At 42.4% G+C, this 71,118-nt stretch overlaps 2 protein-coding genes across 4 annotated transcripts in view; both read left to right on the top strand.

Annotated features, from left to right (window-relative positions):
* The first annotated feature begins 13,794 nt into the window (after window positions 1–13,794).
* On the top strand, window positions 13,795–49,806 carry dr1 (down-regulator of transcription 1). Of its 2 annotated transcripts, none has more exons than XM_060919718.1 (4): window positions 13,795–14,018; window positions 14,245–14,513; window positions 34,197–34,360; window positions 48,709–49,806. In XM_060919718.1, the coding sequence occupies exons 2-4, from the start codon at window positions 14,294–14,296 to the stop codon at window positions 48,856–48,858; spliced, it is 534 nt and encodes a 177-aa protein (XP_060775701.1). In that variant the 5' UTR covers window positions 13,795–14,018; window positions 14,245–14,293; the 3' UTR covers window positions 48,859–49,806. The 2 variants fall into 2 exon arrangements, with proteins under 2 accessions (XP_060775701.1, XP_060775699.1); XM_060919716.1 differs by having other exon boundaries at window positions 14,152–14,513.
* A 9,503-nt stretch (window positions 49,807–59,309) lies between these two features.
* The window catches only part of gng12b (guanine nucleotide binding protein (G protein), gamma 12b), a 130,794-nt gene continuing 118,985 nt past the window's right edge, over window positions 59,310–71,118 (top strand). For both annotated transcript variants that reach the window (XM_060919714.1, XM_060919713.1), the window contains exon 1: window positions 59,310–59,553. The gene's annotated coding sequence lies outside the window, so the exon portion shown is untranslated. The remainder of the gene's footprint in view (window positions 59,554–71,118) is intronic.

The raw sequence follows: 71,118 nt of genomic DNA, 5'->3' as shown, positions 1-71,118 counted from the left end.
GCAATTTAGGACATGTTGCATAATACAAGGGGATAAAAAAAATTAATCTTCTCCAAAACAACACTAGCTTAAAAAAAACTTATCTTCTATTTTATAAAGAAAATATGAGAACAACAAATAATCCAGAGGGTTACAGTTGATGTGAATTTACAGTAATGCTCTCAAATTGCTTGAAGGTGGTTTACATCTTATACAAAATTATAAAAAAAGATCCTTAAATTTTTTATAAGTGCATAAGTGTGGACACTATGCATGTAAGGATTAATTTTCTATTTTACTATTCTGTTTTATTGTTGCAATTTAATTCAGAAATGAATGAATGCGACACATATGGGCCAAAAAATCTGGAGTCACTGCAGTATACTATGTTAAGGGAGTGGACATTACTGCGCTACACTACGTTAAGGGTGTGGACATTACTGTAGTACACTATTTTAAGGGAGTGGACATTACTGCGGTACACTATGTTAAGGGAGTGGACATTACTGCGGTACACTATGTTAAGGGAGTGGACATTACTGCGGTACACTATGTTAAGGGAGTGGGCATTACTGCGCTACACTATGTTAAGGGAGTGGACATTACTGTGTTTCACTATGTTAAAGGAGTGGACATTACTGCGCTACACTATGTTAAGGGAGTGGACATTACTGCGCTACACTATGTTAAGGGAGTGGACATTGCTGCGGTACACTATGTTAAGGGAGTGGACATTACTGCCGTGCACTATGTTAAGGGAGTGGACATTACTGCGCTACACTATGTTAAGGGAGTGGACATTACTGCCGTGCACTATGTTAAGGCAGTGGACATTACTGCGGTGCACTATGTTAAGGGAGTGGACATTACTGCGCTACACTATGTTAAGGGAGTGGACATTACTGCGCTACACTAAGGGAGTGAACATTACTGCGCTACACTATGTTAAGGGAGTGGACATTACTGCGCTACACTAAGGGAGTGGACATTACTGCAGTACACTATGTTAAGGGAGTGGACATTACTGCGGTGCACTATGTTAAGGGAGTGGACATTACTGCGCTACACTATGTTAAGGGAGTGGACATTACTGCGGTGCACTATGTTAAGGGAGTGGACATTACTGCGCTACACTATGTTAAGGGAGTGGACATTACTGCGCTACACTAAGGGAGTGGACATTACTGCGGTACACTATGTTAAGGGAGTGGACATTACTGCGCTACACTATGTTAAGGGAGTGGACATTACTGCGCTACACTATGTTAAGGGAGTGGACATTACTGCGGTGCACTATGTTAAGGGAGTGGACATTACTGCGCTACACTATGTTCAGGGAGTGGACATTACTGCGCTACACTAAAGGAGTGAACATTACTGCGCTACACTATGTTAAGGGAGTGGACATTACTGCTGTGCACTATGTTAAGGGAGTGGACATTACTGCGCTACACTATGTTAAGGGAGTGGACATTACTGCGGTGCACTATGTTAAGGGAGTGGACATTACTGCGCTACACTATGTTAAGGGAGTGGACATTACTGCGCTACACTAAGGGAGTGGACATTACTGCGGTGCACTATGTTAAGGGAGTGGACATTACTGCGCTACACTATGTTAAGGGAGTGGACATTACTGTGGTACACTATGTTAAGGGAGTGGACATTACTGCGCTACACTATGTTAAGGGAGTGGACATTACTGCGGTGCACTATGTTAAGGGAGTGGACATTACTGCGCTACACTATGTTAAGGGAGTGGACATTACTGCGCTACACTATGTTAAGGGAGTGGACATTACTGCGCTACACTATGTTAAGGGAGTGGACATTACTGCGCTACACTATGTTAAGGGAGTGGACATTACTGCGGTACACTATGTTAAGGGAGTGGACATTACTGCGGTGCACTATGTTAAGGGAGTGGACATTACTGCGCTACACTAAGGGAGTGGACATTACTGCGGTGCACTATGTTAAGGGAGTGGACATTACTGCGCTACACTATGTTAAGGGAGTGGACATTACTGTGGTACACTATGTTAAGGGAGTGGACATTACTGCGCTACACTATGTTAAGGGAGTGGACATTACTGCGGTGCACTATGTTAAGGGAGTGGACATTACTGCGCTACACTATGTTAAGGGAGTGGACATTACTGCGCTACACTATGTTAAGGGAGTGGACATTACTGCGCTACACTATGTTAAGGGAGTGGACATTACTGCGCTACACTATGTTAAGGGAGTGGACATTACTGCGGTACACTATGTTAAGGGAGTGGACATTACTGCGGTGCACTATGTTAAGGGAGTGGACATTACTGCGCTACACTATGTTAAGGGAGTGGACATTACTGCGGTACACTATGTTAAGGGAGTGGACATTACTGCGCTACACTATGTTAAGGGAGTGGACATTACTGCGGTGCACTATGTTAAGGGAGTGGACATTACTGCGGTGTACTATGTTAAGGGAGTGGACATTACTGCGCTACACTATGTTAAGGGAGTGGACATTACTGCGGTGCACTAAGGGAGTGGACATTACTGCACTACCCTATGTTAAGGGAGTGGACATTACTGCGCTACACTATGTTAAGGGAGTGGACATTACTGTGCTACACTAAGGGAGTGGACATTACTGCGGTACACTATGTTAAGGGAGTGGACATTACTGCGCTACACTATGTTAAGGGAGTGGACATTACTGCGGTGCACTATGTTAAGGGAGTGGACATTACTGCGCTACACTATGTTAAGGGAGTGGACATTACTGCGGTGCACTATGTTAAGGGAGTGGACATTACTGCGCTACACTATGTTAAGGGAGTGGACATTACTGCGCTACACTATATTAAGGGAGTGGACATTACTGCGGTACACTATGTTAAGGGAATGGACATTACTGCGCTACACTATATTAAGGGAGTGGACATTACTGCGGTACACTATGTTAAGGGAGTGGACATTACTGCGCTACACTAAGGGAGTGGACATTACTGCGCTACACTATGTTAAGGGAGTGGACATTACTGCGCTACACTATGTTAAGGGAGTGGACATTACTGCGCTACACTATGTTAAGGGAGTGGACATTACTGCGCTACACTATGTTAAGGGAGTGGACATTACTGCGGTGCACTATGTTAAGGGAGTGGACATTACTGCGGTGCACTATGTTAAGGGAGTGGACATTACTGCGCTACACTATGTTAAGGGAGTGGACATTACTGTGGTACACTATGTTAAGGGAGTGGACATTACTGCGCTACACTATGTTAAGGGAGTGGACATTACTGCGCTACACTATGTTAAGGGAGTGGACATTACTGCGGTGCACTATGTTAAGGGAGTGGACATTACTGCGGTACACTATGTTAAGGGAGTGGACATTACTGCGCTACACTATGTTAAGGGAGTGGACATTACTGCGCTACACTATGTTAAGGGAGTGGACATTACTGCGCTACACTATGTTAAGGGAGTGGACATTACTGTGGTACACTATGTTAAGGGAGTGGACATTACTGCACTACACTATGTTAAGGGAGTGGACATTACTGCGCTACACTATGTTAAGGGAGTGGACATTACTGCGGTGCACTATGTTAAGGGAGTGGACATTACTGCGCTACACTATGTTAAGGGAGTGGACATTACTGCGCTACACTATATTAAGGGAGTGGACATTACTGCGGTACACTATGTTAAGGGAGTGGACATTACTGCGCTACACTAAGGGAGTGGACATTACTGCGGTACACTATGTTAAGGGAGTGGACATTACTGCGGTACACTATGTTAAGGGAGTGGACATTACTGCGCTACACTAAGGGAGTGGACATTACTGCGCTACACTATGTTAAGGGAGTGGACATTACTGCGCTACACTATGTTAAGGGAGTGGACATTACTGCGGTGCACTATGTTAAGGGAGTGGACATTACTGCGCTACACTATGTTAAGGGAGTGGACATTACTGCGCTACACTATGTTAAGGGAGTGGACATTACTGCGGTGCACTATGTTAAGGGAGTGGACATTACTGCGCTACACTATGTTAAGGGAGTGGACATTACTGCGCTACACTATATTAAGGGAGTGGACATTACTGCGGTACACTATGTTAAGGGAGTGGACATTACTGCGCTACACTAAGGGAGTGGACATTACTGCGGTACACTATGTTAAGGGAGTGGACATTACTGCGCTACACTAAGGGAGTGGACATTACTGCGCTACACTATGTTAAGGGAGTGGACATTACTGCGCTACACTATGTTAAGGGAGTGGACATTACTGCGCTACACTATGTTAAGGGAGTGGACATTACTGCGCTACACTATGTTAAGGGAGTGGACATTACTGCGGTGCACTATGTTAAGGGAGTGGACATTACTGCGCTACACTATGTTAAGGGAGTGGACATTACTGCGGTACACTATGTTAAGGGAGTGGACATTACTGCGCTACACTATATTAAGGGAGTGGACATTACTGCGGTACACTATGTTAAGGGAGTGGACATTACTGCGCTACACTAAGGGAGTGGACATTACTGCGGTACACTATGTTAAGGGAGTGGACATTACTGCGCTACACTAAGGGAGTGGACATTACTGCGCTACACTATGTTAAGGGAGTGGACATTACTGCGCTACACTATGTTAAGGGAGTGGACATTACTGCGCTACACTATGTTAAGGGAGTGGACATTACTGCGCTACACTATGTTAAGGGAGTGGACATTACTGCGGTGCACTATGTTAAGGGAGTGGACATTACTGCGCTACACTATGTTAAGGGAGTGGACATTACTGCGGTGCACTATGTTAAGGGAGTGGACATTACTGCGCTACACTATGTTAAGGGAGTGGACATTACTGCGGTGCACTATGTTAAGGGAGTGGACATTACTGCGCTACACTATGTTAAGGGAGTGGACATTACTGCGCTACACTATGTTAAGGGAGTGGACATTACTGCGCTACACTATGTTAAGGGAGTGGACATTACTGCGCTACACTATGTTAAGGGAGTGGACATTACTGCGGTGCACTATGTTAAGGGAGTGGACATTACTGCGGTGCACTATGTTAAGGGAGTGGACATTACTGCGGTGCACTATGTTAAGGGAGTGGACATTACTGCGGTGCACTATGTTAAGGGAGTGGACATTACTGCGCTACACTATGTTAAGGGAGTTGACATTAAGGTGTATGACCCAAAGTTTCCTGTGGATCAAGAAGGTTACAGACAAATGTCCTCTTTGAGAACTCTGTTCATTTCAGCAAAATCAACAATCACAATCAAACCCTGCTTTTTCTAATTTTGACCACCAGATGTCAATAATGTGCACTATGTCTAAAAGTTTTAAAAGTTTCAGTACCTTTCCTCCCCATCCTGTTAACTCACTTATTTAGTGTTATCGAGAATCTGACTGCATTTACACTCGGAAATGCAATTAATCGCATTTTAATGACATTGGTCTGCTGTGTGAAACTACAGTGTTCCTAAGATGGCCTACAAAAAGTGTATCTTTGCTCAGTGCGTTCTTACTCTGTTGTTTCATGTTTCATAAATATTTATTCACCAGAGCTATAACTGAAAAAAAAAAAATGAATATCAGCTATCAGTGACCAAACAGAAACAAAATGATTGTCACATTGAGAATGGTTGCTCACACTCACCTTCCTGTCCACTCCTATTTATCGACATGAATCCCAATTATTATATGATTAATTATTTAATATTTAATTATTTATGGGTGATTCTTAGACTATGGGCACTTTTATGTCCTTTGATCACATTTTATGAAAGAAAGAAAAAAAAAGGAAATTTCACACTTTTATAGTTATCTTTACAATGAGAGTGTTTTAGGAAATTTGTACTGGTAGTGTATGATGACTTTTTCACCTTTTTCAACATCATTATATATGCAAATGTTGCTGTTTTGTGGTTGTCCCACACCCAGACTTTTGATCTTCAATGATAAAAATTAATTGTAAAAAAATGTTTTTTCTAATGTTTTAAAATGTCACTGAATAAAGTATCAGTAAAATAATCAAAACATAATTGGGGTATTCGAGGTCATTCAACTGTTTATGTGTTTTTTTTTAACCAAATGTAGTTGTCCCACACTATTGCTGCAATTTCCACCACAACACTGTAATGTCCCTTTAAAAGGTTTGTATGAAAGATTGTTTGGGTAGTTTCTGTGGAGATGAACAGTGACACCAGAGAACATGTCTGATATGGAGGGAATTTTGACTTCATCCATCAACTTTTGAAGAAAAGCCAAGGTAAATATAGCTTGAAATGAAAATATTTTTATTGTATGTAATTTCCAAACATGCCGTAACATCAACTGAGTTTGTAAATAAGTTGTTTTTTTAACGCACATAGATGTATTTTGCATGCACAAAATGCTAGATACCACTTCTTAGCTAATATAAGATGTTAGTGTAGATTTTTCCTCAAAAAACTGTAGGATTGTAATTTCCACCACCGTAATTTCCACCACATTGCATTCTTGGGTGGAAATTACAATGGTGTGGTGGAAATTACATTTATGCATGCAGGCGAAATTCTTAGATCCCCATACACTGCCTTTGCTCTCTCACACACTCATCTCATGCTCTCCCCACACATTCAGCCTATGCACACACTTCACACACTCAGTCTACTCTCCCCCATCACATCCTGTCCATGCTCTCCCACATCCACATCACTGAATGCTCTCTCACACCACAGACACGCATAGACCCCAACTACCTCATGCCCCTTCACATTACCCCACTCATAGCTCACTTCTCACTGACACACACAAAGTTCATGGTGCCCATCGCATCCAGTATAGTCCATGTTGTCCCACACACTCCATCTCCCTTTCACAGAGAGCCCATGTCCAGGCCAACCACGGCAGTGTACCCTCACTCACACACACACACAACAGCATAAGGAAATTAAGATGGCAGTAAAGAAAGAATGGCAAGGAATCTGCAAAATTTGGCCTTGAATTACATTTACACACACACACACACACACGCTCCTCGCTTAGCTCAGAAAACTGTGAGTAATCAGAATGTTTCAATATCTCATCCAAATGTCTTCAGGTTTACTTGATTGCAAGTTCACATGATGGCTGTGTTGTGACGTTTTCTTTCTTTATTGTGAATACTGTTCCCAGCCCAATGACTTGTGTTCTCATCGTGACAACTCCAGCCGCCGCCTTATTTTGTTTGTTTGTTTGTTTGTTTTTAGTGTTCCTGATTAACCATTCACATGCCAACAATGGTCATGCTCTCTTGGCCAACAATGGTCATGCTCTCAGGACAAACCTCCCTCTCTCTCTGTGTTCAGAATACTTTTCATGATACTGTCAAGACTACTGTTTGTGAACGGTTTCAAAATACTGTTCATGTTGTATGCAATATATGATATGAAATGTATATGAAGTTGTCTTTTAAAAAGAAAGGTTCAAACATACTAAATGAATTTGTTGAATGGAATTGGGTGCTTCATAAAGTTTTAAAATAAAAGTTTTGTTTTTCTATGGGGTCCATTTATTGTAATTTCCACAACAACCAGTAATTTCCACTACGCCTAGTAATTTCCACCACCCCATTTCTTTTTAAACAAATAGTTACAAAACTCTAATCACTCATTAAAAACATCTGCATAATTTATGAGGTAATGTTCCACTTCAAGTAAAAACACAAGTAGTTACTCCTTGAAGTGTATCTAACCATTCCAATGTTATATCTCAGGTTGTGGTGGACGTAAGATTCGTGTTTGGTCCTCATCACAATTAATTTTCCTAATCCATAAATTCATGGGAATTACAATATAGGCATAAACTGCTAAAACTATATATGAAATTGGTCTTCCAGTGAAAAGAAATGATGTGTATCATACTATTTTAAAATAAATGACAAATATTTACATGTGATGGAAATTACATTTGTGCAAGGGGAGTTGGGAAATCTGTTAAAAATCACCAACTTGTCTTAGAATATCAGTGTGTTCTCTTATGAACCATCAAACTAGACTAGTTGTGTTTACCTATCCCAGTGTGACAATTTATATTTTCACACTTTTTTCCCCTTCAAGTTCACAAGGCCAGTAGTGCCCGTAGTTAAAGAATCATCGCATCTCATCTCATTATCTGTAGCCGCTTTATCCTGTTCTACAGGGTCGCAGGTAAGCTGGAGCCTATCCCAGCTGACTACGGGCGAAAGGCAGGGTACACCCTGGACAAGTCGCCAGGTCATCACAGGGCTGACACATAGACACAGACAACCATTCACACTCACATTCACACTCACATTCACACCTACGGTCAATTTAGAGTCACCAGTTAACCTAACCTGCATGTCTTTGGACTGTGGGGGAAACCGGAGCACCCGGAGGAAACCCACGCGGACACGGGGAGAACATGCAAACTCCGCACAGAAAGGCCCTCGCCGGCCACGGGGCTCGAACCCGGATCTTCTTGCTGTGAGGCGACAGCGCTAACCACTACACCACCGTGCCGCCATTAAAGAATCACCCATATATAATTATTTGTTTGCCTGAATGGTGCACTGATGTTGTGTTGCTACCATGAGGAACTGTGGGACAGTGTGATCTCCTTTCCTTTTGTAAAGGATGGTTCAGTGTGTTCAGGGGCGTAGCTAGGATTTTTCAAAGTGAGGGTCACACACTGACTGGTAGCCTGAGTACATACCTGCAGGTTTGTAAATGAAAAAATACATTGAATACATTTGAGAAAATAACACGGTCTTTGCATCATTCTTTCATCTCACGTTGCGAGCTGTTGAGATGTTGGACAATGATTAGACTAAATCAGCTTTATCCGGCAGTGTATGGATAGCAGCTCGACATCTTACCCTAGTCACCCGATGCAGATCTCTCTATTCTTGTTGTCTTACTGTTCGTCGGCCAAAATGTTTCTAAGTAAAAGGCGTCATGGATGACGAATGGCAAAGATGTCAACAATCTTGTCAATGTCGATCGCTCTGCCATAGTGTATTCTTCCACGTGTTCTTGATGTTGTGTTCTAGAAACGCCACACTAAACCTTAGCTTTGAAGCCACAAAATGCAACTTTGATGGAAAAAAATAATAATAAATTGCTTACCTCTCTTCACGTCGAAAGAAGGAGGAAAGTTTCACTTGTTTTGACATGGCAAATTATTAACACAAGAGGAAATACTCGTAATTTGCAACTAAAAAGACGGCAGCTACACTGGCAGCTTGACTGTGCTTTCTAGTGCGATTGTGTTGCGCTTGCGTAGAACTGGGTTTACGCGTAGAACTGGGTTTACGCGCCCAAACCATAGAAAGTCCATACAAGGTTATAGAAACCCTAATGAGGCTGAAGTGACAATCTCATCTCATCTCATTATCTCTAGCCGCTTTATCCTTCTACAGGGTCGCAGGCAAGCTGGAGCCTATCCCAGCTGACTACGGGCGAAAGGCGGGGTACACCCTGGACAAGTCGCCAGGTCATCACAGGGCTGACACATAGACACAGACAACCATTCACACTCACATTCACACCTACGGTCAATTTAGAGTCACCAGTTAACCTAACCTGCATGTCTTTGGACTGTGGGGGAAACCGGAGCACCCGGAGGAAACCCACGCGGACACGGGGAGAACATGCAAACTCCACACAGAAAGGCCCTCGCCGGCCCCGGGGCTCGAACCCAGGACCTTCTTGCTGTGAGGCGACAGCGGTAACCACTACACCACCGTGCCGCCCTAAGTGACAATCTAGTTTTAAAAAAATGTTTGAAAAATTACAGTGGCTACTTTTCGAATATTCTTATGCGGCTATTGAAAAAATGTATGGTCCGAGAAAGGGGGGGGGGGGGTGTCACAGGCACCCCAGGACCCCCCCGCTACACCTCTGCCTGTGCTAAAGGAAATAGGAATGACAGCACTGAAGCACCTTTCCTTAGAATTTAGATAATTTGAACAGCTCTTATCATGGCTGCCTCTTAGATACTTCCAGGTCATTTCTCTCAGTTACTTTATTTAAACCATGAAAAATATGTACAGTGACAAACTCAGTATTATACAGTCCAGATAAGGTTCCTTGTTCAAACACAAAATTACACCTCCTAAGAAGGTTAAATACATCTTATTTAAAGGGTATAATTAACCAACAACAACTCATATAAAATATCAAAATAGTTATCACTGAAAAGATGAAGTACAGAAAAACAAATTAGGACAAAGAAAAAAAATAGGGCTGAATTGCTGAAATATCAACATCATATACAAACAGTATACAGTACAAATAGTTGAGTCATTCAAATCATAATTAATAGGAAAAAATAAATGTGTGGTGTGGAGGCTGCAGTGCCTCTCACTGGAAGAATGTGAGGAGAGTGGTGAGGTCAGCAGAGAAAATCATTGGGACTTCTCTTCCCTCCATTCTGGACATTGCACCAAGGCGTTGCATGTCTCGCGCCAGAAACATCATCAGTGACCCCTCACACCCTCACTATAGACTGTTCTCCCCTCTGGCCTCTGGAAAGAGGTTCCGTAGCATTCGGTGCAGGACCACCAGGTTCTATAACAGCTTTATCCCCCAGGTCACCAGACTGCTGAATTCCAAACCCAAACTCTAAACTTCTGTTTATAACTTGAACATTTCCTAATTCCACAGGTCACTTTATACTATTGCACTTTATAATATTTCTGCTGGTGCATAATTTAATTTAATACACTTCATATTTATTTCTGTGCTGAGCCAAATTGCAACGAAATTTTGTTTGGTGTACACTTGTTGCAGACTGACTGACAGTAAAGGTTGTTTAAGTCTAAATGATCAAAGGGGTTAACATAAATTTTATTCTGACATAAATAGATTTTCCAGTTTCTTAGACTGAGTGTTCTCATTAAACCAGGGTACATGGTGTTTACTAAATATTGCCTCAAAACATGTATTATTGCACTGTTTGTGTAAAAGGTCCACTTATAGTCTATTTTGTAATTCAGGTGTTGACATGATATTTAGATACACTATATTGCCAAAAGTATTTGCTCACCCATCCAAATTATCGGAATCAGGTGTTCCAATCACTTCCATGGCCACAGGTGTATAAAATCAAGCACCTAGGCATGCAGACTGTTTTTACAGTTGGGAGCTGGCTCCTTCCTCTTCCAACATGACTGTGCACCAGTGTACAAAGCAAGGTCCATAAAGACATGGATGACAGAGTCTGATGTGGATGAACTTGACTGGCCTGCACAGAGCCCTGACCTCAACCCGATAGAACACCTTTGGGATGAATTGGAGTGGAAACTGAGAGCCAGGCCTTCTCGTCCCACATCAGTGTGTGACCTCACAAATGCGCTTCTGGAAGAATGGTCAAAAATTCCCATAAACACACTCCTAAACCTTGTGGACAGCCTTCCCAGAAGAGTTGAAGCTGTTCTAGCTGCAAAGGGTGGACCGACGTCCTATGAATTAGGAATGGAATGTCACTTAAGCTCATACACTACCGTTCAAAAGTTTGGGGTCACCCAGACAATTTTGTGTTTTCCATGAAAAGTCACACTTTTATTTACGACCATAAGTTGTAAAATGAATAGAAAATATAGTCAAGACATTTTTCTGGCCATTTTGAGCATTTAATCGACCCCACAAATGTGATGCTCCAGAAACTCAATCTGCTCAAAGGAAGGTCAGTTTTATAGCTTCTCTAAAGAGCTCAACTGTTTTCAGCTGTGCTAACATGATTGTACAAGGGTTTTCTAATCATCCATTAGCCTTCTGAGGCAATGAGCAAACACATTGTACCATTAGAACACTGGAGTGAGAGTTGCTGGAAATGGGCCTCTATACACCTATGGAGATATTGCACCAAAAACCACACATTTGCAGCTAGAATAGTCATTTACCACATTAGCAATGTATAGAGTGGATTTCTGATTAGTTTAAAGTGATCTTCATTGAAAAGAACAGTGCTTTTCTTTCAAAAATAAGGACATTTCAAAGTGACCCCAAACTTGTGAACGTTAGTGTATGTGAGTCAAGGCAGGTGAGCAAATACTTTTGGCAATATAGTGTATGTTTTTAAATAGCTGAATAAGTATAAATGGAATGTTTTGTGCCACCTTTATAGAGTTTCTCATAGAGCAATCTAAGTTATGCTTTTTCTTAAATTCATCCAATTTAGAAAGTATGTCACCATTTTCATCCCTTAGATGTACAATTGATCATGTATGGATGGGAGACCGTACCCTTAACAAAGAGACAGGAGGCAAAGTCGGAGGTGGCGGAGTTGAAGATGTTAAGGTTTGGATGGGAGGTTGGACAGGATAAGGAACGAGCACATCAGAGGGACAGCACATGTGGAGAGCTTGGGAATTAAAGTGCCATTCCACCATTGGATGTATTTTTTTGGCATAAAATACAATATATTTTATGACAACATGACTAGACAGAGAAATCTTTTAGCTTCAAAATGATATATCGAACATAATTTTTTGACAACGACAAGTATATTAATTTTGCGACCCAAGTCACCTACCCTTTTCATTTCCGCGCGGTAGTGAAACGTGATGTCATCGGCAGGTTCCCCTTCTTGTGTACCACGTCATGTGTGACGTGGCACAGATTATCAGCAATGGCAGATAGAACGCGATTGTCAGCTTCAGAAAAGAAGCGAAGGAAAATAGCAAGTGATGCCCAAAGGAGACGGTCGATGGTGAATATCGGCACAGCAATCGACAAGTGGAAATCGCGTTCTATCCGCCATTGCTGATAATCTGTGCCACGTCACACGTGACGTGGTACACAAGAAGGGGAACCTGCCGATGACATCACGTTTCACTACCGCGCGGAAATTAAAAGGGTAGGTGACTTTGGGTCGCAAAATTAATATACTTGTCGTTGTCAAAAAATTATGTTTGATATATCATTTTGAAGCTAAAAGATTTCTGTCTAGTCATGTTGTCATAAAATATATTGTATTTTATGCCAAAGAATACATCCAATGGTGGAATGGCACTTTAAGCTCAGAGAGATGAGACTGAGATGGTATGGACACATCCTGAGAAGAGATGCAGAGCATGTTGGAAGGAGAATGTTGAGGATGGAGCTGCCAGGCAAACGAAAACGAGGAAGGCCAAAGAGGAGATGCATGGATGTGGTGAGAGAGGACATGAAAGTGGCAGGTGTGGTAGAGAACGATGTGGAAGACAGGGAGCAATGGAGACGAAAGATCCGCTGTGGCAACCCCTAATCGGGAGCAGCCAAAAGAAGATGTACAATTGATCATACTTGGTTTTGTTTTGTTTGTTTTTTTCATCCAGTGACTCATATAGAGTTATGTTTATAAATCATTTTGCAATGTGACAGGACTTGGTGGTGATTTAGGTATTTCACAATCACATTTTAACAAGAACTCAATGCCTCCAAATTTCCTGAACACAAGAGACAGTAAGGAGAACCACACCTCTTTACCATTCCCTAGAAAAGACTGAAACCATTTAATATTTAGACTCCATTCATAATTTCAAACTATACTGCTTTTATTCTACATTCTTCATAGTGTTAGGAACCTTCCTAAGCAAAAAGGAAATAAATCAAATAAAAAGTCTATTGGAACGTTGTATTCTAATAGGCCACGCCCTTTAGTGTTTGATTGGCGACTACTTTACTCTGATTCACGGGCCTTCTTTTATTGGACGACAAAACTAGCCAATCAATACTTAGAAGAGCGGTATTCCTACTAGCCAATCATAGTGCGAGAGAGGCGGGATTTGTCGGAACACGGCACCGGATATCCTTCAGCTTTGCATTGTGGGATTGACTCTGAAGATCGCTATAACAACCGTGAAGGGAGAATTTAATATCAGAAAAGTAATGAATTAAATGCTGGTTTCGGGGTGTTTAGTGCAATATAACTTCATAATGCCTCCGTTTATAATCAGTTTAGTCGTATAGCCAAGTTTCCACTGTAACGTGGTTTGTTTTGGTCGCAGGAATTCAGCATTAATTAGTAACACGTTAAGGTAGTGGAAACGCTTTCATACACCCTTTTTAAAAAAAAATATACTTTCCGTATATTTGCTTAGCTAGATATAAGGCGTATACTTTATCCGTCTTGATAGTTCTGTGTTGTTGTTTTTTTTGGTTTGTTTTTAGCCTGTCAAAATTAAGCCCAGACAGTGGGGAAACCGAGCCAGGCTCCTTCACTGCTCCGATTTGTCTTCCCTGTCTTTAAACTTGGTCCACTAGCTCCCTGGAGAAGCTCACGTGAAATCAAAAGTGAGTTTAGAGGTAAAGAATGGCTTCCTCGTCCGGAAACGACGACGACCTCACCATCCCGAGGGCAGCCATCAACAAGATGATTAAAGAAACGCTTCCTAACGTGCGGGTGGCCAACGACGCCCGGGAGCTGGTGGTGAACTGCTGCACCGAGTTCATCCACCTGGTTTCCTCTGAGGCCAATGAGATCTGCAACAAATCTGAGAAGAAGACCATCTCCCCGGAGCATGTCATCAACGGTAAGCATGTGTACACACACACACGTGTCTTTGCACATGTGGACACTCCTGTTTCTTTGCACCTTGTTGTATTATAGTTGATCATTAAACTTGTGTTAATAACGAAGCCATGGCTTAATGGTTAGAGAAGCAGAGAAGGTCACTGGTTCAATTCCCTGGACCAGCACGGATGGCTGAAGTGCCCTTGAGCATGGCACCTCACCCCTGGCTGCTCTGGGTATGTTGTATGTCGCTCTGGATAAGAGTGTCTGTCTGCTAAATACCTGTAACGTAATGAGTTATACAGTGTATCTCAGTGTTTACTGGTTCGATTCCCTGGACCAGCACGAATGGCTGAAGTGCCCTTGAGCATGGCACCTAACCCCTAACTGCTCCTAACATTTTTTTAAATGTTATCTTCATTTTTCACTCTACCTTTTTATATTTTGCATTCCATATGCACTTTATATTTTATATTTCATATTTTATATATGGGCAGCACGGTGGTGTAGTGGTTAGCGCTGTCGCCTCACAGCAAGAAGGTCCGGGTTCGAGCCCCGTGGCCGGCGAGGGCCTTTTTGTGTGGAGTTTGCATGTTGTCCGCGTGGGTTTCCTCCGGGTGCTCCGGTTTCCCCCACAGTCCAAAGACATGCAGGTTAGGTTAACTGGTGACTCTAAATTGAGCGTAGGTGTGAATGTGAGTGTGAATGGTTGTCTGTGTCTATGTGTCAGCCCTGTGATGACCTGGCGACTTGTCCAGGGTGTACCCCGCCTTTCGCCCGTAGTCAGCTGGGATAGGCTCCAGCTTGCCTGCAACCCTGTAGAACAGGATAAAGCGGCTACAGATAATGAGATGAGATGTTTTTTTATATATATATATATATATATATATATATATATATATATATATATATATATATATTTCTTTTTATATTGGTAAGCGTAGTTTGGTTGGGCAGTTGCAAAATAAGAATTTCATTACCCAATAATAAACTGCTGTCTGTTATTGTGTATATGACAAATAAAAAATCTTGAATCTCAGGCTGCTCTGGGTATGTTGTACGTCATTCTGGATAAGAGTGTCTGTCTGCTAAATACCCATAACGTAATGAGTTATACAGTGTATCTCAGTGTTCACTGGTTCAATTCCCTTGACCAGCACGAATGGCTGAAGTGCCCTTGAGCATGGCACCTAACCCCTAACTGCTCCTCAGGCTGCTCTGGGTATGTTGTACGTCGCTCTGGATAAGAGCGTCTGCTACTGTAAATACCTGTAACGTAATGAGTTATACAGTGTATCTCAGTGTTCACTGGTTCAATTCCTTGGACCAGCACGAATGGCTGAAGTGCCCTTGGGCATGGCACCTAACCCCTAACTGCTCCTCAGGCTGCTCTGGGTATGTTGTATGTCACTCTGGATAAGAGTGTCTGTCTGCTAAATACCTGTAACGTAATGAGTTATACAGTGTATCTCAGTGTTCACTGGTTCAATTCCTTGGTCTTTTGCCAGATTAAATATCTCTGAAATGCTGGTATAACATTGCAGGCTTTTTTTTTTCTTTTCTGTTAAGGTTACAATATTCAGAAAGTACAGTCACCCAAGTGGAGATTCAGTTTCAGTAGCAAAACTCCTCTCTTCCCCTTTGTGTTTGTCTATCTTGGTCTAATTTTAGAAGTTTCCTTTAGTTCAGCTTAGATTTTGAAAGATAATGTGAGCAAGGAGCAATTATCTTGAGTCAAAGATGAATTCTTTTAAAGGGATATCAGTTTTAATGTGGGGAAGCCATCACCTAATGGTTAGAGAGACAGCTTTGGGACCAAAAGGCTGCTGGTTTGATTCCCTGGACCAGCACGAATGGCTGAAGTGCCCTTGAGCATGGCACCTAACCCCTAACTGCTCCTCAGGCTGCTCTGGGTATGCTGTATGTCACTCTGGATAAGAGTGTCTGCTAAATACCTGTAATGTAATGAGTTATACAGTGTATCTCAGTGTTCATCGTGCACAATAACACTTTTAAAATACATCGAAAGGAGGCTTCTTTGTATTCAGAATGGAACAGAAGGCAGTGCAAGTAAGGACATCTTCCTTCAAGACCGCATCATATGTCTCTTGCAGAAGCCAATGAATTCCCAAAAGATTTGCACTTTGTAAAAACCATTTATGCCCAAGTTTCACCCATGCTTCAGTGGATACTCCGCTGGATGCTGTAAATCTGTACATTAGACCTGCTGCTGTAATCACAAAGACTGTCCTGTGCTCATCTCAAGGCTCTTATTCACAATATGCTCATACTGATCATCCTTTGTACTGTTTGACTTTATAGTATACTACAAACTATAGAAGACTAAGGATTTACAGTATAATCTGACTGTCCAGTTTCACCCAGAAGAGGATGGATTCCCCTTTGAGTCCTCTGAAGGTATCTTCCTCAGGTCACCTCAGGCTGAACGTGAAAGTTTAAAAAGTATGAAGGACATGGCCATTGCAACTGGTAACATTTTAGATAGCTTGTCATTATTGTTATTAATAATGCAACAAAAGCTTGGGCAGTTATTGTAATATAAAACTGTAACCCAATGCCTATATGTTTTGCACTGTATTTGTATACAGTGTGTTTCAGTCATAGGGCACATGACATGAAGTCATGCGTATGTTACACACTATCATGTTAACATGGGGCAGTTATGTCCATTACTTTGATTGTAAGTGAGTGTACATTTATATTCGCTTTATTTTTTTTTAACACGTGTTTTAGATGCATTAGAAGTTCCCCCGGTTTGATTTTGTAGAGAAGGAGGATAAGGTGTGACTTCCTCTGAACTACATTTAAGTTCCTGTGTTGTCGTCGTCTGAGGTAGTGTAAATTAACGGTACTGTTTTGGTTGAGCACAGACTACTTAACCACAGCATCATATAGTCAACATGGTTTTCCTGCTGGGGTTAGGATGTCTAACGTGCACCTGATACATAGGGGTGGGTATTGGCAAAGAAGTCACGATTCAATTCGAATCACGATTCGCATGCTACGATGCGATACTATCACGATGCATCACGATTCTTGAATTATTGCGATGCATTGCGATATATTCAACGTACTTCAGTGAAAATGTAAAAAAAAAAAAAAAACAGAGCATAATTACCAGTGGCTGTGTACGATCTGGATAGTGTCTCCAACTGATGCCTAACTCAGAGCAACTCAGTTCATAACTGAATTTATTGAAACGACTTTGGAGGTAGTTGCCATTAAAGCAAATATCACTGTTTCCATACTTAACAAGTGGACACACTAATGACAAAAAGTGCACAGGATTTATAAAACTAAAAATAATAAAAGAAAACTAATAGCAGCAGTTTTCAGTTTCTTTGCAGCACCTGCAGTATGGGAGGACAAGGCAATAATAAATATCAAAATATATATACTATATTACTCTGTACATTAAATTATCATCATATTATTATTATTATTTGTTACATTACTTTACATTATATTTAAATGCCTTATGCATTTATAGTTTGTGGAGCATCCTCAAATTAGGAAACAATACACTCACTTAGCATATTTCTTTTAGCATGTTGTAGTACCGCAGCAGTTATGTCAGACTCGGCGAGTGTGCAGATGTCCTTCTCAGATTTACGTATTTCTGCAGACAGGAGTGCAGCGTGGATGGCAGGCTGTTGCTCTAAAAAGCGCTCAAGCATGTCGTGCGCGCTCTTCCAGCGAGATTTGTAAACAGAGTCGCAGTCGCATATGATGTCTATGCAGAATGTCTAGGTCGCAGTAGCCCGCCGCCGGAAATGCCACTGGCATGAAGGCAGCGGGCGTCAAAAACTCCACGGCGACATCTACAGGACTGGAAGTTGTATTCTACTCGTTTTTGGCTGATGTTCGCCAACCATTCATACAATTTTATTTATTCATTTTTTAAAATGAATAATCGATATTTGGCGTCAAGAATCGATGCAGTATATCGTGAAAGTTAGTATCGCGATGCATTGTCATGACGATTATTTTGCACACCCCTACTGATACAGAAGATGATGACCTTTACATTGTTCTTGTCTCCAGGCTGAGTGTTAACAGGTTAGATTAAAGTCCAAACAACAAAAGCTTTCAAAAAAAAATTGAACTGTGATATTAACGTAAATATTTGTGACTAATTACAGTGTCCCTTTCAAAGGGAGATTACAGCGTGCAAAGATGACAGATAATCGGTTGAGATTCAGACACCTCGAAGCTCTGTTCACACTGTGTCTGAGTCTTCAAAGCTGTATCGCTAGCTAGCTAACTTTGTCTTCCGAAACAGCCTCGTCCGTAGACATGTAGGACTCCGATGTACTGTAAAATGACTGAAGCAGAAAAGTGTTTATCTTGTACGATGTAAGGTATAGACCAAAACATTGCATAAATACTGTTACTTAAATAATACACATTTTCTGTGTTGTTTCTGTGTTACTTATTAATCCATGTTCATATACAGTATGAACTGCAGAGACTGAACATGCAGAAGTCCAGTTTGCTGTTGATTGTGAACAACACCATTATAAATGCCTATACCAGATCACATCCTGTTCTTGTGCAAATAGAGGAGCAAGTCTGTCTTTAGTTAAACAAATATGCAGTGACTCATTTCTCTTATTCCAGACACTTTGCGTGGTCAGAACAGGTCAGGACTTGGACAGTACGAAGTTGGTACCCTGATGCAGGATTCCTGCGTATTTGATGCAGATTAGAACGGAAATGCACCCTAAAAATAAATGACTGCGTCAACCTGACACACATTTAAAAAATAAATAAATAAAAAATCCATTAGTTTTTATATATTAGTCACATTTAAGTGTCTGTGTCGTTGTCAAAGTCCTTCCCACACCATTCATGGCGCGTTTGGCGGCGCCGATCTCTGTTTCGTAGCCCTCGGCCTCTCGCCTATATTACATAGATAGAGTTACAGTGGCGGGCTGGTCCTCTGGTAACCGCGAGAGTTTGACTCCCCACTCGGATCTGTGTTGCAGCGTGCCTTGCTAGATGGCAGTAGGCACCATTTTTATGATGGTCTTTGGCATGACCCAACCGTGAGTAGAACTCGTGAACTCCTGATTGAAAGGTGGACATGCTAACCACTAGGCCACTCGCTGGTCGTTGTCTTTCGCAAAAAAAAAAAAAAAAATGCAATAAATATTGCTAGTAATACTAATGCTGCATTCATGTGCTATGGGAAGATGATATTTTCCAGTTGGGAAGTGGTATTTACCAGTGTGTTGTGTTCACATGCTTTTGTTGTTGTTGACAAATTAAAGATGGTGGACCAGATTCAAGTTAGCAGTAGTTAGCTAGCTATCGTTAGCAATATCGTCTGCTCTGGATAGGTAAAAACAAACCATAACACATTTTTAAAGGAAACGGATTTCTAACGTATTATATTACACTTGTTAATGACGCAACATTGCATAGACACAAAAAACTACCCACTAGTACTAGTAAAAAAAAAAAAACTTTAGTAGCGTACAGTGCTTAACATTCAAGTGTCTTGTACCGCTCGCCGCCATGTTGAAAAGGTTAAAGTTCATCTCATCTCGGCAACTCGTGTATCAAAATTTTCTACGAGTTGCCCAGTGGAAAATACCACAAGAGGGGGCGTTCATGTGTGCTTTCCATGTCGGCGTTTGGTATTTACCATAATTCCCATAGCACATGAACGCAGCATAATCCCAACCTTGGCGAGTTTGGCCATTTAGAGGGGTTTTCTCGTAACCTAATAGTCAAATTAAGCCAAGTGACAACCAGTCAAATCGTGCAACTATATACAGTGTGTGTGTGTGTGTATGTAGCCAATCAAATTGCGTGATGTGGTAGCTGGCGATCTCATTATTTCCTAGAGGGGTGAAAGAATTACTCATTCGTTTGACAGTTGTCATATGTCAAACACTATAGATAGTAACAAAAAAAACATTCTTTGTTCAATGTAATGAAATGATAACGAAGGATAAACTTCTGGAATCATGACTCGCAAAAAAAAAATTGCCTCTCAAAATAAAAACTTGGGAGTCACGTTGACTCTCAAATGAAAATGTCTAGGGCAGACCTGGGCATTTTACGGCCCGCGGGCCGCATCCGGCCCTTTGGTTCATTCTGACCGGCCCGCGTAAGGTTAATTAGAAATTACACAATAAACGTATTTTCTAATTTTACCTCATGCATGGACTGAATGTGCATTGCTTTTATTTTGAAGTTGTGTTCAACAAAAACGCAATGCGCGCGACATGAAATCCCACGAAACCTAATCCCGCGATAACTACTTCCGTAATTTGTCCAGACCAACCACAAACTTTTACGTCATCCTTCAAACGGTCCAGCCAGTCACATAGTGTGACGTCACCAGCAGGTGCCGGAGCCCGAGCCGATCTGTAGATCTGATACCTACACCGAATCGACGTTGTTGCGAGCAGGTCACAAGAAGACTTTATCCCCCAAAATGTCCGCAAAAAGAAGAAAGGTAGATGCCGAATGCAGGGCTTTCAACAAAACACGGACTGCTAAGTATTTATTTACTGAAGTCAGAGATGAAGCCGTGTGTTTAGTTTGCGGAGAGCAGATCCGAAAAACTGAAAAACACCAAATGAGGTGATTAGACTACAAATGTGGGCATCATTATTATAATATGATGTATCTTGTTTGATATTTGGAGTAGAAAGACAATATTGTAATGTCTTTATTGTGTTTTGGGGTGAATGTGACTGAAAAAAAATGGTACAAACGTTCATATTTTGTTAACCATTGTTTTGGGAAATTTGATTGAATAAATGACATTTTTTGTAAGGCAACCTTGTTTTTTCCATCCTCTTACCAGTCTTAGCAGCTTGTAAAAACAATGTTATTTACTGCTTTATATAAAGAAATACAATTAATATTATGCAGACTTTAGTTCAGCCTTATGGTCCGGCCCGCCACAAAATTTTCTGTTTCTCATGTGGCCCCATGGAAAAAATAATTGCCCACCCCTGGTCTAGGGGGAACCCTGATAACCTGAGGTGCAGAAGTCTGCTGCATTTGTAAGTTCTGACGAATCAAATCCTTTAGCAGCTCCTGCCCTGATGCACTCTGTGTTGAACATTACATGCTCCACTTCTAAAACCATTCGATGAGTTAAATTGCGGCAACGCAAAATGCAGTGTGTGCGCTTCAGAACTTGGACTGAATACCAGTGGCAGTTTAAAGTGCATATCACAGGTAAATTCAGGAGCAAGATCAGTGTAATTCTCCTATTTTATATTCAACTTTGGTCAAATATCTGTCACATTTTGTGCAATTTTTTTTTACCTTGCGCAATACCAGAAAAATTCAGTTGAAATCAAGCCATTTGAGGCGAATTGGTCCGCCTCTGAAAAAACTTGGCATTTGGATTTCTCGTCAAACATTGATTTTCGTGACGGCACGTGCGGGACGCCTCCCTCTGAATCCTACATCAGTGCTGGTTTGTTTGTAAGAAAACGACCTGATGGTTTTCTGCAAATTTCTTCAACGTTATCGCATAATTATTAAAATGGTTAACAGATGTATCGTAGGAGGGTGTAGCAACACCAATCTTGATGGGATTAGTACTCATCGTTTCCCACATTGCGCTCAGGTGACAATTCCATATTTCAATGCAAAATCGCTCGCTGCTAAACTTGGTGTACACAGGCTGTGCACTGAAACTGCGCAAGCTCGCGCAGCCTGCTGGCGCTTCCGCACGTGACGTCACGATTCTGGCTCCAGACTCCCTTGGGATTTTTTCCAGACGCGTTTTATTTTATTTTTTTCTGCTGTAGACAGGTGGCCTTGTGCAAAATTACCCTTCTGGATGAGTGTGTAACGGGACATACTTTCATATAAAAAAAACGAATTTGGTCCAGGATATGCACTTTAAACCTGTTCTGCTTTCCATGAAGATTTCCCTAAAGGCGTTGGCTTTCATCATCCACAGGAAGCTGTGTTTGTGTAAATCTCTCTGCTTTTAGTTTGCTGTGAAACATGAGAGAAATTCAGTTCTTCACATAAGATGAAACAACAAATGCTTGTTTTTGCTTTTATATAATTAATTACGTTTGGTCTGTTTTAAATACAGTAAATTTAAAGAAGCTTGTGTTCTTCATACTCTAAGAGAGTCTGCTTTTTGTGTTTTGAGCTATGAAATAACAAACACAGAAAGTGCCTGTATAGGGCAAGCAACTTCATGACTCAGTCTTTCTCTTAAAAAAAACAGTAATAGCTCATGCAAGACTGACACTTGCACAATTCCGTGGCACGCATTGGCACGACTCGAGTCGTGCCAGTGCGCAAACTAGTCGTAAACTGGCGTGAAGTGTGCGTAAACCCGTCGTGACTGCGTGCCATGTCGGGACAAGAATTTTGAAATGTTCAAAATTTTGGTCACGACAAAATTTCGTGACCGGGTCGTGAACTATGCGTAAACTGTTCGTGATCTCATCGTGAACTCGTCGGGAAGATGCGTGCCAGTGCGTGGAAGTGCGCGCCATGCCACGACTGTCACGAACTGCCACGAATAGTTCACGAACAGCTCACGTCGAGTTCACGACATGTTCACGAATTGGTGCGCGTCGCAGCGTGGCCGTGCCTTCCCACTGACACGGTCACGCATTGATGGCACGAGCAGTTCACGACTAGTTTACGCACTTCACGAACAGTTTGCGCATGGCACGAGCAGTTCACGACAAGTTCACGAGCAGTTCTCTTGGAACAGGTCAGGTGTGATTCTGAGGTAATTTTTGTAGCCCCTTTGATCTTCCTTGTGGAGTTCAGTCAGTAGACTGTCATACTGTCCAAACTCGTGCCTTCTGGTCAACCGTTCCCGGACCCACACTTTCCTTTGTGTCTTTCTTCGAGGTGGGGTTGCCTTTTCTTGCGCTTCTGCCTCTTCCAGCCTTTTCTGCTGCTCTTCAACAATGGCTAGAGCAGCTGCCAGGTATAGGCATCTTCTCTTCTCTACAATGATTGTGTCTCTGGTATTCAGCATGATGTCTCTTCCACAGCCAAGTCAAAAATGACCAGGGGTTGGGGAGGCCCCCTTTTCATATGGCGTGCCCAAGTCGGCACGACACCGTCCGAATTGCGCAAACTCGTCGTGCCAATGCGGGAAGTGCTTAAACTATGCGCAAACTATGCGTGAACTCGTCGTGCCAGTTCGTGAATGTGGACGGGCACGCATTCGTGAACTAGTCGTGAACAGTGCAGGAGCCTCCCAGTTCGTGCCCCAAAATGGCACGACTTGCCACGACAAAATCGTGGCCAAAAGTCGTGCAAGTGTCAGCCTTGCATCAGTTTAACCTACTGGCTTTGCTGCCTTAGATTAGTATTTGATTCTCAGCACAACATGGTTCTTAAACACAGGCTACATCTTTTAGTATTACCACAGTTACTTCTGCCACTGCTTTATATACCGTGGCGGCACGGTGGTGTAAGTGGTTAGCACGGTTGCCTCACAGCAAGAAGGTCCTGGGTTCGAGCCCAGTAGCCAGTGAGGGTCTTTCTGTGTGGAGTTTGCATGTTCTCTCCGTGTCTGCGTGGGTTTCCTCCGGGTGCTCCGGTTTCCCCCACAGTCCAAAGACATGCAGGTTAGGTTAATATGGGACGGCCTTGGGCTGAGGTGCCCTTGAGCGAGGCACCTAACTCCCAACTGCTCCCCGGGTGCTGTTAGCATGGCTGCCCACTGCTCTGTGTGTGTATGTGCTCATTGCTCGTGTGTGTGTTCACTGCTTCAGATGGGTTAAATGCAGAGAGGAATTTCACAAGCGTGTGATGAATGAATAAAGTTGGTTATGTGCATAATCATGACACACCTGTTTGGTTTTTCTGTAGCACATGTGATGAATTCCATTTTGCATTGGTGTGCATGAAAAATTAAAATTGAGGAGTCTTACTTGTATGCATGTATTAATGTATATTCATACATGAACTGCAGAGACTGAACATGCAGAAGTCCAGTTTAGGCTAGTTAAAGGCCTGTCGAGTTTTATTTCTTCTTTTTAAATGTTTGTAAATACTGAAATGGTGAGATCTCCACAAGACCTTTCAGGTAGAATCTTCACTTGGACTGACTGGCACAGAGGCCCCCAAGTCTCCGGGTGGTATAGTGGTTAGCACTGTCACCTCACAGCAAAAAGGTTCTGGGTTCGAGCCCAGCAGCCGACAGGGGCCTTTCTGCGTGGAGTTTGCATGTTCTCCCTGTGTCTGTCAGTTTCCTCCACAGTCCAAAGACATGCAGGTTAGGTTAACATGGGGCAGCCATGGTCTGAAGGTTGGGCTGAAGTGCTCTTGAGCAAGGCACTGAACCCCCAACTGCTTCCTGGGCGCTGTAGCATAGCTGCTGACGTGCGTGCGTGCGTGCGTGCGCGCTCATTGCTCGCTTGTGTGTTCACTGCTTCAGATGGGTTAAATGCAGAGGAGGAATTTCACTGTGTGTTTAAGTCTGTGTTTGAGCGTACATTTGATAAATAAAGGCTGCTTCTTCTCTCCATCACGGGGACTGACGGGCACAGAGGCTGCCATACCTCCGTCACTGGGATGGATGGATAAAGGGATGGACAGAATTTGAAAATGTGTTGAAACAGATGCCTTGCTGTCTCATAGTCAGTTATCATTGGTTCTCAACCAGTGAGCCATGGCCCACTAGAGGACCTCAGTGAGCGCAAAGGGCGGTTTTGTTGCATTTTATTGAGAAGCCCAGAAATAATCACGTGTGATGGGATGAGATCAATAGACTTTTAGCATGCGGCACATCTCCTGTGGTGTAATATAAATCTACTTCAAACTACCTCTGGACTTGTAACCTACGTTGGGTCTTTGAAAATGGATAAATCTCTCTCTCTAATTTGTCCACTGCCAAAGTGACGAGTTCAACAGATGGGCACTATGAATGCTTCCGAATTGGTTATCGATGCAGATACTGACCCAGGTGAGGAAGCTCCCTCCACTGACCACAAGCACTGCCAGCACCAGCAGTCAACCCACGTCAACCAAAGTCATAAAATAGTACCGTATTTTCTGGACTATAAGCCGCTACTTTTTTCCTAGGTTTTGAACCATGCGGCTTATACAAAGGTGTGGCTATTCTGTGGATTTTTCTTCCACCGCTAGGGGCGCTCTAACCGGAAGTAGAATCAAAAATAAGATAGACGAAAAATCAATGCAAAGAAGAATTAGCAGATCTTTAGCAGATAGAACACGCACGACAAATTACTAACTGGTAATTATTTTCAAATCCAGCAAAGATGATTAAAGTGACTTGTGGTTTCAAACACAGGAGAAATGAAGGTAAATAAATACCGGTTATTTTCTCTTGGTTCTGTTCCGTTTTAATCAGCAAAGCTGCTGCCGTGTTAAAAGGCACTGTTCGGAAAGAATCTGTTCAGGTACATACATGTACATTTACAGTACAAAATCGTTCTGTACATGCAGTAAATATCTAATTTTTCAACATAGATATCTGCGGCTTATAGCCCGGTGCGGCTTGTATATCTTTTTTTTTTTTTTTTTTTTTTTAAAAATAGAGCGGATGCGGCTTATATACAGGTGCGCTCTATAGTCCAGAAAATACGGTAATATGCTGTCTTTTTTTTTTTTTTTTTTAAATTATGGATTCATCAAATTTTGAAAATTTAATCTTTTTTTTGGTGCAATCTCGTGACTTCTGGAGCTGCAATTGAGCAAAAATAAATGAAAGAAAGCATTAATTTTAAGTGTGAATTATATTTTATTAGGCATTTAACACACATTGTTAACATTTTATTAAGTTAGTAAAAGTTTGTATTTAGTTTCTTATTCATTAACCAGAACTTTACAAATCACTGCAATTATCAATAAAATCTTCTACAAATTCCTGCAATAAAAGCAGAAACCTTAAATTATAATTTCTAGTGCACTTGAGACAAAAAACAAAATACAAACTGCTTCAGTCAAATCCTATTACACAGAATACACATTTACTTTAATACAACAAAGATAACAAATGAGATTCAGCCAACTCTGAAGATTAATGTTATGATATATAACTGAAAATAATAGATACCTTTTTAACAAGTTTTGATTTTATGAAATATACATAATGCAAATGCTACATCACAGAATGTTAGGCATCATTCTGATTCTGTTAAAGTGCAATAAACACGAGTTAAAAATAAGTGAAATTAACTTGCAAATGAATGGAAATTTTCCTGTAGTTACTAGTTACTTGAAATGTAAATACTGTGGAAAAATTCAATAATAATGGTAGTTTATGAAAGTACTATGTAAATCTTGGCGAAAGAGAAATCAATCGAAACCAAAAGAGTGAAAGTGATTATCATGCTGTTACTATGTGAACACTTTTGAATGTGGAAGTGGGCTCTTAGCGTGCCAAGTCTGGTGTGACTGAGTAAGGGGACAAGTTTTATGTTTCATCTAATTTAGGTAATTTAAAAAAAAAAAAAAAAACTTATTTGGCAGTGGGCACAGAGGAAAGTGTAAAGTTTGTCAATATGCTCATCATGCTTGTATGATTTAAAAAAAAAAAAAAAAAACTTGTGAAGATAGATATTTATCTGAATACATGACCTACTCATTCTAAACCTGCCGAGCTTTGCCGGCAAAGCTTTCAAAACTCATATTTTGCTTCCCTTCAAGCCTCGTTTTGAAGGCTGACCATTAAGAGCGTAAATTTGATTTTCTCTATTTAACTTGCGTATATAGAAAGCGCGCATGCCGGGCACTGCTTTCGATTGAAGCTGCTGACAGTCAACAAAAATGTCCACAGAAATGCACAAAATATCAATTTCACAATTTTGGTTAGCATGGGTTAGAATAAAATTTATATGCCATGTTTGGGGATTTATGACCGTGCTTTTTGAGAATTGGCTGTGTAAAACACGGCTGCACGGCTCGCTAGCTAAGCCAACAAGCAGAGAGGTCAACAATCAGCTTCTAATGCAACTTTAGGGCAATGATTTCACCCTTCAAATAGATAAGTCAACAGATGTGTCCAAAATGTCTCACTTCCTTGTATGTTTGATATGAATATGAGAGCGAGAACTCCACAAGGACGTCTAGTTCTGCAAGGAGCTACGAACCACTCTGACGGCAAATGATATTTTTGAAGTTCCAGATGAGTTCCTGAAAACAAACGTAATACAGTGGATAAATTGCATTGGGGTGGAAGCGATGATGAGCAAGCAAGCAGGTGTTGTGTAGTGTGTCAGTGCTCTTGCTCCCTGTGCTATTTCAGCACCCTGCTTGTGACCAAGAGGCACTCACATTGAAGTCAATGGAGCCGTGCCTGCATGACGTCTTGGATAGTGCCATCAAAGTCATGAACTTCGTGAAAGTAAGAGTCGCAAACACCAGGCTGTTCGCTGCCCTGTGCGAAGAAGTGGGCATGGAATACCGTTCTCTTCTCGTACACACTGCGGGTGCATGCTGTTGTGCCTTTTCAGTCTGAGAGAGGAGTGGTTAGACTTCTTTGTGGACGAGAAACTAGAGCTTGTGCAGTTAGTCACTAATGACAAATGGCTCCCACAACTAAGTTACCTGTCAGATATATTCGGTGAAATAAACAAGCTCAACAAAAATATGCAAGGTGGAAACTTGGTGAACAAATGGAGGCATTCAAAAGAAAGCTGAAATTGTGGCATGCATGTGCCTTATTAGGAGCCACCGACATGTTTGAGAACATGCACAAGATTCTCACCGACAGATTCATGAATTTCAGAGCTATCAGCCTGAAGTAACAGTGCATCGCTCAGATGCTGGAGAAATTTGAGAATTATTTCCTGGCACTGACAGAGGAATAGTCGACCTCCCTTTTTCTGTGGATTAAAAACCCTTTCACTGAAAACATAGAGCAGCTGGAAGCTTTCTCTGCCATCGCAACTCTGAGGTGAGCTTGTCGACACATCCTCCATGTGTCAGATGCCCCTTTTCCACCAAAGCAGTTCCAGGGCTGGTTCGGGGCCAGTGCTTAGTTTGGAACCGGGTTTTCTGTTTCCACTGACAAAGAACTGGCTCTGGGGCCAGAAAAATCAGTTCCAGGCTAGCACCAACTCTCTGCTGGGCCAGAGGAAAGAACCGCTTACGTCAGCCGCGGGGCGGAGTTGTTAAGACCAACAACAATAAGACCACGAAAGATCGCCATTTTTAAGCGACGAGAAGCAGCAGCTGTACAAACGCGAAGTCACCCATTATTGTTGTTGTTGTTGCTGCTGCTTCTTCCGTGTTATTTTTGCTTCGATATTCGCGCCAAGGTTTATGCAAACATAGCAACATAACTGACGTATACAGCAACGTAATGATGTGTCTTCCGTTAGCACCGCGAGCTATGGAAAAGCAAACTGGTTCTCAGCTGGCTCGCAAGTTGAACGAGTTGTGAACCAGCACCAGCACTGGCTCCGAACCAGCCCTGGAACTGATTTGGTGGAAAAGGGGTAACAGACACGTCCACTCAGATACCAGTCTGAGTACTCATTTCAGTGAGGCCTTATTGGAGTCGTTCTGGTCTGGGATTGCTGCAGAACACCCAGTGGGTCATGATGCAGCAATGAAAGAGTTGATACCATTCAGCATAACCTACATGTGTAAAGCTGGGTTTTCAGCACTGGCAGCTATCAAAACTAAATGCTGAGCAAGACTTCATTGAGGATGACGTGTGGTTTGCCCTGTCCAAGATTTGTCCATGCATCAACAGAATTCGTCATCTCCAGCAGCAGTCGTCACGCTGATTTGAGCCTCACAATTGAGGAAATAAACTGAAACACAACCCAATCCCCCCCACCCCCCACCCCCACACACACCGAGTAGTCTAGGTGCATTTTTGTTGATTTCCCTACAAATGTAGGCTATTGTAGGCCTATGTAAAAATACTTAGATTAATAAAATGATGCCTTTTATCATTTACTGCAAGCATAAGAATTATATCCTATAACCTGTATGTGTGGGGTGGAGGGGTCTGAGATTTGACCCCCCCCCCCCCCCCCCCCCCAAAAAAAAAAAAAAACCCACGAGGTCATGGAGGAAAAAATTATCTTAAGGCATTGTTTTATAATCTGCAAAAATACCTGTAAGGAAACAGTTTAAGACCAGCTTTGAAGGCAGCATGTATCACCATGTTCCTAGGTTACCAACATGTGCTAATGGTCAATAACTCCAGAGTCTATGAGACAAAATAGAATAATATATTATTAAGGGAAAATGGTGACTATTCTGCAATAACACCAGACATTTCTTGATGGAAATAACAGCTTAAGCCAGAAATAATTAAAAATATCCATACACTGCCATCTCTCTACCCAGTGTTTTTCCATTGCCATGTTTTCTGGGCTGGCTGATGCACTGGATTATGGGATATGTGAGAAGACATGTATATCTCCTTTAAAAATCAGCCAGATGAGGGTAACTCGGAAGCATCCTATGCCAACCTTGGATTTGGGCATGACTCAATGCCTTCCTGTTTCCAAATACAGCCCTAGAATGCGGGGTTGGGTGGGTGTTCCCCCCCCGTACACATTTTGGGCACACTTTTTGTTGTGTGATTTAGCAGACAGTTACGTTTCTGTCTGAGCATTCTATAAATGTCATGAGATACTTAAATAATATTGCCTGTCTTTGAGTGGTATAGCCGATATATTCCATTCAGCTAGCATGATATTGAAGGAGTTGAAGACAAGTTCAGTATCATGCTAGCTGAATGGAATATATCTGCTATACCATGAAAAAAGGTTTTTATTATTATTATGCATTTGATGGAACAATTATAGATTTTACAAAAAGTTAAGAACAGGGGGGTAACTTACCAATATTGAATGCTGATTCTGATCAAATGTAATTCAATGTTCTGTCAATCCAGTGTACATGTACAAAGTCAAAGTTCTAACAATAAAAATGGTAGGAGTCCAAAAAGCCTGAACAACAACCCAACTTGTATACAAGCTATATCCAGGTTGACAGTTCAAGTTCAAAGTTACTTTTGGTAGGAGTTAATTGTTACATTGCAGTTGTTCAAAACAAAAGGGCTTTGCTGAGTGAAGTCCTCTTGAAAAAGTCTCTGTCACACTTTTCCTCACCTCCAAGTAGCACTTTGACAATGTTTCCGCTATTGCTTCTCTCTCCCCCCCCCCCCCAGTTTTTCGATGTCTGTTGGTATGTTTTTCTCTTGTAAATAGGTATGAAGAATATCCAGTGAAGTTTTGGTAGCTTTTTGTGTGTTCAGCATAGGGCTGTGCGATATGGGGGGAAAAAAATGAATATCCCGATACATTTTCTCCATTTCACGATATACGATATATATCTCGATATATTTAAATCTCCTCTAAAGGACCCCATGAAATCTAACTTTTACTCTTTACTGTTTTCACTACAATCCCTGCAGATTAAATAACATTCTTGGTTAACTTTACAGGCTGTTTTTAACAACACATTTTAAATTTTCATGTTAGTGATTAATCACAGTTGAATTGAAATAAGACTCTTTTTATTCAACAAAGATGTTGCACAAACTGCAAAAACAATCTTGAAAATTACAACAAAGGGGCAATACAATACAGAGCTGCTCAAATCAACAATAAAGTGCAAGCTCAACAGTGAGAGAAATTTAGCCTAAATAAGTGCTCATTCATTAAATTATTTTAAAAACTAGATCTCCAAGCTATTAACCTGACTACTGAGAACCACTGGAACATTCACAGTAGAGAGAGAGAGAGAGAGAGAGATTGAGGGAGAGAAGAGAGAGATCTGCAAAACGTAATTTTTCTCTTTGCACACTTTTGAACTGAATGTTTTCTGGCTCTGCCTCTCAGATGTGTAGAATTCCGGTATTGCCTTCTCTGTAAAATGTCTGCGACCAGGCAACTCATATTTGGGATTGAGTGTGTTTAGTCATTTTTGGAAGCCTGATTTTTCCACTATACTAATTGGGATCATGTCTTTGGCAATGACGTTAGTGATTGCATCCGTTATAGCTCTCCATCTCTGACTCGTTTTCTCATATGGGCTGGCTTTGGAGAACGAGGCCTCTATGATCATTTGTTTAGCTCGTGGGGGGGGTTTAGCTCGTGGGCAAGTAGTTCGGAGTTTAAGGCTACATCCACACGACAACGGCAACGAGATGTTATTTAAAAATATATCGCGTCCAAATGGGCAACAATCAGTAAAATATCAGGTTCATATGGCAACGCTTGCTGAAAACGATGCAATACACATGCCACACCTCTAGGGGCGCTGTAAGACGGTCCCTTCGGAGACACCAGAACAATAGAAGAAGTAAGGACGCATGCGCATAAACTATTATGCGCGAGACTTCATATTAGCCACAAAGTCAGGAAAATCTGTTTGTAAAATTACGTTATAATGACCAAATACAATGAAAAGTATTTTTCCAGTCTCACCTGTGAAAGGTAATCCCATGTGATCTCGTTTGGACGGCAAACCTGCTGGTGCAGTTAAACGCAGCTAATCTTTATTCTTCGCTTTGACCTATCCAATATGGCGGCGAGGATGACGTATGATTCTACGCGGAAGGCGACGTCTTTAATGGTCCGGAATAAATTGAATGCTACACGTTGATGGATTAATTTGTTGTTTCTCACCTGTGAAAGGTAATCCCATATGATCTCGTTTGGACGGTAAACCTGTTGGTACAGATAAAGGCAGCACATGAATCTTTATTCTCCGCTTTGACCTATCCAATATGGCGACGAGGATGACGTATGATTCTACGCGGAAGGCGTCGTCTTTAATGGTCCGGAATAAATTGAATGCTACACGTTGATGGATTAATTTGCTCTTCTACGCCCTTTTTGAGGAATGTATTGTAGGACTTAAACCCACATCTGAAGAGGTGAGGATCGCTCCTTTTTTTTCCCTATTTTTGCTGGCGGGATTGACTCTGCCCTAAGGGCAGAGTCTCTCTCTCTCTCACTTTGCACCATTACACAATAAATATTCACAGTGAAAATATTTTGTAAGCGCGTTTCATGAACCAAGTTGTAGGATTTGTTGACAACTCGCATCGAGTTCGTTACACTTCTACCCGGCGTGAAGCACTCAGTCATGTGGTTGTGATGTCATCATAAACAAATCCGTTCTACTCATCCAGACGACTTCACAACGGCAACGTTGCCAGATCTTTCCACTCTGGAACCCGTTCTCAAAAAGATTGCGTTTTGGGCACCCAAAACGCCGGTGCCGTGTGGACGCCAGGCCGAAATGATAAGCAATTGTATCGGAGTCACCTGAATCCGTTGCCGTGTGGACAGGGCCTAAGAGACTCTTCATACTGTACCGGGTGAGTTTTCAGGTGATGGAACATTTGTAGTGCTGCTGCCTTTCGTGATGACAGGTTTTTTTGCACACTTTACAAACCGGCATTTGCTGTTCCACGTCCTCCTCGCGATATCCAAAAAAATGCCAGATGACTGACCCCTTACTAGTTCTTTTAGGAACCAATTCGTCCGCTTCCATTTTTAATTTGTCGCTGAAATTGACAGAGCTTACACGGTAGCCAATGCAACACCAGCGATTGCACGAACTGAGTCAGCCCTGGAAACCGGAACTAGAAAATCTTCCCGCCGGCAGTGTTGCCAGATACTGCTGACGTTTTCCAGCCCAAAATGTGTTCGAAACCCGCCAAAAAGCACTTAAAACCGCCCAATTGGGCGGGAAACTGCCCAATCTGGCAACACAACCGAAACTAGAAAATCTTCCCGCAAGTTCCTTTCAGCACGGAGATGTCGCCCGGGATTGGTTGGCGAGTGTGTGACGTTATTGTTTTCTTTAGCCTTAGGCAGCCTCTCGCGTTACTGCCTGAGGGACAGGGAGAAAACCACCAGAAAGGATTTTAAACAAACACAACAAACACGAAACAAACGCAAGTCGGAAGATGACCATAAAATACTCGATAGTTACGATATAATCATTTTATGTATCTCTCACAGAATTTTCGGAGATATATCGAGTATATTCGATATATCGCACAGCCCTAGTTCAGCATGTCTTTCTCTTTAAATCTTCCGCTTTTAATGAAGCAAACCTCTCGGCCATGTTTGTGTACAAATTGTCAGTCACTCGTTAGCGCGGAATTTTTACATCTCCGTGTGTCTTCCAATTTTTTTTTTATGTCCGTTGGTATGTTTTTCTCTTGTAAATATGTGTGAAGAATATATAATGAAGTTTTGGTACCCTTTTGGGTGTTTTCGCATGCCTTTTTAGTGTCAGTTTTCAGTTTATTTATTTAGTGCTTAAATCTAGCACTGGATTAGGCTCGTCTTCTCTCTTTCCCGGCCGACAAAGAAATGATTGTGCGCATGTGCAGCAGAAAAGTTTTGTCATTGGATCTTTGCATGAGCTCCGATGTGTGATGTGATATGTTGTCTTGACAACGTGCAATATTAATGTTGTACGCTCACTGTCCATTGGGGAGAGTGGTGTAATACATGGAGGATGAGTGATATAACCCAATATTGCATGCCATCAATAAACCCACTAGAAGGGAATAGAATACATGTGTTTATTCCATGGAAAAAGTGGCCCGTATGTATGATAAGTAATAGTGCATAATTAGTGGTTTGCTAAGCTTCTTCACACTGTGGTCCCAGTCTATGTGATAACAGGCCAATAAAAGTAGTGACTAATGAAACGCAGGCACCAGTGATTAATGGATCCCTTTTCTTTTCTTCTTCTTTTGAAGCACTTGAAAGTCTCGGTTTTGGATCCTACATAACGGAGGTGAAGGACGTTTTGCAGGAATGTAAGACGGTTGCACTGAAACGGAGAAAGGCCAGCTCACGTCTAGAAAATCTCGGCATCCCAGAAGAGGAGCTTCTCCGTCAGCAGCAGGAGTTATTTGCCAAGGTAAACATCACAAAGTGGCCCTCTCTGATGGCATACAATTTCATTGTCCAAAATGTTCTGTTAATTATTATGGCAGCGCTGAATACTGTATTTGGAAGGGGGTGTTTGTGGTGTTGGTATGAGAGGATCAGACACGGCAGTGTTGAGTTTTTAATGCGCTCTTACTGCAGAGTTGCAAAACAATCTGATGACCAAAATATCCATCATGCAGTGAGCTCTAGATCGACTCCGATTCCAATGAAGGGTAGAGGACTGATAACCTTGGAATAAGATGAGATGTTTAAATGGTACAACTACAGAACTGCACGGACTAGGTAGGCATGTCTAATGAAGTATACATTAAAGTTATGTGGTGTATAAAAACTCCATCTTGAATAGGAGCCCCACATACAACCCCTGGCAAAAAGTATGGAATCACCAGTCTTGGATGAGCACTCATTCACACGTTTTATTCTGTAGAACAAACTCAGATCACAAACATGATACAATAATAAAGTCATTCCAAAGTGCACCTTCTTGGCCTTCAGAAACACTAAAAGAAATGAAGAAAAAGCATTGTGGAAGTCAGTAAATGTTACTTTTATAGACCAAGCACAGGGAAAAAAATATGGAATCACTCAATTCTGAGGAAAAAAATATGGAATCATGAAAAACAGACAAACAAAAGAACATTCAAAACACATCACTAGTACTTAGTTGCACCACCTCTGGCTTTTATAACGGCTTGCAGTCTCTTAGGCATGGACTTGAGTGATAAACAGTATTCTTCATCAATCTGGTGCCAGCTCTCTTTGATTGCAGTTGCCAGATCAGCTTTGCAGGCCGGAGCCTTGTCGTGGACCTTTTTTTTTTTTTTTCAATTTCCACCACAAGTTTTCTATTGGGTTGAGATCTGGACTATTTGCAGGCCATGACATTGACTGGATGTGTCTTTCACCAAGGAATGCTTTCACAGTTTTTGCTCTATGGCACGATGCATTGTCATCTTGGAAAATTATTTCATCATCCCCAAACATCTTTTCAATTGAAGGGATAAGAAAACTGTCCAAAATGTCAATGTAAACCTGTGCATTTATTGAAGAAGTAACCACAGCCATCTCCCCAGTGCCTTTGCCTGACATGCAGCCCCATATCATCAAGGATTGTGGAAATTTGGATGTTTTCTTCAGGCAGTCCTCTTCATAAATCTCACTGGAACGGCACCAAACAAAAGTTCCAGCATCATCACCTTGTCCAATGCAGATTCGTGATTCATCACTGAAGATAACTTTCATCCACAGTCCATGATTGCTTCTCCTTAGCCCATTGTAGTCTTGTTCTTTTCTGTTTAGGTGTCAATGATGGTTTTCTTTTAGCTTTCCTATATGAAAATCCCATTTCCTTTAGGCGATTTCTCACGGTTCGGTCACATACTTGTACATTGACTCCAGCTTCCTCCCATTTATGCTTCATTTGTTTTGTTGTACTTTTTCGGTTTTCAAGACATATGGCCTTAAGTTTTTTTTGTTTTTTTTGTCTTGACGCTTTGATGTCTTCCTTGGTCTACCAGTACGCTTGGCTTTAAAAACCTTCCCATGCTGTTTGTACTTGGTCCATATCTTAGATACAGCTGACTGTGAACAGCCCACATCTTTGGCAACCATGCGTGAAGAGTTACCTTCTTTAAGAAGTTTGACAATCCTCTCTTTTGTTTCAAGAGACATCTCTCTTGTTGGAGCCATGATTCTTGCCAATCCACTTGATCCAGCAGCCCTCCAAGGTGCGATAACTGCGCTGTTTCTAACTGCAGACTAACGAGCAGATCTAATCTGAGGCAGGTGTCAATTTAGGGAAAGGAAATTGACTGGGTGAGTCCTTATTTTCTACCTGAAAATTGAGTGGTTCCATATTTTTTTCCTCAGAATTGAGTGATTCCATATATATATAAAATATATATATATATATATATATATATATATATATATATATATATAATTTTTTTTTCCCCTGTGCTTGGTCTATAAAAGTAACATTTGCTGACTATCACAATGTATTTTCTTCGTTTATTTTAGTGTTTCTGAAGGCCAAGAAGTTGCACTTGGGAATGACTTTATTATTGTATCATGTTTGTGATCTCAGTTTGTTCTACAGAATAAAACGTCTGAATGAGTGCTCATCCAAGACTGGTGATTCCATACTTTTTGCCAGGGGTTGTATTAACATCAGACTGCACTAGTATGAGTTACCACTCAAAAATGCATCAAAAGAGCAGTCTTTTGGGTTTGCAGGTCTGTAGTGGGGGAAATGGGTACTTTGTAGGCTGTCTCATTGTAGTGGGGCGCTGTGTGAGACGGCTGCCTCCCCAGTAGCTCTGTCGTTTTTAGCTCTTTAAACCTTTTTTTTCCCCACCTTTTTTACTTTTCTGCTCTTCTTATGAAGACAGTGTGTTTTTACTTATGGATATTTTTAACTTAACACGCAACCAGGAGCCAGTTTTCTCGCTTATTCAAGAGGAGCTGCTGGCCCTGAAAACAATGGGACGAGCCGGGATACGACACCCCATCCCGGCCGAGCTGAGGAGGAAACCCAGGGGCTGCAAAGCCGGAGCTAAGCTAAAGGCTAGGCTAGCGGACAACCGGCGGCGCTACAAACCATCCATTCCCTCCATTATCATGGGGAATGTGAACATGGGCGGTTTTAAACGGGGGCCGGGGGGGCCAGTGCCCCTGTAAAATTGCTCCTGGCCCCTGTTGTGGCCCCTGTGCTGAACAGAGAAAATTTATTAATTTCGACGTGCGCTGGCTCAAAGATCGGAACTGACATGACAGAGTGTTCTACACAGACTCCTTAAAGCGCTACACGCACACTCTTACCTGCAGCAGAAAGACCAACAGCAGCGCGAATTTTAAACTTGGGACGTGAGAGATAACAGCTGCAGCCCTCATTGTATTTATGCTCGATGTATTTTGTTTTTAACTAAACATTTTGAATGCTTAAATATTGCCATGTTTTGTCCTTATGTGCCCCCCTGAAAAAACATTGGCCCCACCTCGGCCCCCCTAGAAATTTTGGTCTCGAACCGCCACTGAATGAAAACTCGCTGCCGAATAAGGTCGATGAGCTATCCGCACTGAACAGTCAGCGGATTTATCGCGAGAGCAGCTTATTTATTTTTATGGAGACATGGCTAACACACCTTGTACCGGATGCTAACGTGGACCTGCGGGGATTCACTGCTGTGAGAGCCGACAGAGACGTTAACGCGTGCGGGAAAAGCAAAGGTGGGGGACTCATCATTTATGTTAACAACCGCTGGTGTAACCTGGGACATATCTCCGTAAAGACAGTTTTATGTTGCGTGGACATGGAGCTGCTAGCTGTTAGCCTGTGGCCATATTATCTGCCGAGGGAGTTCGGTCACGTGATCACCATCTGTGTTTACATCCCTCCGAGGGCAGATGCAGCCGCTGCATGTGAGAGGATTCACTCTGTCACAGCAAGGCTGCAGACACAGCACCCTGAGCCATTTATCATTTCTAGGGACTTTAATCATGCTACTTTGGACTCTACTTTGGCTGTTTTTTACCAGGCTGTGGACTGTCCAACAAGGAACAACAGGACAATTGACTCGCTGTATGCTAATGTGAGGGATGCATACAGAGTCACACCCCTCCCCCCACTAGGGAAGTCTGAACATAACCTGGTTCGTCTACAGCCGAAGTACACCCCCCTGGTTCAAAGGCAGTCTGCAACAACTAGCTCCATCAGGAGGTGGTCCCCTGAAATGGAAGATGCCCTCAGAGACTGCTATGACATCACGGACTGGGATGTGCTGCTTAGCCTACACTGTGAGGAGATAGAGGGGCTGACACACTGTCTGACTGATTACCTCAACTTCTGTGCAGACATAGTCTCCCCCGCTAAGACTATACGGTGTTACCCTAATAACAAGCCATGGGTAACACAGGAAGTCAAAGCTGTCCTCAACAGGAAGAAGGCCGCCTTCAGGAGCAGGGACAGGGAGGCAATGAAAGCAGCACAACAGGAGGTGAAACGCTGTGCGAGGAAAGCTAAGGACAGCTACAGGAGAAAGGTGGAGCAGAAGCTGAAGGGGAACAGCATGAGGGAGGTCTGGGAAGGTGTGAAAACCATCACAGGCCCCAATACAAAGACCAGAGTCGTTGAGGGGACAGTGGAGAGGGTGAATGAGTTGAATGACTTCTTCAACCGGTTCAACCAGCCCACATCCCCCCCACCCTCCCCCTCACTGCAGCCATCTCTCCTTCTTCCCTCAACACACTCCTCCATGCATTACTGCAGACCAGGTCAGAGGTCAGCTGAGGAAGCTTCACCCCAGGAAAGCAGCAGGCCCGGACAAGGTGTGTCCCCGACTACTGAAGACCTGTGCTGCTGAACTGGGTGAACCACTCCAATGCATCTTCAACCTCAGCCCGCAGCTGGGGAGAGTGCCCACCCTCTGGAAGACGACATGTATCGTTCCAGTTCCCAAAAAGAATCGGCCCAGTGAGCTGAACGACTTCTGACCGGTGGCACTCGCTTCACATCTGATGACGTTGGAGCGGCTCTTCCTCAGCCTCCTCAGACCCCAGGTACAGCATGCCCAGGACTGTCTGCAGTTTGCGTACTGGGCAGGTGTCAGTGTGGAAGACTTCATCCTCTACCTGCTACACTGAGCCCACTCGCATCTGGATAAGGGAAATGGCACAGTGAGGATCCTCTTCTTGGACTTCTCGAGTGCTTTCAACACCATCCAGCCCCCTTTGCTTCAGGACAAACTGAACAGGATGCGAGTGGACCCCTGCCTGGTACCTGGATCTCCAGCTACCTCACCGACAGGCCACAGTACGTCAGGCTGAAGGACATCATCTGACACTGTGATTAGCAGCACCAGAGCACCCCAGGGCATGGTGCTGGCCCCTCTTCTCGTCACCCAGTACACCGCAGACTTCTGCTACAACTCAGAGCTGTGTCACATTCAGAAGTTTGCCGATGACACGGCCATCATTGGGTGTATCAGTGATGACCGAGAGGAGGAGTATAGGAGCCTGGTGAGGGACTTTGCTATGTGGTGCAACAGGAGCCATCGGCAGCTCAACACCTCGAAGACCAAGGAGCTGGTCATTGACTTTGGGAGGTCCAGATCAAGGTCACAACCAGTTCTGATTGAGGGAGTGGAGGTGGAGGCTGTGGATTCCTACAAGTACCTTGGGCTGTGGCTGGACAGCAAGTTGGACTGGACTTGCAACACCAATCACTTATACAGGAAGGGACAGAGCAGGCTATACTTCCTTAGGAGGCTGCGGTCCTTTAACATCTGCAGGAAACTCCTGTGGATGTTCTATCAGTCTGTGGTCGCCAGTGTCCTGTTTTACACCGTGGTGTGCTTGGGGGCGACACATCCAGGCTGGACAAACTGATCAGGCGGGCCAGCTCCGTGGTCGGCATGAAGCTGGACTCTCTGGTGATGGTGGCAGAGAAGAGGACTATGGACATACTGTTGAACATCATGGACGATGCCAGTCACCCTCTGCACACAGTCATCAGCAACCAGAGGAGCCTGTTCAGTGACTGACTGCGCCTTCCCAAGTGCAGGACTAACCAACTTAACTCCTTTGTCCCTCATGCCATCAGACTGTACAACTCCTCTCTGTGGGGGAGGAGGGGTAACAGGAGTACAGAGGACGGGATGGAGCAGTAGCCTAGCCTAACAATAAGCAATACCAGACAATGTGCGATATAAAGTGCAATATCTCTCCTGCTGTCCCCCCCTTCCTCTCTTCCCCATATCTATTTTTATTATTTGTATATGTAAATACTGGCGGCACGGTGGTGTAGTGGTTAGCGCTGTCGCCTCACAGCGAGAAGGTCCGGGTTCGAGCCCCGTGGCTGGCGAGGGCCTTTCTGTGTGGAGTTTGCATGTTCTCCCCATGTCCGTGTGGGTTTCCTCCAGGTGCTCTGGTTTCCCCCACAGTCCAAAGACATGTAGGTTAGGTTAACTGGTGACTCTGAATTGACCATGAGTGTGAATGTGTCTGTGTTAGCCCTGTGATGACCTGGCAACTTGTCCAGGGTGTACCCTGCCTCTCGCCCGTAGTCAGCTGGGATAGGCTCCAGCTTGCCTGCGACCCTGTAGAACAGGATAAAGCAGCTAGAGATAATGAGATGTAAAACTCCTAGATAAATTAAATTAAGTATTTTTCTCTATTTTCTATTCTGTTTATCCTGTAATGATGCTGCTGGAATCTTAATTTCCCTGAGTGAACCCTCCCAAAGGGATCAATAAAGTTCTATCTAATCTCTATCTAATCTAATCATATATATGGCCAAAAGTATTTGTGCTTTCTGAATAACCCATTCCACATTTCATCCCTCTTTGCTGTTATGAAAACCTTCACTCTTCTGGGAAGTGTGGCTGTGAGGATTTGTGCCCTTTCATCCACTTGACTATTAGTGAGGTCAAGTACTGATGAGAGTGCCTGGCGCATTGTTCGCATTCCAATTCATCCCAAAGGTGTTCAAGAGTTCGATTACAACCTCGGTCATTCATGTCTTTATCGACCTTGCTTTGTGCACAGGGGCATTGTCATGCTAAAACAGGTTTGGGCTACACCTCTTAGGCCCTGTCCACACGGCAACGGATTCAGGTGAATCCGATACAATTGTTTATCGTTTAGGCCTGGCGTCCACACGGCACCGGCGTTTTGGGTGCCCCAAAACGCAATCTTTTGAGAACGGGTTCCAGAGTGGAAAGATCTGGCAACGTTGCCATTGCGAAGTCGTCTGGATGAGTAGAACGGATTTGTTTACGATGACGTCACAACCACATGACTGTCAGTGCTTCACGCCGGGTAGAAGTGTAACGAACTCGATGCGAATTGTCAACAAATCCTATAACTTGGTTCATGAAACGCGCTTACAAAATATTTTCACTGTGAAATATTTATTGTGTAATGGTGCAGAGAGAGAGAGAGAGAGAGAGAGAGAGAGACTCTGCCCTTAGGGCAGAGTCAATCCCGCCAGCAAAAATAGGGAAAAAAGGAGCGATCTCACCTCTTCAGATGTTGGTTTAAGTCCTACAATACATTCCTCAAAAAGGGCGTAGAAGAACAAATTAATCCATCAACGTGTAGCATTAAATTTATTCCGGACCATTAAAGACGCCGCCTTCCGCGTAGAATCATACGTCATCCTTGCCGCCATATTGGATAGGTCAAAGCGGAGAATAAAGATGCCTCATTCATGTGCTGCGTTTAACTGTACCAACAGGTTTACCGTCCAAACGAGATCACATGGGATTACCTTTCACAGGTGAGACTGGAAAAATACTTTTCATTGTATTTGGTCATTATAACGTAATTTTACGAACAGATTTTCCTGACTTTGTGGCTAATATGAAGTCTCGCGCATAATAGTTTATGCGCATGCGTCCTTACTTCTATTGTTCTGGTGTCTCCGAAGGGACCGTCTTACAGCGCCCCTAGAGGTGTGGCGTGTGTATTGCATCGTTTTCAGCAAGCGTTGCGTTGCCATATGGACCTGATATTTTACTGATTGTTGCCCATTTGGACGCGATATATTTTTAAACAACATCTCGTTGTCGTGTGGATGTAGCCTTAGGCTCTGTTCACACCTGGCATTAACATACATCCTGAATGACTGGATCACAAATGGACAGTGATGAATACAGGTGGGGGTGGTGTTCGTCCTTTGTGCTCGAAGAGGTCCATGCTCTCATCTATGGGTCTGAAAGTGGCTGGTGAATCCAATTTGGGCCCGGAAGTGTCTGTCACAGATGGGGCAGAGGAAATCAGTGGGTTTGGGTTGTCAGCATGCTTTCATGCATCTTCCTCTGGGCTACACTGATCCTCGGTTGCTCATAGAAGGACGCCTCTTGCGAACTTGGCTGCGTTAAGTGATTCTATCACTTGCTGTTCTTTCCCAGTTGGTTGGGTTAGTTCTGAAGTTCTTTAGAGACTTTCAGAGTATCTTTGTAACACTTCTTTTGTTCACCGTGAGGCTGCTTGCCCTGCATGAGTTCTTCGAAGATCTTTTCAGGAAGGCGCTCGTTGGGCATGTACACAACATGGCCTGCCCGTCTCAGTTAAGCCTTGCATAGCAACATTGTTTCTCAACCATGGGACCATGGCCATCTGGTGGGCTGCGATTTCCACCCCCAATTTTTTATTCGTGGTAGGGTACAATTGCTGGGTTACCTCTAACGTCACATCTGCCTCATTAAGCTACGGTCACACTACCGCTCGTGATGCTTTGCGATGGATTATTGATGAAAAATTAGGTGTTTGTGGCGATGCATGGCGATATACACATGAGCTAAAAATTGTGGTCACACAGCACACTTGACTGTCACGCATTTGCGCTCGAGTCTCGCACAGCTCGAGTGGCCGTGCACACTCTTGGGACCCGATCGTTTTGGGAAACACCAGATACTGATTTGAGCACAATCAGCAGATACGGATGCTGTTTTCACAGAGGCTTCGCAAAGTATCGTCATTATCATGGTCATGTTTGTCTCTAGCCATGTTTGTAACGCTGTTTAAATACTCTGCTTTATGGTTTTATTTTGCTTTCGTTTTTGTAAATATCACGCCTGCTAATAAACACACTTCCTGCACTTGGATCCATCTACTGCCGTCTATCTTGTAGTGTCCTGATCCCTAGATCTTTAACCCAGGCACATAAAAAGTTGTCCTCCTCCATGCTCTTCCAGGTTTTCATCTGTCCATGTAGAACGATGTCTGTAGCACCAGGTAGTTTGAGATGTCTGGGAACTTGACGGATGAATAATTTTCCAACTCCTAGGAAAAATCCTTCTTTGTTAGCATGTAAGGATCTATCCTGTTGAGTGGTTTCTATATCCACTTCTTTTGAGTGTACTTCTTGGTTTTAATAACTTGTTTGTTTGCTGTACACAAACATGGCAATAAGTTCTTGTTAATGGACCAGACTCCACTTTTGGATCATTCCTTTTGACTGAGAATGTCCTGCATGCAGGATTTTATGTTGGCTTCTGGCACATCCATACAGTTTTAATTACATTACCTACAATTAAAAACAGTTTGTTTTTATTGCATTTATTTAATTACTGAGCTCCCATCTGTAACAATGTGATGTTGCATCCCATTAACACACTTTTACAATAGATTATTCAATTCTAATAGAACAGGTGAGCCAAAAAAAATTGGGGATCTTTTAAATGGGCCCCGACTCATTACAAGTGTGAATAGGTGGGCCTCAAAGCAGAAAAGGTTGAGAACCCCTGCACAGCAAGGTGTGCACACTTGTCATACCAACCTGGGAAAGAACTTCTGTGTCCGGAATATGATCATGCCACTTGATCTTCAGAATTTTGTGTAGGCAGCTCATATGAAAATGGTTCAGATTTTTGGTGTGACGACAGTAGACAGTCTGTGTCTCACATGCATAGAGGAGAGAGGGTCACGCTACAGCTGAATAGACTTTGAGCTTGGTCTCAAGACGAATCCCTCTTTGCTCCTAGACATTGGCTTTGAGTCATCTGAATGCTGCACTGGCTTTGGCGATTATGGGTGTTGACTTCATTGTCTATGTAAACAGAATTACATAAGGTGCTCCCAAGATAGGTAAACCTGTCCACATCGCTAGCCTAGTAAACTAGACCCACCTGCCTAGCGGCCAAAAATATTTTTGCCTAGCGAATGGGTCTAGCCTCGCACCATATAAACAAAAACACCCCGGGCATCAAATCGTGCCCGCCAATCACAACGCAAGGTTTTTGTTTGGATTCTTTGGGCGGGCTTTTGCAGGAGTGACGACAAAGCTGCGCGACGCTGGAGAAAGCGCAACAGGGAAGATGGCTACGGGCTAGTGAACAGCACGCGTTTGACTCCGCTTTGGAATCAGTTTTAGAAGAATTAGACTTGGAGTTTTTGTTGAAACATGAGCAGGAAGAGGCTCTCCGCTCATTCCTTTTCAAGAAGGACGTTTTCGCTGTTTTGCCGACTGGCTATGGCAAAAGTCTGATCTACCAGCTGGCTCCGCTGGTAGCCAAAAGGATGGGGCTAGTTTGTGCAGTACAAAGAATTAATAAACAGCTTTGAAACATTACTTTTTGATTGTTTATTTTCCCGTTATTTTAAATTTAAGGGAAATTATTTCACCAAACACCACTAAATAAAAACTCTCAAACAGTTTAAGCAAACCCTTGAAAAACACTTGGAAAAAAATGTGTATGTGGTACAGACTCCAAACTTGTGGTCATTATCTCCAAACTTCTTAATATCTAGAACCTGTTTATTAATTAATACGCATTTTGAAAAATTATTTATTTCAAGGCCTCCCCCACTGCTTTCTGTCGCTCTGACTACGTCACAGTCACTGTTGCGCTGATTGGTCAGAGCGTTGGCCTATACGTACAGAGACAGTTTGAAAGACCGCGGTTTGTTCCTCCTACCCGCTTCGGAAATGTCTACGGATCGAGGCCAGACTAAATATTCACATTTAGTTTGGCTTGCCAGGCTACCACATCGCTGATATTCTAGTCGTCAGTCATGATCTAAGGCTCTCTGTATGGTTTGCCTGGAGCCGGCTGGAACATGACTTCTGTTGTCTTTGTGGAGCTTGTCAGGTCGAAGTTGGAACAGGCATTAGCAAAGAGGTCCAAGCTGAACTGCATGTTTGGTTCAGAGCTGACATTTAAGTGCACAGTCATTAGCAAACCAGTCACAGACAGTCTCCACTTGCACTTTGGGTTTCACCTGCAGTCATCTCAGATTGAACAATTTTTCCCATCCACGTGGTGGCACATCTTGATGCCGAGTTCGTCTCTGAATGCATCCTGCAGCATTGTGGAGAAAATGAGGCTGACAAGGGTGTGTGCTAGAACACACCCTTGTTTCACTCTGTTGACTGGGAAGGGGCCAGAAGTGTTGCCGTTGTCCTGAACTCTGGTGAGCATTCCATCATGGCGGACCATTTCAATAAACAGCACAGGGCAACCAAACTTTGCCATTATCTTCCAAAGGCCCTCTCTGCTTACAGTGTCAAATGCTTGAATCAGATCCACAAAAGTGATGTAAAGCTTGATGTTTTGTTCCTGACACCTTTTTTTTTTCCTTGCAGTTGTCTGGTGGCAAAGATCATGTCGATGGTGCCAGTGTTTCTTTCTGAAGCTACGCTGGCTCTCTGGTGAGAGACCAGGTGTGCGATGAGTCTACTGAGTAATATTTTCGCTAGGATCTTGCCAGCAGTCGAAAGCGGCGAGATTCCTCTGAGAGTATCACAGGACTGGCGATTCCCTTTGCGCTTGTACAGGTGGATGATTGATGCAGCTTTGAATTCTTGAGGGATGCACTGAAAAGATGAGTGCTGAGAGGCAGGTGTAGGTTTTTTCCATCAAGACTAGTCTGGTCAGCAGATTCACCAGTCTACCAAAGGGAATCAATGATCACCTTATGACAGTGAGGCTACCCATTGGAGGAAAGAAATTTACAACTCTCATCAGCATATATGCTCCCACCATCAAAAATCCAGATGAAATCAAGGATAAATTCTACGAAGATCTTGACTCTGTAGTAGCAGCTGTCCCAAACACTGACGAGCTCATCATTCTGGGAGAATTTAGTGCTAGAGTGGGCACTAACTCGTATGCCTGGGAGAGTATCATTGGTAAACATGGTATCAGAAAATGCAACAGCAATGGCCATCTCCTTCTGAGGTTCCGTGCTGCCAACGATCTCGTTAACAGCATTGTCTTTTGCTTGTCTAATCTGAACAAAACAACTTTGATGCATCTGAGATCCAAACACTGGCAAATGATAGATTATAACATCGTGAGAAGGAAAGACAGACAAGATATCAGGGTCACCAAGGCCATGTGTAGAGCCAGCTGCTGGACTGATCACAGGTTTGTTTTTAAGCTCAAGCTCCGGTTGCAACCACTTTGCCCCCCACAGGGATTCAAGACCACTAAACGCTTGAATGTCTCCATGCTTAAAAGTCCCAGCACTGCCCAGTCTTTCACAGAGGCGCTGAACCACCAACTTGACCTGCTGAATCCTGATGTTGAGGACATCGAAGCCAGCTGGTCCTACTCTACTGCCTCTGATGGATCAGACTGTCTGCATGCAAGCATCAGTACTGGTTTGATGATGATGGCAAAGAAATCCCAGGCGCTTCGGCTTGAGAAGCATCGTCTGCGTAGAGCCTACTTCAACAACCCCTAGTCAACCACCAAGAAAGAAGCCTTCTGCAAGATTGGACGTACTGTGCAGCAGAAACTGAGGGCTATGCAAGACACCCTGGCTTAGTAACAAGGCTGAGGAGCTCCAGGCCTTTGCTGACAAGCATGATATGAAAAACTTGTATTCTTCCTTGAGTGCCATTTATGGCCCAGTCAAATCAGGTTTTAGGCCTCTCTTAAGTGCTGATGAAAAGCGTCCTCGTCACAGAAAAGTCTGCATTGTTGAAATGGTGGGCTGAACATTTCAATGGTATCCTGAATAGGCTGTCCACAATCAACGATGATTCCATCGACTGGCTCCCCCAAGTTGATGTAAACCACAGCATGGCAAAACCTCCCTCGCTTCAGGAAACAGAAAAGGCCATCATGCTCCTCTCCAAGGGCAAGGCACCAGGGCTGACTCCATCCTAGCTGAGCTCTACAAGGCGGGTGGTACCAAGATGACCAGGAAACTGGCGCAGATGTATTGTGCCACATACAGGTATGAATGGGATCAAATGCATCTGGAAGATGCGTTGTAACCCGATTACTCAAACCACATTCGGAGATGATCTGAGAAACCTATGGCAACAACACGTTTGTAGTGTAGAAGCAAACGCATCTTGATGCGTCCCAGACATCAACAAAAAACCGCCTGATTTGACTGTGGTGTTGCCCTAGCCAGAAAATATGTAATCATTGTGAGACTGGTTTGTTTGTTTGGAAGTCGCATTGAATGGTAGCTCTCTCTGTTGCTACGCTAATGGATAAAGGTGAAGCTATAACCTCATAAATGTTAAAGCAGCTGCTTTCATCTTCATTTCTTGTCTCATCTCCCATGCATGCCAAGTTTCATTAGCAGACCACACAATTAAAATGTTTGAAACTGTCTGTGTAGGCACATGAGAGAGGATCCACGAGACATTTCTTCAAATACAACACAAAGCAATCGGAGTGTTGTGGGGCACCATGCAGCCAAAAAACTTGGAACAATGTAAAATTTCAATAAAAACAGAATGCTATGATTTGCAAATCATGGAAACCCTGTATTTCATTGAAAATAACACAGACAACATTTCACTTTCAAAACTACAGCAGTTGGTCTCCTCAGTTCTCAAACATGTACAGTGGTGTTAAAAGTAGAGGTGCTTCCACACAGTGGTAACTATGCCCCTGTCCCAACTTTTTTGTAACATGTTGCTGGCATCAAATTCAAAATGAGGTGGGTTGTTTTTTTTAATAAAAAAAAAAAAAGCAACCAAATTTCTTTTTGAACATTTGATATGTTGTCTTTTATGCTACTTACAATTAAATATAGGGTTTCCATGGTTTGCAAATCACTGCATTATGGTTTTTATTTGTTTTACACAATATCCCAACTTTTTGGAATTGGGGTTTTATATCTACACCTTCCAAAGGGGTGAAGCGGATGTGTTGGGTACTTTTGCGGTTGTCAGGTAAGACTAATACATTAACTTGAGAGCCAAGTAGTGAATAAAGTCAGAAGGCTATTGCTGTGGACACGGATCATAAAGTTGCTATGCTAACTAACCAAACATTCCAACGAGACATTTAACGTTCGCTAGCTAACTAGCTAGGTCTTACCTGAAAGCCTTAGAAGCACCTGATGTATCCGCTTCACCGGAGCCTCATAACAAGCCATTTCTCTGGGTAAGGATGTTCTGGTGTTGGTTTCCCCTCTACAAAATGGTAAGAGCAGACACATGGACATTTGGGTGGATGTTTTACGTTTTAAGCGCTTTCAACAATAATTGCAGGTCCTCCATTTTGGAAGCCGGTGGATAGGAGTTGTCTGGTGTCCAACAATCATTTTGTGTTGTGTTTGTAATATTGCTGTTCAAATGATGTACTCCATTTCTTCCAATGATTGTAACACCATCTAATTGAGCATATTGTACTACTTGTAATTTGTGTATTATCGCTGTGGTCTTAATCCGAATCAGTGGAAGATGGCCACTTCCTTGTTGTGATGGAAAATAAGGTGAATAATGTTGGTATATTTGGCAGTTATTCTCTATAGTGAATTTCTGATACCATACTGTGCCTGGTGTGTGTGTGTGTGTGTGTGTGTGTGTGTGTGTGTGTGTGTGTGTGTGTGTGTGTTTTGCAGGCACGGCAGCAGCAGGCTGAGCTTGCCCAGCAGGAGTGGCTGCAGATGCAGCAGGCAGCGCAGCAGGCTCAGTTAGCAGCAGCAGCTTCAGCCACAGCAGCTCAACACGCCCGATCCTCCCAGGAAGATGATGAAGAGGATGACATGTGATTCATTTTCTCTCTCTCTCTCTCTCTCTCTCTCTCTCTTGCAGTATCCGTTTATATTGACTTTTTAGAAAATACCATGGCCAGACGGCTGTTTTATTTGGCCCTCCTCTTATGTCAAAATAGCGTTAGGCTTTTTTCTTCCTTTTCTTTTTCTGAGACCTATTTCTGCTTTTCTTTCAGACAGTTAAGATATTTTAAGGTGCACCATATTGTATGTGCATCATTGTTTTTGGACATTGAGCCGTATAACACGTTGGCGGCAGAAGATGCATTATGTTTAAATGTTCTCAGTTTGGTGCAGGAATGAGTGTTTAAACTCAAATGCCTCCTATTTTAGGTGTCCTGTAGAATTTTTTTTTTTGTAAAATAGTTGAGTTAAAATCTTGAATTTTTTCCTGAAGAATTGATTTTTACAACAGTGGTTCCTTCCCTGTCTTGCTCTGTGCGTGCAGCAGAGGGCTGACCTGGGTTGTAAAGTAGGACTTTTTTTTTTAAGTTCAAGTCTGTAAGAGTACAGTGTATGTAGGATGCAGCTTTTGTCTGGCCTGTGTTCAGAACAGTATTGAAAGGAGAACTACAAAATAATATCTGTCTCTTTAGTACCAAAGATGGAGATGAAACTTCAGTCACCAGATAGTCTTAAGAAACCTCTGGACAGTTTTACACTCTTTACAGAAAGAAACTCTGGTCACTGATGGCACTGAACTATGTCACCATCAGTGTCCCTATATTGATAGCAACTATCAAACTGTAAAATGTATTCATATCCAAGCAGAAGGTTTTTGTTCCTCTGTATCTCTCTGGTGCAATGTGTAGAAGTTGCATTGTGAATATGTGGTTAATTATCTTGTGACGATTGGTAAATTTTAGTTGAGGCACGTGTTCACATGGCTTTGCAGGAGCTGTAAGCTGTATTCTCTAAGCAATAAAAGTCAACATGTTTTATAAACTTAGCTTGGAGGGGGTTTTTTGTGGTGTTTTTTTTTTTTTTTTTTTAAATCTCTTAAAAGGCAAGGCAAGTTTATTTATATAGCACATTTCATACACAATGGCAGTTCAATGTGCTTTACAGAAGTAAAAACAAACAGTAAACAATAGAGAAATAAAATTACATAAAATAATTATTTTTATTCTAAAACAATTAATTAAAAGAATTAAAAGAAAATAATAAGAATTAAACAATAGTAAAAATAAAATAATAAAATGAAGTAGTTCAAATAGGATGAGAAAAAAAACCCAGCAGAATAGAATAAAGAATAAAATAGAATAAAGTTAAAGTAAATTTAAAACATGCAGAGAAAGTAAAGATTATAAATGTAAAGAAGACAATATTAATTATTTAACAGAAAGCATCTGAAAACAGCTTGGTCTTTAACCTAGATTTGAAGCTGCCAACAGCAGGAGCATTTTTAATGTCCTCTGGCAGTTGGTTCCATAGCTGTACTGCATAGTAGCTAAAAGCTGCTTCACCACACTTTGTTTTAACAACAGGTTTTAACAGTAAATTTTGCTGCTGCGATCTGGTAGATCTGATTGGGTTAGGCCGCTGCAACATATCAGGGAGGTAATTGGGCCCTGTACCATTTAGAGATTTGTACACCAGCAGCAATGCTTTAAAGTCAAGTCTGTAGCTTACTGGAAGCCAGTGAAGGGACCTTAAAAAAATAATAATAAAAATCGGGGCTTTCACATAATTTGCAGGTAATTTATTGCTGTATGCCAGCCATATCAGTAAAAATTTTCTTCAGTGGTATTCACTGTCTGGATGTAAGTTCCTGCTGCACTGAGCTCAGCACTGTTTCTGCAAGGAGTTTTCCAGTTTAAACCTCAGTGTCTAAAAGCACAAAACTGGGAGCAACCGAAATGTTCACTGAGTAATTATTGCTTACAAATTATCATATATTCTAATGTGATCCTTGAACTTGCCATGGAATGATGGAAACACGGTAATGCTTTAAAATTTCAACACTTCACTCCTACTCTGAATATATAATACTATATTGGCTTTTGAGGTTGTAATTTTTATATTGATTTTTGTGGTTGAGCTGCAGAAGGACTTCAGAGAAGTTAAATCTTAAATGACTTCATCCTTAATGGGTGGACCTAAAATGAAGATGTAAATTAAAATGGAAAAACATCAATTCATGCCTCCATTATACTGCTTATCTGACTGAAGGTTGCAGGTGAACTGGAGCCTATCCCGGTTAACTTTGGGCAAGAGGCGGGGCACGCCCTGAAAAAGGACAGGTCCTGAAAAATATTTTAATTGAATATAAAAGAATGTTGATTTTATTTTTTATCACCGTGAAATTATTTTCTTTGCATATCACAGATTGTTTGGGGGATGGGGTCCTAGCACAGGGTCAGCCATGAGACAGTGCTGCTGGAACAGAGAGTGTTAAGGGCTTTGCTTAAGGACTCAATAATGGCAGCTTGGCAGTGCTGGGGCTTGAACCCATTACCTTCTGGTCATTAACACTAGTTGAGCGAGGACTTGTGCACACTGAACAACTCCGGGATTGAAAAGGCATAGTAAGAGCAGACTGTATGAAGCTGATTTTTAAAGGACCCATGGCATGGTGGTTTGTTGATGCTTTAAACGGGCTCGTGGAGGTTTCCGGATGTTATATCCGCAGCCTTTCTCGAAATGAACCCTCGGCACGTAGATATAGCCTCCTGGGAGAAAGCCCCATTTCAGCCCTTTTCCCAGTGCGTCGTTTTGCTAATGAGAAGCATGGAGGCGTGGAAGGGTAGAGGGTGGGGGCGGGTCTTATTAATATTCATGACATGTAAACGTATTACCTCTGATTGGCTAACAGCACTGTGACGCTACCTCCAGTGGGTCAGAACAAGCGGATGTAGGTGTCTTACTATGGCGAGAGAGAAGGAACAAACCACGAAGGGAAAAATACCGCGCGCTGACGTCATTAAGGTGCGACGCGAGGAAATAAAATAAATTCAACAAATGTTTGGGTTTTTACTAAACAAACAAAATGAACGAGTGACTTAAAAAAAAGAATGTGGGTGTCTTTTTGTAAAAACTGTTTTGATTGGCTGTTATAACAGAGCATGCTGCATGCTTTTTGGTTTTGTAGCGCAGAGTACCTGCCTAACTGCAGGAAGCGGTTAGCTACACAGCTAATGTAGCCATTGCAAGGCTAACGTGGCACCGATTTTAAAACACGGCAAAACGACTTAACGGTTATACACTTACTTGTTCGGTGTTTGTGGCTGATGCGGCAGGGATGCTTGGTACGGACCCAGGCTTCAGTGACAGTTGATGTGCAAAACCTGCCCTGTACTGTCCCAAGTTGTGGAAACATTCATCAGGAAAATGCTTCCGACAAACATACACCGTCTTAGGTAGACTCGACGGCGTATTATTGAAGTAAATAAAATTAAGCCACTGCGTCTTCAGGGGCTCTCCCATCGGCAGTAAAAACAGACTCTTTTCTGTGTTGTCACATCCATGTACAGCGCAATTTCCATGTTTTGCTCGCTTAGGTGATGCCATGTTGTTGTGTCCTCCCTCTATGGTCTCCTCACTACAACTGGGCAGGGCAATCCATACAGTGGGTGGGAATCCAGAGGGGGGCATGGGGATCATCTCCCTTGCTGACGTAGTAAAGGGAAGAGTTTATCAACGTGCTGTTTTGACGCACCATTCTCAAATGTTGGGCATAGTTTGGTTTACACATTATGAAATTTCTAGCCACTGGGGTGACTTAAGAAGGTCAGAGGAACTCATTTTAACGTTAAAAAACCTCAGAAAGTGAAAATTTCATGCCATGGGACCTTTAAAACAAACTTTTTTTCTCTGTGTGTGTATTACTATACAGTGGCATGCAAAAGTTTGGGCACCCTTACTGAAAATGTCTGTTATTGTGAATAGTTAAGTGAGCAGAAGATGAACTGATCACCAAAAGGCATAAAGGCAGGGGTGATAGCGTTCCGGCGCCGCGCCGGATTTCCGGCGTACCGTGGCTGGGGAAAAAAAAAAATCTAGTTTGCCCATTGTCCTGTGTCATTCTGAGATGCGCAGATAGACAGTAAAGGGAATTCAGAATTGGAAATCTGTGGATAGATCTCAAAAGAGCAGTGCATGCAAGAAGCAACTCCCTCGCATTCTGAATAATAAAATAATTGACGCTCCCAAAGCAGGAGAAGGCTACAAGAACGTAGCAAAGTGTTTTCACGTAGCTGTTTCCTTATATTGTAATGTTATTAAGAAATGGCAGTTAACAAACGGTGGAGATCAAGGTGAGGTCTGGAAGATAAAGAAAACTTTCTGAAAGAACTTTACAAAAAAATAATACACAAATTTTGCAGAAAACGCTGAAATGTGTCATCTTTACCTTTAAAAGGTAAAGATGACACATTTCAGCGTTTTCTGCAAAATTTGTGTATTATTTTTTTGTACAGTTGGAGAGTGAAAAAAGAAAAGGAACGCCACCATGCGAAAGTTTGGGCACCCCAATACATTTGAGTTCTCCGGTAACTTTTACCAAGGTTCCAGACCTTAATTACCTTATTGAGCTGTGGCTTGTTCAAATTCTTCGTTAGGAAAGGTCAGATGATGCAGATTTCAAAGCTGTATAAATTCTCTGACTCCTCAAACTTGTCCCTAAAATCAACAGCCATGGGCTCCTCTAAGCAACTCCCTCGCATTCTGAATAATAAAATAATTGACGCTCACAAAGCAGGAGAAGGCTACAAGAACGTAGCAAAGTCTTTTCAGGTAGCTATTTCCTTATATTGTAATGTTATTAAGAAATGGCAGTTAACAAACGGTGGAGATCAAGGTGAGGTCTGGAAGATGAAGAAAACTTTCTGAAAGAACTGCTCGTTGGATTGCTAGAAAGGCAAATAAAAACCCCTGTTTGACTGCAAAAGACCTTCAGAAAGATTTAGCAGACCCTGGAGTGGTGGTGCACTGTTCTACTATGCAGCGACACCTAAACAAATATGACCTTCATGGGAGAGTCGTCAGAAGAAAACCTTTCCTGCGTCCTAGCCACAGAATTCAGCATCTGAAGTTTAAGTTAAGCCTGATGCATTTTGGAAACAAGTCCTGTGGACTGATGAAATCAAAATAGAACTTTTTGGCCACAATGTGCAAAGGTATGTTTGGAGAAAAAAAGGTGCCAAATTCCAGGAAAAGAACACCTCTCCAACTCTGAAGCATGGGTGTGGATCGATCATGCTTTGGGGTTGTGTTGCAGCCAGTGGCACAGGGCACATTTCACTGGTCGAGGGAAGCATAGATTCGAATAAATACCAGCAAATTCTGGAAGCAAACATCACACCATCTGGAAAAAGGTGAAGTTAAAAAGAGGATGAGTCCTACAATAAGACGATGATCCAAAACACACCACAAAATCTACAACGGAATACCTCAAGAGGCACAAGCTGAAGGTTTTGCCCTGGCCCTCACAGTACCCTGACCTAAACATCATTGGAAAGCTGTGGATAGATCTCAAAAGAGCAGTGCATGCAAGACAGCCCAAGAAGCTTGTAGAACTGGAAGCCTTTTGCAAGGACGAATGTGTGAAAATCCCCCAGGTAAGAACTGAAAGATTATTAGCGGCTACAAAAAGTGTTTACAAGCTGTAGTACTTGCCAAAGGGGGTGTTACTAGGTACTAACCATGCAGGGTGCCCAAACTTTGAAAATGTAAAAGATGAAGAAAATAAATTGTTTTGCTTAAAATATAAAGGGAATGAGTCATCTTTAACTTTATGCCTTTTGGAGATCATTTCATCTTCAACTTGCTTAACTGTTCACAGTAACAGCAATTTTGACCCAAACTTGTACTCTGTGTGTGTGATATATATATATATAATCTCATTATCTCTAGCCGCTTTATCCTTCTACAGGGTCGCAGGCAAGCTGGAGCCCATCCCAGCTGACTACGGGCGAAAGGCAGGGTACACCCTGGACAAGTCGCCAGGTCATCACAGGGCTGACACATAGACACAGACAACCATTCACACCTACGGTCAATTTAGAGTCACCAGTTAACCTAACCTGCATGTCTTTGGACTGTGGGGGAAACCAGAGCACCCGGAGGAAACCCACGCGGACACGGGGAGAAAATGCAAACTCCACACAGAAAGGCCCTCGCCGGCCCCGGGGCCCGAACCCAGGACCTTCTTGCTGTGAGGCGACAGCGCTAACCACTACACCACTGTGCCGCCCTCTATATATATATATATATATATATATATATATATATATATACACACAGTGGTGCTTGAAAGTTTGTGAATCCTTTAGAATTTTCTATATTTCTGCATAAATATGATCTAAAACATCATCAGATTTTCACATAAGTCCTAAAAGTAGATAAAGAGAACCCAGTTAAACAAATGAGACAAAAATATTCTACTTGGTCATTTATTTATTGAGGTAAATGATCCAATATTACATATCTGTGAGTGGCAAAAGTATGTGAACCTTTGCTTTCAGTATCTGGTGTGACCCCCATGTGCAGCAATAACTGCAACTAAACGTTTGCGGTAACTGTTGATCAGTCCTGCATACCGGCTTGGAGGAATTTTAGCCCATTCCTCCATACAGAACAGCTTCAACTCTGGGATGTTGGTGGGTTTCCTCACATGAACTGCTCGCTTCAGGTCCTTCCACAACATTTCGATTGGATTAAGGCCAGGACTTTGACTTGGCCATTCCAAAACATTAACTTTATTCTTCTTTAATCATTCTTTAGTAGAACGACTTGTGTGCTTAGGGTCGTTGTCTTGCTGCATGACCCACCTTCTCTTGAGATTCAGCTCATAGACAGATGTCCTGACATTTTCCTTTAGAATTCGCTGGTGTAATTCAGAATTCATTGTTCCATCAATGATGGCAAGCCGTCCTGGCCCAGATGCAGCAAAACAGGCCCAAACCATGATACTACCACCACCATGTTTCACAGATGGGATCAGGTTCTTATGCTGGAATGCAGTGTTTTCCTTTCTCCAAACATAACGCTTCTCATTTAAACCAAAAAGTTCTATTTTGGTCTCATCTGTCCACAAAACATTTTTCTAATAGCCATCTGGCTTGTCCACATGATCTTTAGCAAACTGCAGATGAGCAGCAATGTTCTTTTTGGAGAGCAGTGGCTTTCTCCTTGCAATCCTGCCATGCACACCATTGTTCTTCATGTTCTCCTGATGGTGGACTAATAAACATTAACATTAGCCAATGTGAGAGAGGCCTTCAGTTGCTTAGAAGTTACCCTGGGGTCCTTTGTGACCTTGCTGACTATTACACGCCTTGCTCTTGGATTGATCTTTGTTGGTCGACCACTCCTGGGGAGGGTAACAGTGGTCTTGAATTTCCTCCATTTGTACACAATCTGTCTGACTGTGGATTGGTGGAGTCCAAACTTTTTACAGATGGTTTTGTAACCTTTTCCAGCCTGATGAGCATTAACAACGCTTTTTCTGAGGTCCTCAGAAATCTCCTTTGCTCGTGCCATGATACACTTCCACAAACGTGTTGTGAAGATCAGACTTTGATAGATCCCTGTTCTTTAAATAAAACAGGGTGCCCACTCACAACTGATTGTCATCCTATTGATTGAAAACAGCTGACTCTAATTTCACCTTCAAATTAACTGCTAATCCTAGAGGTTCACATACTTTTGCCACTCACAGATATGTAATATTGGATCATTTTCTTCAATAAATAAATGACCAAGTAGAATATTTTTGTCTCATTTGTTTAACTGGGTTCTCTTGATCTACTTTTAGGACTTGTGTGAAAATCTGATGATGTTTTAGATCATATTTTGCAGAAATATAGAAAATTCTAAAGGGTTCACAAACTTTCAAGCACCACTGTGCGTGTGTGTGTGTGTATGTATGTATGTATGTATATATATATATATATATATATATATATATATATATATATATATAATATACACAGTGCCTTGCAAAAGTATTCATACCCCTTGCTTGAACTTTTTCACATTTTTCCACCTTACAACCACGAACTTACAAGTTTTTTTTATTGAGATTTTATGTGATAGACCAACACAGAGTAGCACATAATTGTGAAGTGAAATGAAAATGATAAATGGTCTTCAAAATTTTAAACAAATAAAAATCTGAAAAATGTGATGTGCATTAGTATTCAGCCCCCCTGCATCAATACTTTGTAGAGCCACCTTTTGCTGCAATTACAGCTGCAAGTCTTTTGTGGTATGTCTCTACCAGCTTTGCACATCTAGACACTGAAATTTTTTCCCCATTCTTCTTTGCAAAATAGCTCAAGCTCAGCGAGATTGGATGGAGAGCGTCTGTGAACAGCAATTTTCAAGTCTTGCCACAGATGCTAAATGGGATTTAGGTCTGGACATTGACTGGGCCATTCTAACACATGAATATTCTTTGATCTAAACCATTCCATTGTAGCTCTGGCTGTATGTTTAGGGTCATTGTCTTGCTGGAAGGTGAATCTCCTTCCCAGTCTCAAGTCTTTTGCAGCCTCCAACAGGTTTTCTTCCAGGATTGCCCTGTATTTAGCTCCATCCATCTTCCCATCAACTCTGACCAGCTTCCCTGTCCCTGCTGAAGAAAAGCATCCCCATAGCATGATGCTGCCACCACCATGTTTCACAGTGGGGATGGTGTGTGCAGGGTCATGAGCAGTGTTAGTTTTCCACCACACATAGCGCTTTGCATTTAGGCCAAAAAGTTAAACTTTGGTCTCATCTGACCAAAGCACCTTCTTCCACATGTTTGCTGTGTCCCCTACATGGCTTCTTATGCCTGTCTTTCAACAATGGCTTTCTTCTTGCCACTCTTCCAAATAGGCCAGATTTGTGGAGTGTACGACTTATAGTTGTCCTGTGCACAGATTCTCCCACCTGAGCTGTGGATTTCTGCAGCTCCTCCAGAGTGATCATGGGCCTCTTGGCTGCTTCTCTGACCAGTGCTCTCCTTGCTCGCTCTGTCAGTTTAGGTGGACTGCCATGTCTTGGTAGGTTTGCAGTTGTGCCATACTTTTTCCATTTTTGAATGATGGATTGAACAGTGCTTCTTGAGATGTTCAGAGCTTGGGATATTTTTTTTATACCCTAACCCTGCTTTAAACTTCTCCAGAACTTTATCCCTGACCTGTCTGATGAGTTCTTTGGTCTTCGTGATGCTGTTTGTTCTTCATTGTTCTCTAACAAACCACTGAGGCCTTCACAGAATAAGTGCATTTATGCTGAGAGTAAATTACACACACATAGGACTCTATTAACTAATTAGATGATTTCTAAAGGCAATTGATTGCACTGGATTGTATTTAGAGGTATCAGAGTACAGGGGGCTGAATACTAATGCACACCACATTTTCAGATTTTTATTTGTTTAAAATTTTGAAGACCATTTATCATTTTCGTTTCACTTCACAATTATGTGCTACTCTGTGTTGGTCTATCACATAAAATCTCAATAAAAAAAAACTTTTAAGTTCGTGGTTGTAAGGTGGAAAAATGTGAAAAAGTTCAAGGGGTATGAATACTTTTGCAAGGCACTGTATAGTGTGTGTATGTGTATATATGTAAAATATCTCTACAGGCTCGCAGGCAAGCTGGAGTCTATCCCAGCTGACTACGGGCGAAAGGCGGGGTACACCCTGGACAAGTCGCCAGGACATCACAGGGCTGACACAGACAACCATTCACATTTATTTTTTTATATATATGGGCGGCACGGTGGTGTAGTGGTTAGCGCTGTCGCCTCACAGCAAGAAGGTCCTGGGTTCGAGCCCCGGGGCCGGCGAGGGCCTTTCTGTGCGGAGTTTGCATGTTCTCCCCGTGTCCGCGTGGGTTTCCTCCGGGTGCTCCGGTTTCCCCCACAGTCCAAAGACATGCAGGTTAGGTTAACTGGTGACTCTAAATTGACCGTAGGTGTGAATGTGAGTGTGAATGGTTGTCTGTGTCTATGTGTCAGCCCTGTGATGACCTGGCGACTTGTCCAGGGTGTACCCCGCCTTTCGCCCGTAGTCAGCTGGGATAGGCTCCGGCTTGCCTGCGACCCTGTAGAAGGATAAAGCGGCTAGAGATAATGATATATAAAATTTAAATAAATAAAATGCGCACACATTTAATTTTTACCTATTATTATTTATATTTTTTTTAATTAACACACTACTCTAACAAATAAAATATAAACAATCCACGATTTAACTCCTGCAGCCTCAGTCTGCGATTCTGTGATGAAACGGGTGGGTCGTGGCTATAAGAATCCTGCCGACAGAGGGCGCTTTGAGCAAGGCCCAGCGAGGGAAAAACCGTGGGGCCGTATCCCATACAGCTCCTGACTTTCTACATAAGCACACTACACACAGGGTCACTTAAAGGCGTTCCAGGTTCTATCTAGTGCACTCCATATCCCATAGTGAGGCGGTTATTATGCAGCCGGTGAGATTTTTGGATTCCAGTCGCCAAGCACCGTTCCCACCATTCCGCCTATATTTTCTCTGTGAGCACTGAAAGGTCGCCTGTCTGTGTCTAGGTTTTTTTTTGTTTATTTACTTAAAAAAAGACGATTAATAGGTTCTGTATTTGTCCTGGAGTCGTTTTGTTTGTGTATAATAGCAACAGTCGTAGTTTACAAGTGAGGTCGCTTTTGTCGGTTGGTGAAGAGCTTTTTAAACTGCTCACGCGCCCAGGCTGCAACACTGAGCTCAGGTGAGAGAGAGAGAGAGAGAGTGTGTGTGTGTGTGTGAGAGAGAGTGTGTGTGTGTGGAAGAAACAGTGTAAGGCTTTACCTTTTAGCTAATTAAATGTGTGTGTGTGTGTGTGTGTGTGTTGTAATGGTGTGATTGTCTGCTGTTGCATGTGAGTCAGTCACTGAGTGTTTTGCTGTAGTTTTCCTGTCACTTCCCTCTGATAGCTGGATGAGGTGTTGGTAATGCTCCTCAGATATAGTTTGTTTATATTATATTTTATTTGCATACATACTTATACATACAAATACTAAATGTAATTTGTCCTTGTTTTGATCGATGGAACAAATGAAAGTCAGTAACACACCATAAGGTTTGTATTTGGCGTAAATAATACATGAGAGTAAATAATACTGTGCTTTTTCCCCCAGGATAGAATCAGTAAGGCTGATGAGTGATTAGGTGAATGAATGAATCTATCTACGGTGGTGCTTGAAAGTTTGTAAACCGTTTAAAATTTTTCTATATTTCTGCATAAATATGACCTAAAACAATATCACAAGTCCTAAAAGTAGATAAAGAGTTGTTCAGTTAAACAAATGAGACAAAAATATTCTACTTGGTCATTTATTTATTGAGGAAAACGATCCAATATTACATATCTGTGAGTGGCAAAAGTATGTGAACCTTTGCTTTCAGTATCTGGTGTGACCCCCTTGTGCAGCAATAACTGCAACTAAACGTTTCTGGTATCTGTTGATCAGTCCTGCACACCGGCTTGGAGGAATTTTAGCCCATTCCTCCGTACAGAGCAGCTTCAACTCTGGGATGTTGGTGGGTTTCCTCACATGAACTGCTCGCTTCAGGTCCTTCCACAGCATTTCGATTGGATTAAGGTCAGGACTTCGACTTGGCCATTCCAAAACATTCACTTTATTCTTCTTTAACCATTCTTTGGTAGAACGACGTGTGTGCTTAGGGTCGTTGTCTTGCTGCATGACCCACCTTCTCTTGAGATTCAGTTCATGGACGGATGTCCTGACATTTTCCTTTAGAATTCGCTGGTATAATTCAGAATTCATTGTTCCATCAATGAGGGCAAGCCATCCTGGGCCAGATGCAGCAAAACAGGCCCAAACCATGATACTACCACCACCACCATGTTTCACAGATGGGATAAGGTTCTTATGCTGGAATGCAGTGTTTTCCTTTCTCCAAACATAACGCTTCTCATTTAAACCAAAAAGTTCTACAGGTATGCGTCGACTTACGACTGTGTTTGGTTATGACTGACCAGTCGTAAACCGATCTGGTTGTAAGTCGGCCTATGTTAAATGAACGTAAGTATGTTGTGATGTGTAATGATATTGTAATCATCTTAAAGTCTTATTTTATCAACATTTTCTTATTTCATTACCTTGGCTCATTATTTGGTTTAAGTCAAACACTGCATACTACACTGTGTACAGTACAATTCGTTTAATATGTGCAAAGCAAAAAATATGAAATACAGGTGTGAAAAATAGAAAACATTTTAGTTTGAAACATACCAAAATACAAACGTAAAACATAGCAAAATACAAAACTTAGTGACCGCTGGCATCACTGGTACTTGGCTGTGGGTCGTCTACGTCATCAGCAGCGGTCGGGCTGGCAGGAGGATTTGCTTGTTTCATAAACATGGTAAGCCTCGTCTGAATTGTTTGACATCTTGGGGTAGTATTTCGAAAGATAATTACCAGCACAAATGGACACGGGAGAAGTTTACTGTACTGGGATACTGCTCACACTGAGCAACGTACGTGGCGAGAGGCTGGATGCTGGGCGATGCTGAGACCTGGGGCTGAAACTGTCTTACGCGGCGAGATGCTGGGTGCTGCCAGGAGCTGGGGTGGAAACTGTCGTACGCTCAGCTGGGAAACACTCGCCAGTCGTAACCAGACGGTCTTAAAGTCGATCGGTCGTAAGTTGCATAGGTTGTAAGTCGACGACTACCTATATTTTGGTCTCATCCGTCCACAAAACATTTTTCCAATAGCCTTCTGGCTTGTCCACGTGATATTCAGCAAACTGCAGATGAGCAGCAATGTTCTTTTTGGAGAGCAGTGGCTTTCTCCTTGCAACCCTGCCATGCACACCAGTGTTGTTCAGTGTTCTCCTGATGGTGGACTCATTTAGCCAATGTGAGAGAGGCCTTCAGTTGCTTAGAAGTTACCCTGGGGTCCTTTGTGACCTCGCCAACTATTACACACCTTGCTCTTGGAGTGATCTTTGTTGGTCGACCACTCCTGGGGAGGGTAATAGTGGTCTTGAATTTCCTCCAATTGTACACAATCTGTTTGACTGTGGATTGGTGGAGTCCAAACTCTTTAAAGATGGTTTTGTAACCTTTTCCAGCCTGATGAGCATCAGCAACGCTTTTTCTGAGGTCCTCAGAAATCTCCTTTGTTTGTGCCATGATACACTTCCACAAACGTGTGTTGTGAAGATCAGACTTTGATAGATCCCTGTTCTTTAAATAAAACAGGGTGCCCACTCACACCTGATTGTCATCCCGTTGATTGAAAACACCTGACTCTAATTTCACCTTCAAATTAACTGCTAATCCTAGAGGTTCACATACTTTTGCCACTCACAGATATGTAATATTGGATCATTGTCCACAATAAATAAAAGACCAAGTATAATATTTTTGTCTCATTTGTTTAACTGGGTTCTCTTTATCTACTTTTAGAACTTTGTGTGAAAATCTGATGATGTTTTAGGTCATATTTATGCAGAAATATAGAAAATTCTAAAGGGTTCACAGACTTTCAAGCATCTATCTATCTATCCATCTTTTTTTTTTATACATTTGTGTACACCCCTAAGTAACTGCAGACTTCTGTAATGCCCTCTGCATGCGTCAAGGGAAATGAAAGGTTTTGTTTTGTTAATTTGCTGTGTTTCTGGTAAACAGTGTTTTCTGGAACATTGTACTGTGGTTTAGGCAAATCAGTCTCTCTGGTACTGTGTGGGGAGATCACGAGCAGAGAAAGGTTACCAAGAAAATGCATGAGCAGTTGATACGGTCCACCCAGATCACCTGAAAGCTGTGTGCCGTGGACAGATCAACAGTAATTGTATTTCTATGCATTGACCTTTTATCTGTGAAATAAATTATTTTTAGGATCGCAAGCTCATAATTGAAAATGTACGCAGTAATATTTTGGCTATTTATTGGAGTTGAAGAGTTGTTTTACTCATGAACTTTCCATCAACAGAACGCGTTTTGATCTCTTTTGATCCAATTTGATATTATTTATGGGCTGACTTGTTTAGGTTTGGATTAGAATCCATTCAGACCAAATCAAATGACCACCCATGCAGGCTTATAAATATAAAATCTAAACAAATATAATACCCATATGGCCAAAAGTATGTGGACACCTGACCATCACAGCCATCTGTTTCCAAGAAGCTGGAAGCATAGAATAGTCTTGGATGTCTTTTTATGCTTTAACAGTTTCTCTTCACTGGGGTGTAGTCCAAACCTGTTCCAGCATGATGTTACCCCTATGCACAAAACGAGGTCCATGAAGACAGTTTGCTAAGTTTAGAGTAGAAAAACTCGAGTACCCTGCACAGAGCACTGACCCTCAACCCCAGTGAGCACCTTTTGGATGAACTGGAACGCTGACTGCATGCCAGGCATTCTTACCGGACATCAGCGTCTGACCTCATTAATACTTCTGTGGCTGAATAAACACAAATCCCCACAGCCACACTCAGAAATCCAGTGGAAATCCTTCCCAGAAAAGTGGTACTTATTATAACAGCAAAGGGGGACTTAAATTGGAACGTGATGTTCAACTGTCCACAAATATTTGGCCATATAGTCTATCTAATGGTGGGTTGTGATCTCCAGCAGTGTTACAAAAAAAAAAATTTAATAATAAATGACTGCTTTGAGAACCAGTGGTCTTTACTGACTGTTGGGGAGTGCCATGATTGATCCACGCATAGAAAATCCTCCTGATCATGTCTCTGACTATAATAACCTTTCTCACAGACAGTTGCAATCCATTTATTAATAGTGTAGTAACTGTCTGGCATTTTCTTCTTCTTTTTTTTTTTTTTATCCCCCAAATACTTTTGGAGGATTTAGGAGGCAGTGTCCTTGTTTTATGATCCAATTAAATGTTTCTGATTCAGTTTTATTTGTTTACACAAAGTAATGTTTTCCTCTTGCTTATATTTAGCTCAATTATATCTTTCTTACTCAAGATGTACATAAAATCTGCCATAGTCAATTTAGACTGAATTCCAAATGGTTACTGCATAGGGTATAACATAATGCCGTTGTAGAACCTGTCTAGTGCAGTATACAGTCATTGGGGGGAAAAGGAAATACACCCTCATTTAATTCACTGTTTGTTTATTTAATATCAAGGCCTAAACTATTGCATGGTCCTCACCAATTTCAATAAACAAACAAATAATCTCAGGTTACAGCAAACAAAACTGATTTCAATATGTAGTCATTTTCCCAAAATGTAATTCAACTTTACATTGCATTCAACTGTAAACCAAACAAATAATGTATTAGGTGTATAAGTTTCAGCTAGGTGTTCATGAATGGCTTGTCATAAAACGAAGCTGTTTTGGGATGGTTGAAAATGTTCTCCAGGGTGACTTGGAGATGTCCGTCAATGTCAAGCCTTGGACTACTCTGTTGGCTCTGGCAACTTGTTTTATGCTTAAAGAAACAGTCCACTGTACTTCCATAATGAAATATGCTCTTATCTGAATTGAGACGAGCTGCTCCGTACCTCTCCGAGCTTTGCGCGACCTCCCAGTCAGTCAGACGCAGTCAGACGCGCTGTTACTCCTGTTAGCAATGTAGCTAGGCTCAGCATGGCCAACGGTATTTTTTGGGGCTGTAGTTAGATGCGACCAAACTCTTCCGCGTTTTTCCTGTTTACATAGGTTTATATGACCAGTGATATGAAACAAGTTCAGTTACACAAATAGAAAATCGCTACGTTTCAATTTGTGTAACTGAACTTGTTTCACATCACTGGTCATATAAACCTATGTAAACAGGAAAAACGTGGAAGAGTTTGGTCGCATCTAACTACAGCCCCCAAAAATACCATTGGCCATGCTGAGCCTAGCTACATTGCTAACAGGAGTGACAGCGCGTCTGACTGCGTCTGACTGACTGGGAGGTTGCGCAAAGCTCGGAGAGGTATGGAGCAGCTCGTCTCAATTCAGATATTATTTCATTATGGAAGTACGGTGGACTGTTCCTTTAATTATTGACATCAGAAACATGAATTCAAAACGAGCTGTCCTTGCAGATATTCCATAATATTATATCCACATTCACTGGATATGAACAATCACACGCTCTGATTGACTACTCTACTACTAGGTTATCAGTTCATATACTGTAAGTAGAGAAAAACAAAATTGCAGCCCATGTTGCTGAACCAACCGAGAACGAAATAAAAACTCTACTCGAAAACAAACCCCCCCAAAAATACAAAAAAGCAACAAAATATGGAATGAAAGTATTTGATGGTAAGAACATATATCTTTTTATTTTTTATTTTTCAAGAATTATTATTATTATAGCATTGTTCACAAATTGCTACTGTCATTTTGCCGGCTTGTTTACATTCTTCATCTTTAAGTATTAAAATTTGTAGAATTTTTTTTAGACTGGTTCAAAAGCTCAAAGGAGTTTGAAAATTACATCACTGAAATTTCCAAGGAAGAATTAAATAAATGTCGAAAGCTATTCTATGCCTCAGCAAGTCATCACTTTGTACAAAAAACAACACTAAAGTCAATTTGTGCAGCCATCGATAGTTTTTTTTTTTTTTTTTTAAAGATATTTTTTGGGGCTTTTTTCACCTTTATTATTGGATAGGACAGTGTAGAGACAGGAAATGAGCGGGAGGGAGAGATGGGGCGGGATCGGGAAATGACCTCGGGGCGGGATCGGGAAATGATCTCGGGCCGGAATCGAACCCAGGTCCCCGGATTTATGGTATGGCGCCTTATCCACCTGAGCCACGACGCCCCCCCATCGATAGGTTTTTAAGAAGTCTGCCTAAGCAGAAATGATTTTCTCGGACATTTTTTATTTATTGAATTCGCAAAAAATAAAAATGCTCTGTTTTCTCAAAATCCAGTGACTGTGGATATACTAAAACAATTATTTCACTCAGTCTCATCGTACATGGCTTATAGGCAATTTGGTGCTACGCGCCTCATCAGCCATCAACTCCTATACGATTCAGTTTCATGGAATAACTGTTAATTATGAACTGCATGGATCAAGAAAGTTTAGATTAGTTGATTTGGATTGTTATAATCCTGCCCGACAACTCTAAGTGTTTTTCCTGCTCTCGTGCCTCCATAATCTCATTAAATGGGCATGTTAAGGTGTGAAGCATTTGTTAATGAGCTAATGTGTGGTCAGGTTTGTTAGAGTGGCTAAAACAGCAAGACTGAATAATTCTGAAATACAGAATTCCATATTAGCCATTTGGAAAACAGTAATCCAATGAAGTCAGCTAGCAGTGTAAATAGCAGTAGTGTAGCCACTGGGTACTGCAACGTGGCCCACGTCTTTAAGCATTTATCTGCAGCAGAGTGTGTGGATTTGCAGTTTTCTAAGTGGTAGAAGACAGCAATGTCACAACACTACCGTGAGGTATGATGTTCATTCTTCGGGGTCAAAAATGACCATGACTTCACTTTTATGACCGCTGAGTGGACCGCGGTGTGCTGGCCAGGGTGAGGTGAAGCAGGCTATGTTTGGGGCATCTTTTCTAGCCCCTCCCTCCATGGAGGTGAGCAGAGTGAATCCTAAACAGGGCTGCTCAGCCATCCAGGGGGCTGCCGAACTCCATTGCTGCTTCGTTTCAGCAGAGAGCGACCCTATGGCATGGGCCGCCTGTGCGCAGGTTCGTGACTTCAGCTTCCATTGTTTCCGCACCTGCTGCTTCACCACTTGCCCATTTCCACAGGACTTGAATTTGAAATTCAAGTCATGACTTGCGTGTGACTTGGATTAGAGTGAGGGAGAGTTGCGCAGCTGTCAGCCTCACACTCTCGTCCCGACCTAACTGGGTCCAGGGACAAGGCAGAATCAAGATGACTGGAGCTAGGTCAGGATGCAGTGAATTGCTAACAGAGTTCTATGTGTTGCACTGATCACACTCCACAAATGCTTAGCTGAGTTCGCCTTCCTGCCTGTTGAACCACCAGGTGGTGGTCTCCTCCGTGCAGCCTGCCGAGTCCAGTCTTCGGCTGTAACCCTGACTAGGGGGAGCAAGGGGTTGCTAGTGCTTGCTCAAGGCATCGCCCCAGGCTAGTGGGGGGAAGGAGACGCCCTATTACTGCATTGCATGGTGGTCAAGGATGGCACATGCCCATTGCACCCAATGTTTCCTGAAGATGAAAGAGTAAATGTTATTGGGGCTATTAATACGCCCCATACCTCATAACCGTTAAAAGTTAACTGAAAGCAAGATTATCTGGGTAACACGAATTCCCATGCAGATTTTCTGCCATCTCACTAAAAAATGCCGGTAAGTGCATTAGCTACTCTAAATAACCGAAGTGCGCAACGCTTGTACGCATGCGCGGCTTTTCTAGGTCAACTATTTCGGCTACCAAACGAATTACCGAGGCACTGAAGTTACTATAGGAAGACAGGTAGCGGACCGTTAACTTTAAAGCTTTATAGCGATTGGCTTAAAGACCTTAAGCCTTAAGTGAATTGTAAAACTATGACCGGTGCACACTGTGCTTTTTACCAATGTACTAACGGAAGTTATAAACTTAAGCGGTGGAAGAAAACACACAATTGTACTAGACCTACCTGTTTGGCATAGTGGAAAAAATTGTCAAACTGTCACAAAACTAGGCCTAACAGTTAGGCCCTAGCTAAATCTTGATCAGATTTGACAGCTCTGTTATTGTTAGGCATCTATATGTAGGCCCATAGGCCTCATGTCAACTTGTGATCAGTTATTAAATTTACGCGAGTAAATCTACGTGTGTAACGTTACGTCAGCATAGTTATTACACTAATTAAGGACATTATAGGGCAGAAATATGCACTTTAATCTCATACATGTTGGGTCCCCATTACCTAGCCTCATAGGCCCTAACGTTATACGCGTTATATATCAAAATATCAAAACAACTCACCTTCCTTGTAGTCATTTCGAAGCCAATGGAGTAGCGCTTTTTCGTCCCTGTCAAGTAAATATTCGGCAATATCGACTGACATGCATGGTGGCCACAGCTTAAGCCCCTGGGCTTCGTCCAACCACCCGTCGGTTGTCTGCAGAGGGTCGGGAATTTGTTTGCCTTCAACTGTCAACAAGGACTTGTAGTCGTTTTTGACAGCTTGTCTCTCCTCATCCTTCTTTAAAACGCATGGTAAGTTCTGGACTGATGCCGATGCAGTTCTTCTTTACGTTTTGCCCTAGTGCCAGTCGTGGTCTTGGTTGTCACAGGCAGTCCACGACGACTGCAAAACCGTTTTAAATCGTCAACTTTCCAAAGTTTAAACTGATCTAAATCGTAGTTGTCAATACTGCTCTCCGCCATTTTGAAGTGCTGTTTGGTAGCCAAAAAAATTAGCGATCCCATAATGCACTGCGCGGGCCGAGATTCGCAATTCGCTTATTGTCCCTGGATGCGAATGTGTGTGTGTGTATGTGTGTCCATAGTGCCTTGTGAAGTACTAGTGTCCCACCCAGGGTGTATTCCTAACTCCCACCCAGTGTTTCCTGAAGACGAATGAATGAATAAATGTTACTGGGGCTATTAATGAATCTGAATGCACGGTATTAAACCCAATCACACCTTGTGTCTTGGCTGTTTTACTTCATTGCATTTGGTTTCTTGCAGAGGTGGAGGTGATGCAGGATGAGTAGCCACACCTTGAGCCGTTGTCTACGTTTACATGCACATCCAAATCGAGCTGCTGTCGGTAATCGAGCTGAAGGTCCCAGCAGGGTGCCAGAGAAATCCAATCCTACATGCACACAGTGAAATCGGGCTATTGTGTGAGGTGCATTGTGCACCTGAGCCACAGGTGGCGCAACACGCCCCATCGTGTTGGTACACTTCCGGTTGTCGTCATGAAGAAGAGCTATTCAAGAGTGTAAACAAAGTTATCAGTTCCATGTTCTCCATTGCGCGTTTTTCTCCCGTCCATGAATTTTAATATATTCAACTCCTTAAGCTGAATGAGCATGAACTCTGTCTCCTCATTGCTCCAGAAGTGCACGTTTCTGCTCACCTGTGGCAGTGGGGGCGTGGTCAAACGCCAGTCTGTGACAGGAGGGCGGAGCCAGGGAAGGTGAGTGGCAGAATCACTTCACCTGACGGTAATTAACGTGTTTGTGTGTCTTCCCAGTAACCGCGCCCTATTTAAGGAGGCAGAGGGGACAGCTCATCCCGGGACTAGAACACAGCGCGTGCGTGTGTTTTTCTCTCAAGAATAAAAGTAGGCTGTTAAACTGAAAAGTCTGACAATAAAAAGCCTATTAGTACCAGAAGCTTTGTCCTGCCGTCCTCTGTGCTCCACCCACACTTCAGAGAGCTCTACATCGCCATTTTCTCTTCTTCGTTTGTTCCTCCTGACCTCTTCTGCTGCTCGCTACTACTGTTGTCATGCCGACCGAGGCTGTTGTGTTTCCCGCTTGTGGTCTCGTCACTTCCGGAAGTAGCTCGACAACTAGCTCGATAGGGTATACATGCACAAAGTAGCTCCGCAGAAATCGCATAAACTAGGTCGTGTAGCTCGATTCCGAGAAATCAAGTTCGGTTCAATTTCAGCCGAATTAAGGTGTATACATGGCATTTTGAACTTCGATTTCAGTCGAGCAACGGCAGAAATTCGATTCTCTCGATGTGCATGTAAACGTAGTGAGTGAAGCATGTTAAAAGGGAGCTAGCTAGCTAAGAAGTGACTCCACTGCTCTGTACTGGAGCTGTATTAGTGCAGAAATGAAAGTTAGTGCCAGTGTTTCATGAGGCAGTAAAGACGCAGCTGCTTTTATAGGTGTGATAATGCACCTATAAAGAAAAAGTTTGAAGGGAAACAATGAGCTCACACATCATTCAGCCAATGACCACACAAAGCAGCAAGGTGAAAGAAATTTGAGAGGTTAACTGAATGTCCTGCTTTGGATGACCAGTCCTTGTCAGTGGTGGAGAATGAAGCTTTGTGCTGTCTTAACAAGCCTCTGAAGTCACACTATGTCCTTCCTCGCTTGGACCCTCTTAGACATTTTTTTTCTTAACATACAGCTATTTAGTCCAACTTATCCACATTGGGTTTTATTAAGCCAACTGCATGTAGAAATGAATTTTAAAATTTTATATTTTGATTTTTGTATCACAAATACAATCCCAAATCAGAAAAAGTTGGAACGGTTTGTTGAAATAGAAATTAAAACTGAAAACAATGATTTGTAAATGATCTTTGACCCGTGTTGCACTCAAAATAATACAACGGTACGCTATTTTAATGTTTTACCTCATGAATATCCATCCATCCATCCATCCATCCATCCATCCATCATCTGTAGCCACTTATCCTGTTCTACAGGGTCGCAGGCAAGCTGGAGCCTATCCCAGCTGACTATGGGCGAAAGGCGGGGTACACCCTGGACAAGTCACCAAGTTGTTGCAGGTCTGACACATAGACACAGACAACCATTCACACTCACATTCACACCTACGGTCAATTTAGAGTCACCAGTTAACCTAACCTGCATGTCTTTGGACTGTGGGGGAAACCGGAGCACCCGGAGGAAACCCACGTGGACACGGGGAGAACATGCAAACTCCACACAGAAAGGCCCTCGCTGGCCGCGGGGCTCGAACCCGGACCTTCTTGCTGTGAGGCAACAGTGCTAACCACTACACCACCGTGCCGCCATCATAAATATTTATCTATTTATTTATTTACAAAATAAACTCTTTTTTTTTAAAAGGTGGGAAAGTAAGGCATTTACCACTTGATAATGTTACCATTCCGTCTCACGACACTTTTAAAAGATGTTTATGGACTGAAGACACCAAGTAATGAAGTGGTTCAGGTGTTATTTTGTCCCATTCTTCATTCAAACAGGTCTTAAGGTGTACAAGGTGCAAAACCACATTCTACACACATTACAAAGGCATGGTTTGAAGAGGCGAAAGGAGAAGGTGCCTGTCCCCTCTGTCCCCAGTAGAAAATGTATGAAATTTGAAATGAAAAATGTGACCATGATGAACCTGTACTGTAATGCATTGTACATTGATGAATGTACAGGTTTATCGTTGTCACATTTTTCATTTCAAATTTCACACATTTCTTTATTGTCGACAGAGGGGACAGGCACCCTCTTCTTCTGCCTCCTCAAACCATATCTTTGTAATGTGTGCAGAATGTGGTTTTGCCTTGTCTTGTTGGAAAAGGTGTCGTCTTGAAGGCAGTATATGTTGCTCCAAAATCTCAGTGTACTTTTCTGCATTAATGCTGCCATCACAGAAGTGTGAGTTTCCTTTGCCAAGGGCACTGACA

The sequence above is a fragment of the Neoarius graeffei genome, chromosome 4, assembly GCF_027579695.1.
Source record: "Neoarius graeffei isolate fNeoGra1 chromosome 4, fNeoGra1.pri, whole genome shotgun sequence".
In the NCBI taxonomy this organism is placed as follows: Eukaryota; Metazoa; Chordata; class Actinopteri; order Siluriformes; family Ariidae; genus Neoarius; species Neoarius graeffei.
This window is presented reverse-complemented; position numbering and strand designations above follow the sequence as displayed.

Excerpts from the sequence above, each read along its gene's own strand:
- dr1 (XM_060919718.1), top strand. The coding sequence starts at position 14,294 with ATGGCTTCCTCGTCCGGAAACGACGACGACCTCACCATCCCGAGGGCA. Across the intron at positions 14,514-34,196 it reads CCCGGAGCATGTCATCAACG|CACTTGAAAGTCTCGGTTTT; the intron begins GTAAGCATGTGT and ends CTTCTTTTGAAG. Across the intron at positions 34,361-48,708 it reads AGCAGGAGTTATTTGCCAAG|GCACGGCAGCAGCAGGCTGA; the intron begins GTAAACATCACA and ends TGTGTTTTGCAG.